The sequence below is a fragment of the Myotis yumanensis genome, unplaced genomic scaffold (assembly GCF_028538775.1).
Source record: "Myotis yumanensis isolate MYYU_CA2020_CCGP unplaced genomic scaffold, mMyoYum1.0.hap1 SCAF_8, whole genome shotgun sequence".
NCBI classification, from domain to species: Eukaryota; Metazoa; Chordata; class Mammalia; order Chiroptera; family Vespertilionidae; genus Myotis; species Myotis yumanensis.
Window position 1 is genome coordinate 57,931,559 of NW_027223759.1, and position 72,089 is coordinate 58,003,647.

Consider the following 72,089-nt stretch of genomic DNA (forward strand, 5'->3'; position numbering starts at 1 on the left):
AATTAGAAGAAATATTTTAATATCGCTATTCGTCCTTTCTCTATAATAGAAGTGTCAACTAAATTCATGATTGACAATGACAGATTGAAACACACGTGTGCAATTGGCACCAGTGAGAGTTTTATATGCATCGCACATGCACAAGTCAACTTAGCCTTTTATAGATATAGAATAAACTTGCTTAATTGGACCTGCTTTCTGATTTAGCTAAACTTTTCCAGCCCAGTGAAGCACCCCAACTTCTCTTTCAGGTAATTGTCAGCAACACAGCAGTAAATATCAATGCAAAGCAGATTATTATTACAGATGATGCAGGGAGAACAAAGGGTAAAATATTTAACTGCAGCAGTGTTTGATTATATTCTGTGCAGTGAGAAAACCTGAAGTCATTTTCAAGGTACACCATTTCTTACTTCTTTTCAGTCAGGTCAAGTTTCTAAGCTTTCTAAATCTCTGTTTTCCGGCTAATGAAAAGAAAATAGGATTCCACCGGGTCTCCTATCTACCTACTCCAGAATGCCTGTGAGGATCAAATGAGATGAGGCATAGGAAAACGCTTCACAGACATTTGGTTAAAGTGTGAAATGTTTGCACCTGGCTATAAAGCAAGTTGTGTTCCTGGGCTGAAAAAACTCCAAAGAGGCTAGTTGCTAGGGAGAGGAAGCCAGGCATTGCTACCTGATGTCATTACCTGAACAGACAGCATATTAGCATTTTATATAAATATATCCTTGGAAGTTACACAGCATTACTCAGCCATTCTTTATTGGTTGAAGCAGTCACAAGGCTGTCCACATTCTAGGGAAAGGTATACAGACCCTATCACTCACTGGGAGGAGTGGCAAAGACTTTTTTAAAGGAAGAATATGAACCCAGTGTTTTAAAACTACTACAGATGGTTGGTTTGTCTTTTTCCTATTGATTTTTACTTTTTGCTTATTATGGTGATGAACCATTTGTACTTTACGATTATTGCAAATTGTTTTGCCAGGCTGCTACCTATATTTCTATCCTTTGAAATGAGAAATATTATGTTTAAAGAAAAATAAGTAAAAATTAACTAAATAACTAAATTTTCAGAGATTATCTAAGACCAGATATAATTCACTCATGATGGCAACTTAATTTTAAGGTTAAGCAGGCAAAACATTATGATAAGATTTCAAAGTAACAGATATTAAAAAGTTGAGGGGAAAATGAATTAAATACTGTTTGATTTGATCACATGTACATTGACTTCAACATTTTGTTCTGTCTCTGCTAAATCCTTTTTAATTTTTTTTAAAGTTGTGTTATCTCTGAGTTTCCGTAACTAATGCTTGAGCCAAATTAAATTTTGGGATATTTCTTGGTAATAAAAACTATATTTTTATGGCATCAAACTATCACAATTAATAAACATTTCCTTCTCTTCTTTTTAGGTTTTAACTCATTTTGTTTTATTTAAGTCAGGTAATTTATTTTTAAAATGGCAGAGCAGTTATAAGTTAGCTTTATTAAACTTCATTATTTTAAAGGTCTTATAAAAAGAGAATACATTTAGAAATAAAAATGGTTTAAATTATAAATCTGCCTATATTCAAGTTTGTATCTTTAAGGGTTATAGTTTCACTTATATTTTTTAAATCTATGTATTAATAGATACACTGCTTTATATGATAAAATATAATCAGCTTTTCATCATCTTGCAGAAAATCTTTGAAAGAGACATTAATTAATAAATATGGATCAATGTTCAAAACCTAATGTTCTTTTAAGAAAGATCACCTATTTAGCACTCATGTATTTAACACATATATGCTTCAATATATTTGATTGGGACATTAATAAAACCTTATTGCTTATATTAGCATCCACTTGTATAAAACAATTAACAGGCAAGAAGAACCAGGCACAATACATTAATCACTGATACAAAAGCAGAACAATTTAAAGAATTTGTTAAAGATAATCACTTTTGATAAAAATAAGAAAATCAAATGTAATATTATTCTCTTAATTAGTCTATATACATAAAAGTTTAGTGAGCTGATGTTCAAAGGCCATAAAAAAACAAGAGGGGGAAGGGCTCTGTCACAGCCAAATTTATAAACCAAAACGATTATGCTTTGTGTGTTAGTAAAGGACTCGGTCTTCATTACAATGATCGATAGTGTATTTAAGCAACTGGTCATGTCTAAAAAGTGTTTGTTTATTTTCAAAGAACATGCATATTTACCATTTTAGGATTCTTTTTAGATTGTTCACTGATAAACTGGGATCACACAAAGGGAAAATAAACAGTACGGAAAATTTAAATTTGGCCTAGCAATCTATCATGCAACTTTTTGCTTTCCAAAGAGGTTTTTTAGACATATCCCATTGCAGTTGTTTTTATCAACATATCCAGGGTCTGCTAATACTATGCTCAGAAATTATGCTTAAATTGATACATTTTTATAAATCTTTCCTTAAATGGTTTACTGGCAATTTCTGGCAACAGGGTGACTCCCACTAAAAAACTGAAAAATCAGAAAGGCCAAATCCCTACTAACTTTACTCATGATCTGAAAGAGCTCCACTAAAATGCATCTCTTTGGTTAGGGCACTGCAGCCAAAAAGAAACCAGTGAGAATGCTTAGCAGTTCAGTTGATGTCACTTTGGAGAATTTGGGAGACATGGGGAAAGGAACATTAAATTCTGATAGTAATGAGGGTGTGTGGAATATTGTGGCTCATTAGGTATTATTGGAGAGAGAAGCCTTGGGTCAGGCCTTAAATGGGAGGGTGCCCAGAGGCCAAGGATGAGAGTAGAGTACTCAATCAGTATTTAGTGAGCAGCAAAATAAAAAATAAACATGAGAGAGGAGACGAGAGTGTTTTGTATTTATTTTAAATTGAGCACCTACTGTTTTGAAGGTTTTGTATTAGATGCTGGAGATACACACTTATTTCCACCAGATTTCATAAGGCCATAGCTGATTGCAAGTGAGGCTAGAACATTCTGTCAAACCATGGGACCAGAAAGAAAAGAAGGTCCTTTGGTGGACATATAGGTAACCCCTGCCAGCATTTACCTTCTTATAATATCTATCAAACTTTTCCTTTCAAATGCAGATCACATCCCCTTCTCAAGAGACACATTCTAAATCAAGCTAGGATCTCAGGTGATAAGCAGTTCTTTTTATCAGGTTTGGATGAGATTGTTTATGGTCCAAGGGCCTATGAACTAGAAAGACAAATTACCTACACTCTCCCCCCCTTACCAAACTAATATGCAATTTTGGAGTAGGAATAAAACAACGATAATTACTCTCATTTGGAAAAGATAAGAACAAAGAACATAGTAGTTGCTGGCCTATAGCAATTATGAAATTCCTCTGAGAGTCATTATGACTGCCCCCCCTTACTGTGGTGTGAGAATTTCCTTTATTACATCCTAACTTTAATTTCTAGGGGAATGTATGTACAAATGGCCCTCTGTATCTCTGGGTTTTGCATCCATAAATGTGGAACCTGTGAAAACGGAACTCGTAGACAGGAGGGCTGATTTAAGGGACTTGAATATCCATGGATTTTGGTATCAGAGGGTAGGGATGAATCTCTCATGAACACTGAGGGCTGACTGTATAATGTATGTATATATAGTATATGTGTATATATTTAAATTAATATAATAGTTAAATGACAATTGATTGCTCCAAGTGTCAAGGTCATAATCTACACTAATAAAAGAGAAACATGGTAATTAGCGTATGACTGCTACCCTTTTCTTTGGCTAATCAGTGAGTATATGCAAATTAACTGACAACCAAGATGGCGGCCGGCAGCCATGCACTGAAGCTAGCAGGGAGGCTTCCTTGCTTCAGTGACTGGGGACTCCAACGTTCCCCGCCTCACTTGCCGGCCTCTCAGTTGCAACTCTAAGCAACTATGTACTATGTTGCAAATAAGAAGCTATACAAAACCCCAGAAACCAGCTGGACTGAAAGCCAGCCAGACCACAACATTGTATCGATGTTTTCAGCAGCGAGTCCTCAGAGCTAAAGCTGGCCCAGAATAAAAAAAAAAAGAAAAGAAGGAGCGGTTGGGAGCTTCAGTCACTCACTTCCGGAAAACAGCCCTCAGCCCCTCACCCAGACTGGCCAGGCACCCCAATGGGGACCGCCACCCTGATTCAGGACACCCTTCAGTGCAAACCAGCTGGCCCTCACCCAGGCACCAGGCCTCTATCCTATATAATAAAAGGGTAATATGCCTCCCGGCACCGGGATCAGCGGAGCAGCGAGGCTCCAGGCACTGGGATCAGTGTGACAGGGGGCAGCGCCCAAACCCCTTGATCGCCCTGCGGCTCTGTGAGTAACAGGGGGCAGGGCCACAACCTCCCTATCTGCCCTGCTCTGTGCCTGATAGGGGGGAGCTCCCCAAACCCCTGATTGCCCTGCGGCTCTGTGTTTGACAGGGTGCAGCGCACCAACCCCCTGATCAGCCCTGCTCTGTGTGTGACAGGGTGCGGGGCCCCAACCTCCCCCCCCCCCCCCCCAAGGGCCCTGCTCTGTGTGTGACAAGGTAGAGCCATAACCTCTCCATCGGCCCTGCCCTGAGTGTGACAGTGGCGGCGCCCCAACCCCCTGATTGGCCCTGCTCTGTGGGTGATAGAGGGTGGCGCCCCAACCCCCTCCACGGGCCTTGCTCTGTGTGTGACAGGGGAGAGCCATAACCTCCCCATTGGCCCTGCCCTGAGTGTGACAGGGTGCAGCGCCCCAACCCCCGATCCGCCCTGCTCTGTGTGTGACAGGGGGCAGTGCCCCAACTCCCCTATCAGCCCTACTCTGTGAGTGACAGCGGGGAGCTCCTCAACCCCCTGATCGGCCCTTCTCTGTGCATGACAGGGGGGAGCTCCCCAACCCCCTGATCCGCCCTGCTCTGTGTGTGACAGGGGGCAGTGCCCCAACTCCCCTATCAGCCCTACTCTGTGTGTGACAGGGGGCAGCGCCCCAACCCCCTGATCGGCCCTGCTCTGTGCGTGACAGGGGGTGGCGCCACAACCTCCCCATCGACCCTGCCTTGAGTGTGACAGGGGGCAGCGCCCCAACCCCCCAATCGGCCCTACCCTGAGCGTGACTGAGGGTGGCATCACAACCTCCCGATCCGCCCTGCTCTGTGCATGATGGGGCGGCGCCCCAACTCCCCAATCGGCCTTGCTCTGACCCTGACCAGGGGCTGCACCTAGGGATTGGGCGTGCCCTCTGCCACCCGGGAGCAGGCCTAAGCCAGCAGGTCGTTATCTCCCGAGGGGTCCCAGACTGCGAGAGGGCACAGGCTGGGTTGGGGCCCCCCCCCCCCCACCCCGAGTGCACAAATTTTTGTGCACCAGGCCTCTAGTAAATAATGTTTCTTTTCATCTCTCTTTGCCAGGAAGTATTTATTTTAAAGTGTACATTTTCATTGAGGATTTTTTGAAGACCTTGACTTTCTATAGGTTTTTCAATTCCAACTCTTAAGCTCACATGGACTAAGGCTTTTATACCATGTCACTTAATGTTCATTTAATACCCAATTCTTGGTCAGCAAGGTTAGCAACAACCACAAACTGCCTCTCTATTCATACCCACAACCAGGACAGCTAAATCCTGTGTTCAGTTCCATCCTGGTTTTCAATTTTCCTCCAATTTCTCTGCCCCTAGAGATAAATCTTATTGTCTCAGGAGATCAGCTACACAATGAAAAGGCTTTATCTTATATTTTATACATTAAATTTTTTAAAATAACAGTTTACCTTTTTAAATAAAGTTCCCATAATAACCAACCAGCCATTTTTTTGGAGCTACAACTCTAGGAACTAAATTTTGAAGTTGAACTATGCCAGACATCTCAGCTAGGATAGGTCCAATAACTATAAATGAAAGAATAAAGGAGTACATAAAATAAACAAAGGTAAATTTTATAAAAGTTTCAATATAAAAATATAAGGATTCTATTTTTATTTTTGTAATTTTAAAGCCTTAAAATTTAAAAATTATTTTAATATAATCTATTTATTTATTTAAACTTTGTAGTTGTTTTTTTTTTTTTTAAATATGTGAATAAATTGAGGCCAAAAGAAGTCACAGACTTTTCTAGAGATACAATGCTACCACATGGGAGTAACAGAAAATACATTTTCTGTCAGTCCTGACAATATCATGTGGTTGTCTTTTATTACCTTATATTGATAAAAGCTTTGAGAAACTTACTTTAGGCTCAAGTTAATAAAAATTTCTTTAATATGTTTCAAATGATTTAAAACATATTTTTTCCATAAAAGAAAGAAAAACAAAAATATTTTAAAGACTAAACAATGCATCATGGTGTTAACTATGGCAATATGTTACTTAATACAAAAACTCCTATTCATAATAAAGAGGGCAGGAAAAGTAAAACAGGAAGTAAGATTCTTTCAAGAGGATACAATTCAAAGGTCACTCACACAAAAATCTAATTTAATAATGATATTTGGTTCTGTTTGATTCCATTTTCATCAGAGCCAACGTTTCCTTCCAAGAAATGTGCCTAGTAACCCTCTCCTTTGCCCAAAGGGCTTACAAATGTCCAAAACTGTTGGACAGCAGCTTGTCTCTGGTTTAGGATGACAAGATTTATAAGACAAAAACCAATAATCACAACAAAAGAAGACACTGAGTTAAAGTTGAATTTCAGATAAACAAGTAATACATTTTAGTATAACTCTGTCCCATGAATAGTGCATGTGATAAAGGTCTAGTATTTATCATATGTTTCTCTGATATAAAATTTCCCTGGGGATTCTGCATTTTATCTGACAGCCAAAGTATGGGGACGTGGCAGAGGAGGAAGAGGTCCACAAGCAATGATAGTGCTGAGCCTATCATTTCCTGGTTCTATGAGAAAAGTCTTCTCTCCGTTACCATTTCCTGGCCTCTCCACTTTCTAGTTTCCCTTTTCTTTTCAGTTTGCCTACTTGCTCCTCTTTATAACTGTAAGGAGGTTAAATACACACACATACCAAAAAGAAATAAAATAAAAACCCAAAGACAAAACACATATAGATTAATATTTCAAACTAAAGCCCTGTTCATTTGTATCTATTGATGAAACATATCACACAAATGTCGTTCTCTTCTTCAGGAAATTGAATTTCAGTGTTACTCTCCACTCTTTCAAGATAATTGTATTTAGAAAACCAGATATTTTTCTTTCAATTCAATTGCCAAATTCACCTTCATGGTTAATAAGTGAAATCCTCACACTGATCCAATAATATCTCTCCAGCTACCTTTTGCCACCATGAAAAGTTTTTATTTATGACCATACTCTCATCTGCCCTTTAGTCAACATTCAATCCATTTTATGTACATTTATGTCCATTCTGTTTTCCTCCTTTTGTAGACCTCAATCTCTTTACCAAGACCTTGATCTCTGATGTGGAACTTTGTCAAATGCTGTCTGAAAATGTAAGGGCACATTCTTCCCTGCATGAAGACAAAGCCAGAGTCTTCCTGGAAAGGCAGGAGGCTGCCGAGTGAATAAACATTGGCATTTCATGTAGGGGCTCGGTCAGAGGCAAGCTGCTCTAGATATGAAATTTGGATTAGAAATTTCAAGAGATGTTGTATGGAAGGGCATCATTTGTCCATTGTCTAGTGATTTATTGTATCTGTAATACCTTTCCAAACCATTTGTTAGTGGTTAAGGAAGAAGTCAGAGCAGTCATGTGCTTTTGACAGCATTGCCCAAGACAGAACAATGGGAATGAAGAAATGTATTTCCTCCTTTTTGTTCAGAAAATAACTAGTTGGGATAAAGTTCTTAGGAATAGATCACTTTGGCTGCTGTAGCCTGAAAGCGGCTTGGTTGACTGCAAATGAATATTCAGTCTTTTTTTTAGAGAAACATTGATTATATTTTAGTGGCTGCTATATGTTTTATGAACAAACATATTTCTATTCCAATTTGCTGCGGGATACATTCTTTAGAACAAAATACAACATATAGAGATAAATAGATAAAAAGATATCTTTATATCTATCTATCTATCATCTATCTATCTGTATAGTGAAATGGATGACGAGAGTTTCCTTTTAAGAGCTATAGAATATCAAGAATTTTATTCAGCAAAGTCTATAGTTATAAACCTCTTTAAACTCAGTTAAATTTCTTTTATTTTTTTTTCTATTCTCCATTTTAGTAATGGAGTATACAAATTATTCCCCTGTCTTATCTGACAAAGGAAAGGAAAAACTGTAATGTAATCTCTTGTCTCTCCTCTTTTTCCTTATCCACTGAATCTGAACTCCCAGAACTGAGGTCAGAATTGTGGAGAATATTTGAAATTTATTTATTTTATATTCAATAAACATAGACAATTCAACTTGCAAAATTTCTGAATTTTATCTTCAACTGTTGACATCCACGTTTTTAAAAAGTGCACAAAGTAACAAAATAAGAAATAAATATATTTAAGTTCATATAAAGATTTTTATTATGATTTTATAATCTACAGAGCACACATTTGAAAAAATATTCAAGTAAAACATTAATACATTTCCTTTCAAAAAGTTTTAAGGTCTAGAAAGGTATAAAGAATCATAGTACAACATTTCCCTTTGCCTTTTCCCCCAATTTTGTGTATATTCAGACGTCACTACTGCTAACAGCTTGTAGCAGTATGTTTCTAGCATTTTTCTATGTAGTTAGGTATATAGCATATGCATTTAGTTCTCTCTGATGGCTTCTTCTTTGGATATGCTAAATATTGGGGTGCTCTGATTCTTAGTCCTGTCTCACTTCTCTGTACATTCTGGGTATAGAGTTAAAAAAAAAATACAGTCCACAAATTCTTTATCACCTCCTTCCCCCATTGATCGGTAACTTCAAGTATCTGCCCCCTGAACCTGGATGAGGTTTGGGTAGGTTTGTGGTCGCTTCAGTCAATGAGTATGGTGGAAGTGACTTCACAGGCTAAGTGACTAGAAGGCCAGGCAGCCATAAGAAGTGCAAACCATATGCAGAAGGCTCATGTAGGCCAGATCCTGAGTGCATTCTTCTAGTTGGCCAGGTCAGGTACCAGACACGTGAATGAAGGAGCCTTTGGATGGTTTCATTCCCTAGCCATTCACAATGTAGGCTCCAGACATCCTGAAGGAGAACAAGCCATTTGCACTGTGGCTTGTCTGGAATTACCAAACCACAGATGGCCTGACCATATAAAATGGTTGCTGCTTTCTATCAGATAACCAGAACACTAGGGAGTCTCATGTAGTTCCATAGCTTTAAATGTATCTATCTACACTAATAAAAGACAAAGATGCTAATTGACCATACCTTTGCTACACCCACCAGCCAATCAGAAGAGTATGCAAATTAACCCAACAAAGATGGCGGTTAATTTGCATACACAGGCACCCAATGAAGACTGAAGACAGTGTAGAAGGAAGCCAAGCACTGCAGAAGGGAGCCAAGCAGCAGAGAAGGGAATGGATCAGAGGTAGCAGAGAAGGGAGAGAGCGAGGCAGCAGACACGGGAGGGAGGTGAAGCAGAGGACACGGGAGGGAGCTGAGGCAGCGGGGAAGGGAGGGAGTGAAGCGGTGGAGAAGGGAGAGAGCCAAGGGTGAATTGGCCAAGGGAGGGAGCGAGGCAGCAGAGAAGGGAGCGAAGCCCGCCTCGATGGGCTTCGCTCCCTTCTCTGCTTCGCTCCGGTCTCAGGAAGCCCTATTCTTGCAGGAATAGACCCGAGGAAGCCCTATTCTTGCAGGAATCTTCCTGCAACGGGCCTCTAGTATAAAAATATATTCTCTATATGAAAATAAACCCCCAATTGCTCTCCTCAGATACAGTTTCTTGCCTCTTTAAGGTTTCACTTGGGTCTTCAACAGCTATCTAAGTAATAAGATTTGGTGAAAATTAAATGAGTTAATACACAACATGTGCTTAAACATAACTATTATGCAAATGTGAGTTTTATTATTAATATTAACTCAAGAAGATGATAAAAACTGAATTTGTGATTCCTATAAGATTAACATCTACTTCTCTTGTCTTTCCATCTTAAGAAATTATTCCATCATTTACCTTGACTGCTCAGGTCCAAAATATTGGAGTCTAGTTTGATTTTTTTTTCACATTCCCCATATCAGTAGGTTCTGTGGTTTTGCCTCAATATACGCTAAACTCATGTAATATTCTTTATCTCTACAGCTGGTGCATACCACTGTAATCTGTCATTTGGGCTGCTGGTCCACATTCTCAAATGGTCTCTCTATCCTCTACTATTTATTCTTTCTGTGACAATAAAAGTGACCTTTCCGAACACAAATCAACTATGTTACCTGATGAGAACCCTCCAATAATCATTTCATTTTTTTTTTTCATTTTACTTTTAATAAAATCCTAACTTCTTGCTATGGCCGGGGCCCTTTGTGATCTAGCTGTTGTCTATGGCTCTGCCTGTACTATCATGTGGCAGTAATAGAGGTTGTCTTTCTCTTCCATAATTTAGTGCTCTTCACTCATTTCTGCTTCAGGGCCTTTGCATTCTCTGTGCTTGAAATCAACTTTCCCTTCTTTGGTTTGCTTCTTCTCATTATTCAAGTTTCAGCTCAAACAGAGCTCCCTCAATACTGCCATCTGTAACCACTGAATCTGTAATTTGCCAAAGCCCCTCTTTCATCCTCTATGGCATTTTTTGTATTACCTACTTTATAGTACTTCTTAATGTGTAAATAATTACAATTTGAATAACTTCCTTACACAGTTATTTATCTGTTCTTCTACTTGTTTACACATCATTGTCAGTTTCTGGAAGAAGAGATTCTTGAGAGCAGGGACCATGTTTGTCCTAATCATGGAACAAAGACTGGTGCATAGTAGATGTTCAACAAATATTTCCTGCATGAATGTGTTTCCTCCTTTCTCCCCACCTCCCTTTCCCCTAGCTCTCTGTCTCTCTACTGTACATTCTCCTTTATAAAATAAATAAATAAATATGTGATAAATTTTATATATGCAAAATTGATCTGTGTACCTAGTATGTTTTAGAAATATTTACACAGTAGTGCATTTAGTTTTAACTTATACTTTTAAAATAACTTCAAGGTATTGTGTAAATGAATCATAATTTATTTTATCATATTATAGTGAGGGAAATAGAGATGGCTTACCAATTTATTCAAAAATAAGCAGTCAATGCTGTAATGAATATCTTTACATAGTTCTTTTTATTTATTTATGCATGCTTGCATTTATATTAAAATAATTTATCTCCTCAAAGGGTTTACTAAAAATACAAAAATTTGCCCATTTTTCTTATCTTTACCAAAACTAGATATTTATTTTTCCTCATTTTTGATGAAATATAAAATCTTATTTTAAAGTTGTCTTAGCTTGAATTCGTAGTGAAGTGGAAATATTTCATGTATTTATTGGATCATTTTATTTCTTCTCTGAGATGCTTTTTCTTATTCTTTTCTTATTTTTTATTGCTTTTTTTCTTTTTTATATATTCTGATTATAAATATTTGGCTCTTATATGTGTTGAAAATTGTTTACTTTGTGCCTTGCTTTTTATCTTTGGCCATAAGATCTTTGAAAATACGGAAGAATAAAAATTTGGTCAAATATGTTAAATGTTTTCTTTATGGATTTCAGAATTTGCAATTTATTAGGAAAACCTTTTCCATTTTAAGACTATTCAAATATTTTTATTATTTACCAAATGTGCCATCTTTAAAAATGTTTACATTTGACTCTCTATGTATCTGAAGTACACTTTTGGGTATGCTCATGTGTATATAAGATTTAACTTTATCTTTTCTAACTAGATAGCCAATTATAATATGGTCACTTATAAATAGCCCATATTTTTTCTAAATGATTCAAATTCTTAAATGCTCACATAGGCATTTGCCTCTTTCAAGACTCTCTGTTCTCTTTCATTAATTAATATACATATTTCTGCAACAAATGAACACTAAGAATTATTATAGCTTTATTTTATGCTTTGATAATAAAATACTGACAGTATAGAGTTGGCCCATATTTGGTTATAAATTCTATCTCATGGAGCATCAAAGTACAAATACTAAAAGCCATGTCTATGTAAAAGTTCAAAAATAGCAAAAATGAAAAGAATTGGGTTTGAAAACACACACACACACACACACACACACACACACACACATCCTTGTGAGTCCAAACACATGAGAGCTGGGGAAAAAATATAAAAACACAATTATTTATTTATTTATATTTATCTCATGCAAAGGAAAAATATGATAAAGTAATCTTCTTTGGCAATCATTTTTAAAGCTTAAAAACACTGTTTAAAAATTTAACAGGAGAGTAGAAATGGATGCATAACTTCCAAAATCCTAGATAAAGAAAAAATGAAGAGAGAAAATTTGAACACTCCAACCAATGGCAGGAAAAAAAATACAAGAAAAATAAGAAAGCAAGGTAAATACAACATTTAAAAAAATATAGCAGGAATAATCTCACATAGACTAGTGAATCATGATGAATATTAATAGGTTAAGTAAACCTTTTAAATATAGAGACTCTTGATTTATCTTATTGATTGATTGGCTACATTTTTTGGGGGTGGCATTGGTTAATAAACTTATGTAGGTATCAAGTGTACATTTCTTTATATATGATCTATATATTACATTGTTTATTTATTTTTTTTGAGAGAGAGAGAGAGAGAGGGAGAGAGAAAGGAAGAGGGATATAGAAACATTGATGAGAGAGAACTGCCTCTCTCTCTGATTGACTGCCTTCCTGAAACTCAAGCATGTGCCCTGACTGGGAATTGAACCTGGGTCCTCTTGGTGCATGGGTCGATGCTCAACCACTGAGCAACACCAGCTGGGCAATTTGTCTTTAAAAAAATGTTATATACTACATAAAAATCCCACAAAAATATAACTACCCAGGAAAATGAAAATAAAAAAGTAAAAAGTATATTTATAGCTCATTAATTACACAATATAATTTCTGATTAAAAAATGTCAAACCAAAAAGCATTAAGTGAGACAAGCATTGTTGTGTGTCAGTCCTGGCCTATCAATAACTAATGTGGTTGTTGGACCTGCCTGTGGTTCTCATGGTTGCAAGATGCCCTTCCGTGACTATCATCAAGAAACTTTGAAAAGACAGAGGTTTACTTTCAGGACTTCTGCTTTTTTTTTTTTTTAATATATTTTATTTTTTACAGAGAAGGAGAGGGATAGAGAGTTAGAAACATCGATCAGCTGCCTCTTGCACACCTCCTACCGGGGATGTGCCCGCAACCAAGGTACATGCCCTTGACCGGAATCGAACCTGGAACCTCTCGGTCTGCAGGCCGACGCTCTATCCACTGAGCCAAACTGGTTAGGGCAGGACTTCTGCTTTTGTTAGGGTTGAGGTTGTGGTCTAGGGTTTTTCAGGCTCATTCTTTATTGGTGAATTTAGAACATAAGATCAGGAATTTAAAGCGAGTGAAGAGAAAAACAAGTGGCCCAAATGGTCAGGTATTGAAATAACCGAGCTATCAAAAGCAGAGGTGCCTCAGTGTGAATAATAGCCTGGCTCTTTACCTAGTGTGTCCCTGGCACTGTGTTTATTTGAGACAACCATCTTTGAAGTGGATGAATCTTTGAATGCCTCCTTAATCAAAGCTTAAGTCAGGCACTTACATTACAAAAAAAAAGAAAACCCACTGTCAGGACTTATGCTACAGGCACACATAAAATGAAGTACCTTCTACCAAGAACATGTACAGTTATGTGTCTTTATTCACCTAATGATATAACAGCTTCAAAATATAAAACAAGATATGCTGTAGAAATGGACAATCTATAATTCATATGTTATTTCTATCTTTTTCACCAAAGCAAAATAAGTCAACAATAAAAAGTAAATAACAATGAGTGGCTTTAAATAATATTTATACATATTTATTTATATATTTCAGGGTGTTTTTTTTTGCACCTAATAAACAGATAAAGTATAATCAAATTTCAAAAGACCAGTCACAGAAATTGTTGAATAAAAATCATGAGCAATTTATAAAACATCCTAATACACAAAAATAAGAGAATACATATTTATCATTCAAATGGTAACGTTAGAAATAAACCACAAAAAAATGTCCTATGGCCTACCTAATGAGACATTTTAAAACAACATTCTACATAAATTTTGTATAAAGATGAAACCACAATTGAGATGTGAAACAATTCTCAAGTGAATGACAAAGAGGCTACTTATACATACCAACTCTTATTAAAGCCAAAGCAAAACTCAGCAAATACAATTTATCATCATAATTTATTCATTAGAAAACAAGAAAAGTAGAAAATAATGCATGTGTTCTATGTAAGAAAAAGACAAAAAATGATGATCATAAACATAATATTTCTTGAAGGCACACTATGTGCCAGGCATACATCTAAGCCATTAATATATACGTCCTTTTTTTTTGCCGGGGGGTGTTAATCCTCACCCGAGGATATTTTTCCATTGATTTTGTGAGAGAGAGAAAAAAACCATCGATGGGAGACAGACACATTGATTGGTTGCCTCCTGCATGCTCCCTGACCAGGGCTGGGGAACCTGCAACCAAGGTATGTGCCCTTGACCAGAATTAAACCCGGGATCCTTCACTCCGTGGGCTGACGCTCTATCTACTGAGCAAATGTACATTGAGACTTCAAAACAACTCCACGAGATAGGCAATTATTATGCTTATTTTATAAATAAGAAGTTAAAACACAATGAGCTTAGATGCCTAAATTTATTCCAACAGCAAGTTGGAAAAGTTGGCAATGATTCTAACCCAAGACTGAGAAAATAGTAAAAATAAACTGGTCTGCATCATTAAATTCTAGAGATTGTTCTTTGGAAGGACCAACTAAAGCAAATAAGCATATAGCAAGTTGGATTAAGTAAAAAAAATAGGGCAAAACAAGCATTAGGAAGAGAAAAGGATAAAATTGCAGATATGGAGTAGAGTTCAAAAATTTTATGAGAATGCTATACTCAAATTTTAGCAATATATTTTATAATCTGGATGAAATTGATGATATAAAATATGAGTGGGTAGATTTAAAACAATGACTCAAAAAGTTTGTTTTAAAAAAAGTCTGCATAAACTAGTATTTATAGAAGAAATCTATAATGAAAGCATAATATGCTAATTAGACCAGATGTCCTTCCAGACATCCTTCTGGACGACCTGGACGAAGCCAGGGCTGCTAGGGAAGCCCAGGTTTTGGGTGCCAGAGGGAAGCCGGTGCTGGCAGCCAGGGGAAGGAAAGCCTATTCTTGCATGCATTTTGTGCATCAAGCCTCAAGTTGAAAGATATTTAAGGATTTACCTTTGAAAGTGGGTGGCCCTTTTCTCCCCGTTAAAGCAGGGCAGAATAGCAAAAGTGGGCTGGAGTTGGGTAGCTCCCTTTCCCAGGTCAGTTAGGCTCTTCCCAGCAGGTGAGGTTCTGGTTAACTAGTTTCCCCTGAGGGCAGACTTTAAGGACAGTGTTCTGGTATATTTTAAATTGTTCCTTTCCTTTCCCCCTGCTGGAAGCAAAAGGGAGTTTTCCTCTGATATTTATTGTTGGAACCTGGTCAAGCTTCTTTGGAGCTAAATATCACAATATTATGGGGCCCCTCTATGACTGGATTCCCCTGGAGTTTTTAACTCTCTGACTTGTCCACAAAAGCCTCCAGCAATTCAACAATTACTGTTCAGGTTTTCCTGCGTGGCACTGGTTCCCACCAGTTAGTAAAGGCTCCCCTGTCTTTGTCTCTCCGCTCTTGGGCACAGCTGTTTGCGCTGTGTCCTCCCCTATCTTACAGATCCAAGAAGAGTTGATTTTTCAGTCTTTTCAGCTTTTTACTTGTTGTTAGAACACAGTGGCTCCTTCCAAGCTCCTGACATTCAGACCAGAAACTGATCTTCTTTCTTGGCTGAGTTGTTTAAATCTTTTTATTGTTCATTTGAAACACTTATTGGTCTGAACCGTGCATTTTAAAAAAAAAGGGTGTAAATTCCCACCCAAGGTCTTTTGAATCTCACATTTTCACAGTAGACACTTGAGTTTAATCTGCCACTAATATTTTACCTCCATAGGTAAATACTATCAATATCTATTGAACATAATAACTAAAACTTGCTTTGAATCAACACATTGTGTATTTGGTAGTCCTCTCTTGCTCTTGAAGTTTTACTTCAAGTTAATATGTAAAAGACACTTCCCTAGGGAGATATAGTACAAGAATGTTTCTCTTTTGACTTGGGACATCATATTGATTTCTGCATTTTCTTCATTGTTGGGCCTATGCTTGCCAATACAGCCCCCCATAGAGAAATTTTTAAAAAATTCCCAAATGTTTTGAAGAATGCTTTAGAATGTAACTTCTGCCAGAATCTAATTAGACAGGAAACATGGATTTGGGTAGACATTCTTTATAGCTGGCTTACTTATTCTTTACCCCTCTCTCAAAAAAGAATCATACAAATATTGTCTTCATAATTATTCCTTCTCTTTATTTTTGGCCTTTTCCATAATGGCTTAAAAATTCTTCTAAACAATAAGAACAAATGTTATAAACAAACTCTTTCACATGCTTTTTCTTCCTCACATCCTCCTTCTCTTCCTACACGCTGAATAAAAAACAAAAACAAAACCTCACGGAGCAGATTTTCGTGAAGCAAATGCAGATGACAAATTAAAAAAAAGTAAGGCATGGGTCAACTTTTCACAACTTATCAATACATTTAGATTTTCGAAGTGACTTTTCTATCATATCTAAGGAAGCTGATCCCATTAGCAACAAGCTAGCTTGGTGGTGGAAAGGCTGCTCACCATTCTGGCATTGATTCTGCCCACAAAAATATGCAGCATGCTACAAGTGGAATTTACCCTTTGGCCTTTCGCTCCCCCTCTTTTAAACCAAGAAGTATTGTTTGCACTGTGAGACCAGTTTTCCACCAGCCAAAAGTGTTTGTAGCTTATTACCAAATGATCTTAAATCAGTTCCAGAAAATATAAAATATAAAACTTTTATGAGCACAGAAGAAAACAAAGCCTAATGTTACAGTCTTCAAATAAAATAAAACTAGTAATTTTTTTTAGCTTTTCCTTTATTCTTGACTTTTTTTATTTCAAAGTATATTGGAATTTATGATTAGAATTATATGCATCTGAGAAGATACAGCAATTCCCAATGTTTAGATTCTCACTTATTCATCACCTTCCCCAAGTCTACCAATCTTTACTTTTTTAAAAAAGAATGAAAATAGTTTGGAGATACTTGTAGTGTTTTCAAAAACAAGGCTGGTATGCACAAATAAAAGATGTCCAGCAAGCAGAAGAAAGAGCTTTGTCTTCTTTTCTTCTAAAGAACAAAGAACATAGATTGGCCCATTACAAAAGTAAGATATGCCTTAAAAAATCAAGAAAACTTAGAACATTGATAAAAACTGCCTGACTAATCTTATACATGCAAATGTAGAGAATATGGTTGGAAAATCTGTGATTATCCTGTTTAAAAGATCTGTCCTTACCACATGTTGACTGTTATACTTATTTTTATCCTTTTATGTTCAAGAGAACTAAAGAAAAAAGTAGATAATTATTTAAGTTAATGCCTGAGGTTAACAGCATCAAAATACACCTCTGTCTCTCAAACCTTTTTGTTGCTGTGAACACTTAGCTTCCTATGGTAATAATAATTAGAAATGCATGGAAACAAAATTTCATGAAAATTGGCTATATTATACAATGGAAGTGGAAAAAGAAGTGTTAAAATGCCAAATGTGATTTTCTTGTCTTAATCATCTCAGATTTCAGATTAAGAACTAAGATTTATTTAAGTCTCTGTTGTTGAGGCATAAGGATGAGTTCTTGTTAGAAAATTGTTCACTTTCTTTGGCTGTAGGAACATTATAAATGCGGTACAAATAATGTTTTTCTTCATAGCCTGCCAATTAAAGTGGCAATAAAGAGTTAACTAAATATATCCACGTCTCAAAAGCATTTTAATTTGAATTTTAGAAAAAGATTGTAGTTAATTCATTTTTAAATGCTGCAAACTTTCTTAATTGTAAGAAGTAAAAATGGAATTTATATATTAAAAACCATATGGTTTGTTGTATCAGAGAGACAGAGAGAGAAAGAGAAACACAGATTCAAAAACAATAGGTAATCTCTTTCCGATCTATTTAGAGACTGAGGGTCATGTCCAAGATAAGGACCATTGACAGTACAATTATTTATGCTCTCTGTTTCACAAAATCGCAGGGGACACAGGACAAAAGAGACTATCCATATACTGTTCTCTCTTATTTAATTATTTGATCAGAATTCCAGAAATATCTTATTTGTTGCAATAAGAAACAAGACACTTCTTGCAATGTCAGTGCTTTACTCCCAGGAAATGTAATTCCTGGAACAGATACTATTTTTCAGAGAGTTAGATTTATTTGTTTATTTATTTTTAAAAAGCAGAATAGGGGGAGAAGAACCTTTTCCAAAGTGTTTTCGTTCTCCAACATGGTCAGAGTTTCAAGGAATCACAGATTCGGTATTTTTATTCTTGGTTGGGCCTGATAAAAGAAGGCAAAAAGGATACAGGAATAAGGAAAATGAAGATATTTTAAAAAATCAGTTTTATTGATATATAATTTACATAAAATAAAATTCATTAAAGTTAGTTATAGAATTCAATGAGGTTTGGAAATGCATATCTTTGGATAATATGCATCACAATCATCATGTAGATTTATAGACTATTTCCATCACCCCAATGAATTCTCTTGCGCGTCTTTGTTGTCAATTCACCACCACCTCTGATCTGTTTTCTATCTTTGCCTTTTTCAGAATTTTTCATAGAATTATAAAGTATTCAGTCTTATTATTCTAATCTTTCTTTTAGATAATATCTTGAAATCCACCTATATTGTTATGTTTATCGGTAGTGTTTTCTTTTTTCTTTTTGTTGTTGAGTTGTATAATATGGATATTTCACAAATGATTTATTCACCAATTGATAAATACTATTTTTTGTCCATTGTTAATGACAACTTTATGAATATTTAAGTTCATGCCTTTGAGATAATCTATGTTTTCATTTCTCTTGAGCTAATCTCCATGAGGGGATTGCTGAGTCATATAAGAAAAGTATATTTAACTTCATAAGAAATTGTCAAATTGTTTTCTAAAATGGCTGTTACCATTTGTCGTTCCCACAAACAGTGTGTTAGAGTTCCAGTTGCTCCACATTCTCAACCACTGGGTATGGTGGGTATTTTTAATTATAGCCATTCAACTTGGTATATAGGGGTATCTCAATATGATTTTAATATACATTTTTCTAATAGATAATGATGTAGACTTTTATTTGCAATTCATTGGGAGAATATCTATTCAAACCTTTTGCTCATTTTTGTTCACTTTTAAATGAGGTTGATTGTTTTTCATTACTGAGTTTGAATATAGATTCACATATTCTGAATTGTAGTTTTCCTTTTTTTTAAGATAATTAAAAAAAATCTTCACTCGAGGATATTTTTTTCATTGATTTTTATAGAGCTTGGAAGGGAGAGAGAGAGACAGAGAGAAACACCAATGTGAGAGAAACACATTGATTAGTTGCCTCCCACATGCCTCTGGCCAGGGCCAGGAGTCTGCAACTGAGGTAGGTGCCCTTGATCAAAATCGATCCCAGGACCCTTCAGTCCACAGGCCAAACCCACTAGGGAAAGATAAGATAATATTTTTTGAACGAAGTGGAATGTATTAATTTATTTTCTTTATGGACCCAGGTTTTGCAATGACATCTAAGAAACCATGACTGTCCTAAGGTCACAAGGAATTTCTCCTTCATTTTCTTTTGCTAGCTTTACAGGTTTAGCTTTTACATTTAAGTTTAATTTATGCTAATGGTGTATGGAAAAGGTAAATTTTCTTTATTTTTATACTAGAGGCCCATTGCATGGATTCTTGTACCAGTGGGGTCCCTCAGCCTGACCTGCACCCTCTCCCAATCTGGAATCCCTCTGGGGATATCAGACTGATGGTTTTGGCCCGATCCCCACAGGCCAGGCTGAGGGACTCCACCAGCGCACGAATCCATGCACTGGGCCTGTAGTATGCATCTAAGATCTTTGATTAATCTCTTCCCATCCTCTTCCCTCTCCCCTTTCCTCTGAGATTCATCAGTCTGTTCCATGTTTCCATGCCTGTGTGTTGAGCATCTTCCCCCTAGTGGTCAGTGTGTGTCATAGCTACTGGTCAAACATCAAATCCTATATAATAAAAGGTTAATATGCAAATTGACCCTAACAGCAGAATAACTGGTCGCTATGATGCACACTGACTACCAGGGGGCAGATGATCAATGTAGGAGCTGCTCCCTGGTGGTCAGTGAGCTCCCATAGGGGGAGCTCCGCTCAGCCACAAGCCTGGTTGAGTGCTGCGAGTGCAGCGGTGGTGGGGGGAGCCTTTCCCACCTCCTTGGCAGCGCTAAGGATGTCCGACTGATGGCTTAAGCCTGAGGGCTCCTGGGCTGCCAGAGGGATATCTGACGGCCAGCTTAGGCCCAATCCCCCAGGGAGTGGGCCTAAGCTAGCAGGTGGACATTTCCTAAGGGCTCCCAGACTGCAAGAGGGCGCAGGCTGGGCTGAGGGACCTCCCTGAGTGCACAAATTTTCATGCACTGGGCCTCTAGTATAGATATAAGTATCCAACACTTCTAGAACTATTTTTTGAAAAGATTACTTTAACCCCTTGAATTACCTTGGCATATTTATCAAAATCAGTTAATTTGCATAACCAGCATATTTGCATAATTTTATTTCTCAACTCCCTATTCCATTCCATTGACCTAAATGCTTATTCTTTTGTGAAAGCCACAATGCCTTACTGTATCATTTTTAAAAAGTATTGAAATACAGTAGAGTAAGTCTTCCAACTTTGTTCTTTCTTTTTCAAAATTATTTTGGTTATTCTAAGTTTTTGCATTTTACATACATTTTAGAATCAGCTTGTGATTTTTATAAAAAAGTTTTCTTAGATTTTGATTGAGAATGTATTGAAAACTATATCAGTTTTTCTAGGTCTTTTAGCTTTCAACAAAATGTTATAGTTTTCAATAAATAAGTATTACACATCTTATTAAATTTATCCCTAAATATTTTATTTAATGGCATTTAAAAATCCAAGTGTATATTGCTGGTATATAGGAATACCATTAATTTTTATGTTGACTTTGTTTGCATTCCTTGACCTTGCTAAATTCTCTCTATTTTTTACCTAAACAAATACTGAAGAGGTAGGAAGATTTCAAGATTGGTTCATTCAATATTATTTTATATGATTAAGAATCTAGAATTTTTTATAGCTTGGCTCTGCCATCCCCATCATGTTGGCTTTGACTTCAGGTTTATTTTGTCATAGTCAGAAAATGACTACAAAAGCTTCAAGCATTATATTCTCACACAGAGACACACACCTCCTAGGTGAGAAAATGCTTTTTGTGATGCCCCTTAATAAGAAATTTACAAAATACTCTTTCTTCTAAGAGTTATCCATCGGAATTTAATTGCAAGACTATTCTTGTACAACTGTGGTCAAGGAGACCAGATTCACATGACTGGCTTTCACTAATCAAGACTCATCTGCTGAGTCTGGTGAAATGTCCAGCTTCCTCTGAAGAATGTGACTATCCCCAAACAAAATCAGGTTCTCCTCACAAGGAAGTATGAGAGAGAATGGCTAATGGGTAATCAAAGGAGTTTTTCAGGTTGCTGATAATTTTAAGGATCATTTTATATGTTTTTAATTACTTGGCCACAGAATGATAAAAATAATTATTTTGAGCTGAAACTGGTTTGGCTCAGTGGATAGAGCGTCGGCCTGCAGACTGAAAGGTCCCGGGTTCGATTCCGGTCAAGGGCATGTACCTGGGTTGTGGGCACATCCCCAGTGGGAGATGTGCAGGAGGCAGCTGATCGATGTTTCTCTCTCATCGATGTTTCTAACTCTCTAACTCTCTCCCTTCCTCTCTGTAAAAAATCAATAAAATATATTTAAAAAAATAATTATTTTGAGCTTGACTTACATACATCAGTGTTATGAGACAGGGATGTGGGATAACACCCATATCCTACCCGAGATTGGTCTAAATCAAATGTTCATAGACAAGTTAATGGAACAGCAAGTCAAGTGCAAGTCTGACCATACACAGATTTTACAAAAGCCTTCAGTCCTCTTTGATAAGCAAGTCTATTTAAAGTTTTCCACAGTTATAAACTTAAGGTTAGTCTTATTTTAGTGAAACAATGGCAAAGGAAAAATATTCATGTTATTTTTGGGTGTTATAAATAATGGCAAAAATGACTAAGCGTATATCTGTAATCTTAAAAAAAGAAAGACATTAAAGGAACCAAAAAGAAACTGGCCAAATAACACATGAGAAGAATGTAAAATAACAAAGCATAATGTTGGAAAATTGCTCATTGATCTCTTAAAATAGATATTCAGCTGTGAAACTGCTTGAGATTCCAAAAGGGCCTACTTAATTAAATGTAAATTCAAAATAAGCACTGAAGTGAAAGTTTAGACAGTTCTTTCACTTATTTTCTTACTAAAAAAACACAGTATTTTTTATATATGGGGTCCCTTTCATAAAATACCTTATGTCCAAAACCTTTACTAAAGTACTTGAGATTTAAAGGTTAAAACTTTACATTTTAAAGTTATAAGTTATAATAGCATTTTTAACAAATTAGACTATTTTGTATTCAATAGGGAAGTCCTTATATTTCTGTATAATAACAACTTTACAAAAATCATACTTTATGATATTATATACTTTAATACATACATATACATGATGTGTGTATGTGTGTGTGTGTGCGCGCGCATGTTAAAACTATGACCCCAACAAGCACCTGAAGCTTGTAAATAGACACAATTATTTCTCCTACTTAAAGGAAAACAGAATCATGCAAAACAATACAACTTACCAGGCACCCTTTTGGATGACCAATCTCTGTCCTAGCTAACTTTATGGAAATGTCTTCTGCTGCCATCTCAAAGTATTTACCTCTCCACTAATTGTTCTGGCAAAAAAAGTAGAATGATTTTCCAACTGCCACATCCAATGTTCTCCTTTCAGTTTTCCTTCTCAGAAGTGATGGGCATTTTTTGTCTACTCTCTTCTTTTTGTAACTCTCAACTCCCTTGTCTTCCATGACTCACTTTTTCTTGTTTGACTTGAGGTCTCGGACTACTTCTTTTCAGTCTCCCCATCCCATATTTTTCTGTTCTTGGAAACTTGCATGGCATCATCAAATAATCTGATGTCTACTAGTGTCTCGCAGTGGCTAGCGCAAATACCTGCATGCTGATGTTTTCTATTCTATATATCCAGCCAACCTTCTTTTGTTTGTTGTTGTGCTAGCTAGACATAAGCTATTGAAAATCTTTCTAACATCTGAAGCCCAATTGTTCGTTGGAAGTAACTAAATTCACCTAAATAAATTCATTGTATCATTCCTACTCCAACTTCCTCTTTCCCTTTGTGGCTAATATCTGTTAAGGACAGGAGTTACTTACCTAAAACTGAATATGGGAATCAACTTTAACTTTTACCTCACTTCATTCATTCATTCATTCATTCACCAAATGTAACAGAAGCAGACTTTTAGCATAATGGTTTTGATGTAGGTGTTGGATGCTAACTGCCTCTGTTGAAATCTTGGCCTCTTTTACTTACCAGCTCTGTAACTCTTGGAGGTTACCGAACTGCTGGTCTGACCATCTTTAACATGAAGAAGGTGATGTAAAGGCAGATGCCAGTGTGATAACATAAATTAGCTGAGGGTGCTGAAACAAAGGGAGGGTGATGGAGAGGATTATTAACTTCTTCTTGATATATGTTTTATCAATACTTAAAAGAGAACATATTATTTTGTAAATTAAACAATTTATGAAGAAAAATTGTAACCAAAATTATTTAACTAAAAGGTCCTAAATCCAATAGTCATTATTTAAATCCCCCAAAGCATTATTTTGAGAGGTGATGATTAGAGTATCATGCTCTCCTAATTTTCTGATTACTGATAGCCATTGTCAGTAGTAAGTGCTTCCTCTCATTGATACATATTGCTCAGATGGTCTTTACCTTAGTTTTCCTATAGTCAGCTTAATAGTGTGAAACAGTATCTGAGGTCTGCATGAAACATCCTACTTGCTAGTATAGTGATAATTAAAATTTCTCTACTAATTCAGAGAATTCTCTGAAATACCATAATCTGAAGAAATTCTTAGAAGAGAAGATGGTATTTCTTAAAATTTTTAATCATTTTGGATTGTCTTTAAACATATGCATTCTTTAATTTACATAGCAAATGTAATATCACTTTGACTATTATCAAATGAGAAGATAGCGACACATAAGGAAAAAGAAGTAGAAATATTAACAACAGCTCCACCGAATAAATTAAACAACTCGATGCACCATCATGAATTTTTCTCTGCCAATAATGTATATCGTATTCAATGGAACTTTCTTATGCTTTGACCCATCTTATAGCTTTATTATAGAAAGTGTTAGGCTATATTAACCACTTACCAGATAAATATAGAAAAACTGCCTGTCACTTATCAGTTTATACGTTGTCATCTCAAATAGGGCCGAGTAGTCTGATTTCAAAGTGACAGCTGGCGGTGTCTCTTCCTGATACATGCTAATCCAGTTTTTATTATGGAAAAACTGCCTGTGCTTTCAGACAGTGAAAGGGAGTTGCTAAATGTAATCACTAAGGAGGAACCTTGGGATCGCAAACATAAAAGACTAAAATGAACAGTTTTCTCATTACAGAATGGTTTCCTGATTAAATACAGATTAAGGGCAGGGAGAAATCATTTAGAGAATTAAATAGCATTCTCCATTGTGTATATACACATAGAATCACAGATACACACATCCTTAAGTGGGTATGGGTATCAAGTTATATGCACATAGCTATAGATAGCTTTTGCATGTATACTACATACAGTCATAGCATTTACTCTCTTTGAATATACTCATAAAACAGTTGAAGGGGATGTGGATTAATTCCCATTTTCAGGCTTAATTTTTGAGGGCAGGGGCATAAAAGAAGCAGTTGTCATTTAAATGAAGTGTGACTTTTAGATAGATCACTGCTATGGTTTTATTGTATCACTCTAGTGTAGACTGACTTGTATCAGAGATATGGAGACCTGCCTACTATCTTTTCCCAACATAGGAAATGAAAAGCTAAGAGAGAGCTATCAAAAAGGACTTAGCGGCTACTATAAATCTTGTATAACCCAATTACCCCCTAAAGGCCCCATCTCCTAATACCATCACTTTGGGGGGTTGAATTTCAACATATGAATCTGGGGCTACTGCCATAGCTGCATGATGGAGTCAGCAGAAATAAGAACATTTAGTATTTACAGAGGCGTACCTTCCTCATGCTCTACTTTGGAATCTTGATGCCATTTGTACTATATAATAAACAGCTCTCTCAAATTTTAACTCCTAGCTGTCAATTGAAAAGGCCACCTAACTATTTCATTAGGCCCTAATTAATAATACACTTCAATAAAAATAATTTCTTTACTCCATAATTTATCAGCATGTTAAATATCTTGCCCAATACTTATTGCTAGGATAAAATAAGCATCCTATTTGTGAGAGGATAGAGAAGCTGTTTAATTGACAGCAGAAGAGATGAAGAATCAAATCAGAAAAGCAATAATCTCTTTTCTTCAATATCTGTAGTTGTTGTGGCCACAATTATATTGGACCTTGAATCACAAATAGAAATAGCTGTGTTTGAGTGAGGTAGTTATGCCAACAGATGACCAGTTGCCAGCACAATAAGCCATCTGACCTCATTTTGAAAATATAAGTGCTCACAGTTTCTTTGTCCTTGGTCCAATTTGTGACAACACACAATTCTGGGCGCAGAACTGGGCATAAAGAGTACAAGTCAAAGGTCTATGGAAACCTCTTTCAAAATCTAGCTGCCTGTGTCAAAACAATCTCCTTTACCCAGAGTGTGAGTTCAGAAAGCACAAATTGTCATGCCCAGAATCAAACATTAATTTGAGAAGCCTAAACTAATGCTGCTCTTGATTATAGGAGTGTCTTAGTCCATTTGGGTTGCTGTAACCAGACACCAGAGATGGGGTAACTTATAAACAACAGAAATTTTTTTCTCACAGTTCTGGAGGCTGCAAATCCAAGGTCATGGCACCACAGATTCCATGTCTAGTGAGGATCCACTTTCTAGTTCACAGAGGGTGCCTTCTCGCTATGTCCTTACATGGAAGAAGGGGTGAACTAGCTCTCTGGAATCTCTTGTTAAGTGCACTTAATACCAATCCTTTATAACCCAATTACCTCTAAAGGCCCCATCTCCTAATATCATCACTTTGGAGTTAGAATTTCAAAATATGAGACTGGGGCGGGAAGTTAGGTGGTGCGGTTGGGGCAGAGTCCGGACAAATATTCAGACCACAGCAGGAGGTAGAAAACTATAACTCAAAGTTCAAAGAAGTCATAGTCAGTCAAATGATAGATAGTGGACTCTCTAAATGGGCATTTCTTTTGTATATTTGATGCCTTTTCATTATCCATAACTAAGGAAAACCTTCAAAGACCTAAAGTGGCAACACTAAAGTCAAAACCATAAGGTGCTTTTCAATGATGTTGCTCTAAGTGATCAGTTTATATGAGGAAGAATGATAACAAAGACCCCCATCTGTTGACAATGCTGCAAGACTATGTTTCTATTTACAAAATGGGTTTTTCATCTTTGATTTTTCTGGAAATATGGTGTTGGCATTCATTTTATGTTTGCAATCTGTAGTATTATAAACAGGGACCAGGACTCTTTAATTCTAACATCAGAGGTGGAGGGAAAATACATATAACATGGGCAAAATTATATACTTACTACTCCACATAGATTCAGTTATGCTACTGTAAAACAGACTCAAATGAGAGTTAATATTTCAATTTCAAGAGTATTTGGTTCACTATGTTCATGGCTATAATATATGAAGTAATAAAACATAATAAAAATAATGAAGTTTCTTTTCTAAATGCCCCATATTTTTGTTCTAAAGATTGTAGAGAATTTTCAGAATAACCAAAGTAGCTAATACAATAGAAAAATATATAAAAATTAAATCCATATTTTGAAACATGGAAGAAAAAATTCAACAACAGAATTGCAGAAATAAAATAAGTGAAAAATTGAATTATGGTGTATAAAGGTTCTAATTTAAAATACACATGCATCTATCAATCATTTGGAATGAATCTTATTTTGTCTGGAAAGTTTGGTCTGACCTCATATGGACCTCACCTACAATTCTGAACAGAGAGTCAGAAGACCTAAATTCTATTCCTTTGTACAAACTACTTTATTACTTAATGAAACTCAGTTTCCTCACTGGTTAAGTAAATCTTATAATAACTGGCTTTTCTTCCTCATAGTGTGAATGAGATAATATATAATCATTCTGGTTGTAACTTCCAAGTCATTTATTTCGAAACTATCAATTTATTATTGTTGTCTTAGATTAAGCCTATAGAAGTAGAATGGCTCTAGTTAATAATTGGACTTGAAATCTAAAAGATCTGCTCATTAACTTTCTTGGAAGTGCTGTTTTAAAATTCTTAAAACTCTAAAGAGCAAAAATTGCTGGACATTTCTACTTTGTCTCTTGTTATCACTTTAAATTAAAATATCTTATTTTTCTTCTTACTTTTTCTGTGCCTTTTAATGATTGCTATTTGGTCAAGCTAAACTTCAGAATCTTCAAAACCTTTTTAAAAAATTGTTATCTGGCAATATCAAAACAGTTACAAGTTCCATTTAGACTTATTTTCTATGTGCCTTTTCTTTTCCAAGTCTATTATTAATACTCAAGCTCATAATTATAAAAGTACTAAAAAGTTTTTTTCTTGTTAATTTTTTTTAAAATTACATGTTCAATGTGAACTGCATAAACATTTAGAAAAAAAATCAAAGAGTAACACAATCCCAGTGTTTTATCACTCAGAGTATACTACTGTTAATATATTTGCATAAATTTCTTTTTTATGCATGCTTTTTACATCATTGACATCCTGTTGTATATATACTGGCTTTTTTTCAGAAAAGAATATTAAGCTATACAAATTATGTATTGTCACTAACATTTCACTTAATATGTGCATTTTGAAGGTATATTTTATTTATTCGGATAAGTAAACATGCATGTGGTTCAAAATGAACACAAGGCGTGCTGTGAACATCCACCGCCTTCTTAAGTCTGTCTCTCATTCAGCTAGTATCCTCACAGAAATAGTCATTCCTGCCAGTTGCTTGTATATTCTTCTACAGAAATCATACACATATAAGTGCATATAAATACCACTATATTTACTACTATGTACATCAACATACTTTTCAAAAGTGTATATTTTATAAATGTGTATATATATGCACACAATTACTTAAAAAACAGAAGTATATATAATTCTGTTCCTTGTTTTAACAAGGGACTTTTACAAGAAATTTAGTAAAGTTAAATTGAATTACAAAAGTTTCAGTACCTTATGCTTATTTTTAATATTTTACATAAGAATTAATGGAGCATCTTCATAGAAAGTACTTCATCACAAAATAAACTGATGAATAAAATAGGTCCAGAGCCATGGATGTATGGAACAGAGAGATCTCAGAGGGGCAGAGAATAAAGGGACCAGAAGAGACTAACAAAAGAACATATATGCATATAGGCATAGCTCATGGACACAGACAATAGTGTGGGGAAGGCCTGGGTGGTGCAGGGCTAGCTGGAAGGGGACAAAGAAGGGGAAAATGGGTGACATCTGTAATACTGTCAACAATAAATAAAATAAAAAATATAAAGTATTTCATCAAGTCTATAAAGTTATCTGATAACCATCCAATGAGCTATTTGCTAAGATAAGGACTACCCACTGCATAAGAAAGTATTGATTGTATAAAATTTACTGAAATTGAGACTTTATTATTATTTAAAAAATATTTTTATTGACCTCATAGAGGAAGGGAGGAGAGAGAGATAGAAACATCAGTGATGAGAGTTGTTGATCTGCTGCCTCCTGCACTCTCAAACCTGCAACCAGGGCAGGTGTCCTGAATGGGAATCAAACCTTGATCTCCTGGTTCAAAGGTCAATGCTCAACTACGGAGCCGCACTGATTGGACAAAGCTTGATTTTTATTTTTGCAGAAAAACCACTGAGCGGCATTATTATTCTTTGTCAAAAAATATGTGATATTTTGTTATTCTCACTGGTATCCTTTTTAATGATAACTTAGCTATTCAAATATGCAAAATTTTACAAATATTTTTTCTGCTCATTCAATAAGTTACTGAAAGTAGTAAGTTAAAACCTCCCACTATTACTGATTATATATGTTTCAAATTCTTATAATAGCTGTTTTTTCTTATATGTGTTGAGGCTATGTTTTCTACCCTCAAAGAGGTTATCATTATTATATCTTCCTGATGAATTATTTTTATTATAATTGAATGACCTCCTTCTTCACCAAATCACTTTTGCCTTAAAGCCTAATTTTCCTGACACTCATATTGACACGCCAGCTGCTTTGGATTAGTATTTGCCTGGTTTTAGGTGTATCTCTTATAAAGAGCATGTGGACAGATCTTTAACATCTAATCTTAGAAACTGTCTTAAAAGGAAAGTTTTATATTTTTACCTTTATTAGGATAACTCATACATATGAATTATGGTTTTATGAGTTACACTTACAATATTTTTTCTGTACTTATTTCTCTTCAATTGTCCTTTATTGTATTATTGACATTTTTACATCCCCCCAACCCTAAGCCATTTCCTTTTACTACTTTGGAAGTTATCTTCTCATCCTTTTTTCCCCCTTCTTTTAGTGGTTACCCTTGAATTTATCAGGCATCTAATTTTTACCTAGAAAGTCCATGGACATGTCTGTTCTCTTCATACCATATGAGCAGCATACTAACTAAAACCTTGTTTTGATTTTTCTGATACTCTTATCTTGTTTTTTTTTAATCTTTATTGTTGAAAATATTACATATGTTCTCCCCCACCATTAACCCCTTTTAACCCTCCTCCTCTTCCCCTCCCCACCCCAGGCCTTCACCACCCTATTGTCTGTGTCCATGTCTGTGTCTGTTAAGTTCTTTGGTTGATCTCTTCCCCCCACCCCCCTCCCCCCTGCCTTCCCTCTGAGGTTTTACAGTCTGTTCCATGCTTTTGTGTCTCTGGATCTATTTTGTTCATCTGTTTATTTTGTTCATTAGATTCGAAATATGAGTGAGATCATGTGATACTTGTCTTTCTCTGACTGGCTTATTTTGCTTAGCATAATATTTAATTTCACCTTACTTTTAATCCCATCAAATGTGAGTTATTATAATTATTTTATTTTACATTATAAATGTTTGTTAAATGAATAAATGCAGGTAGGATTTTGACTACATATTCATGTGTATTACAAGCTTGTGTTTTTGATTTCTCATAGATGGATGTTTTTGTGTGTTTCTTTTCTACCTACAAGTTTTGCAATTTGGGGCAAAGAGAAGGCTCCAACCTGTTAGATTTGTTGTTGTTTTTAAGTTTTATGGAGCATTAAAACTGCATTTCCTAGTTTATGGGTCCTAAATTTTGAAGAGATTTCACCTAGGTTCCTACAACATTGGCTAGTAATACTACCATTTGCTTTAAGCTTTGTTTTCTCTTTGACACTCAGGAATTTCTCTTTTGACTAATTTTTAGGGTATTACATATTATTCAGATTTCTATGTAATTGTAGTTAGCAATAAATTTATATAAGTTCAGTTCAAAATGTTGTTAAAACCAAATTTCATATCTGTATACACAATTTTATATTCTCTTAATCTCCTACTCTATAGTAATGTCTCATGTTTAATCCTGCAGAGATAGGGACTCTGTTTTCAGCCTTCTATAATGCATATATATTCTCTAGTTTCATTTAACATTATAAGTAGTTTCTCACATGACCACAATTTCTTTGAAAAATCTCATTTTCCATTATTTTATAATATTCTACATTTTAGGGTCAAAATGTTTAAGTTTGATTCTTGACTCTACATCTTTCATAGCTTTAAAATTTTGGATAAGGTATTTAATCCCTTTGTGCCAGTTTCTTCATACATAAAATGGGGAAACTAATACCACAAAATTATTATGAAAAATGTTTTTATAATAATGGAACACAGAGTCATGCCTGGGTTCTTTTATCACTCAATAAATGGTTGCTACTTTTACTATATTTTACCTTTATCACCTTCTACCTCTACCACCACCACCATCATCATCATCAATGTCACCATCCAGCCTCTGGGCAGAAATGTCCTTCAGTCTAAATTCAGCAATATGAAGAGTGCTTTGGTTAGCGTGTCTTTGAACCACCTTTATTTGCACATTATTGTCTTAGAATATATGTTAAAAATGGAATTTTAAGGCACAGAATATGGTCATTTTAAAGCTATATTTTTAAATACAGATTTCCAAATGCTTTAACATTATTGTAAATGTTTTCTCCTAATTATATTACTTTTCAGTATGTCTGCTGGTGGTGTATGGTCCCATTTCCCCTTGACCTTCCTGAATTTACTCTTATATGTGGTGAACTGAGCCATGCTCACGTGCTTGGGCTTCCCTCCTTCTATGACGGAAGGCTTTCTCTGCCCTCCCAGGAACTCACTTGACCACAGGTGGGGCAAGCTGCAAATGCTGGGAGTGAATACCCTGGCAGTGGTCGGCAAACTCATTAGTCAACAGAGCCAAATATCAACAGTACAACGATTGAAATTTCTTTTGAGAGCCAAATTTTTTAAACTTAAACTATATAGGTAGGTACATTGTTATTAACTTAATTAGGTACTCCTAAGGCTTAGGAAGAGCCACACTCAAGGGGCCAAAGAGCCGCATGTGGCTCGCGAGCTGCAGTTTGCCGACCACGGCCCTGGGGCAACCTTCAATCAGTAAGGGCCAGGTGGATGGATAATGCTCCAGTTTTTCCTCTTTGGATGGGATAATTATGAGATGTGTTCCATATGGTTTCTCACAGGGTACCCAGTGATGCTGAGCCCCAAGTTGCCCACAATGATAGGCTGCTCCTTAATGTACCTTCAATGCTTTTCTCTCTTCCCTGTTCTTTCTCTCTCCTTTTCCGGTGCTTCCTGAGATTTCTTTCAGATCTTAGTCTCATCATTTGCTTTTGGAGAACCTCAAATTAAGACAACATCCTACAACAGTTTAATCTTTCTGAACTCCTTTACAAGTTAGTTCAACAATCTTCCATAGTTCCCATGCATACAAGGCAAAATACAAACTCTTAGCTTTGGAAATTAAAATTCACTATGACCTGTCTTTCCATTTATCCTGCCTCCATTTCTCCTACAAAATCATTTTCTGAACCAAATGTTTATTCATTAAAAAAAAAAAGTAATGGCACATTATTCCTTATGACATTTCTTCACAACACTGCCTGCCTAGGATGATAGACCTTCTTATCTCTGTTGGTAAAATTCTGCTCTTTCTCCAGGACTCATCTTTGTGAACATTCCCAGGCTGCTCCAATCAGGGAATTGTTGGAGCATCCCTCTGAAGTCTGTAGTGTGACTGTTTTCTCCATTTGTTTGGCTCTGGCATAACTTCCCTTTAATGTCCTACTCTATTGTAATGCCTCTTGCTTAATCCTGCAGGGATAGGGACACTGTTTTCAGCCTTCTATAATGCATATTTATTATGGAAACATTAGCATATATTGAAAAGAAAAAAAACTATTTTCTTATGCTGTTTAAAAATAGCAATGTTAAGAATTTGAAATATTTTATTCTAGACTTTCTCTACTTTAATGATCCTAACATTCATTGTGAGGCTCCTCTATGTGCCAGGCATTTTGGTGTTTTGTATATGGAATGCTGTACAACATTGTGAAGGATACTGTTAATTGACCCCATTTATGTATTAGGAACCTGGGGCTTAAACAGTTTATATAATTCTTCTGTTCAAATGCTATTAAGTGGTTAGTTGGGACTCAAACCTAATTCTGTCTAGTTGAAATTTTTATTCTCCAAATCACTTTCACATTCTGTCTCTGGATTTAAGTATATAGAAATGGAGTAATCATAATCTCCAACGATGATGCTTGATCATTAACCCTCGTATTTGTCTGTCTAGGTATATATCATGTATCTACCACTATCTGTCTTTCTCTCTTCTTTTTCACTACCACCACCACCACCACCATCATCATCATTAATCTATTTTTTTGTGTAAAAATAATGATGAATCTACCATTCAGCTTGAAATTTAACAAAAACTCTTATCTGTTAGCTCTCCTCAGTCCTTTCATCTAAAGCCCCTACTTATAATTACCTTGGTTTCCTTTTTATATATGTTTGCTCTGCATTTATGTGATATCTGTATGGTTGTGCTATCTTTAGACTCATATAAATGGTGTCATGATAGACCTAATTGTTTTAGAAAAAGTTTCTTTTTTATTTAATAGGTGTTCAGATTCAGCCATATTGTTGCATACCACTGTGGTTAAATCTTTTGACTACTATATAATATGCTAATTGGTACTACAAACATTTATGTATCTATCCTCCTCTGATGAACATTTAGGCTTCTAAATGTTTGCTATTGTGAACAGTGCTTCTGTGAACATTCTTATACTTGTTTTTTCTTTATTTATAATAATTTTAATTTAATTTTTAAAATTACCTTATATCTTAAGCATTTATCATCTTATTAAATGGTTTTTAAAATTTTTATTTCTACAATTAAATTGTCCCCAATAGTCTATTGTATATTTCATTTAATAGCTCCCTGTTGTTGTAATTTGTACATAGTCCCAAATTTTTTCTATTGTAAACAATTCTGTGGTGAACACCCTTACATGTCAGAGTTTTCCATGTGTAAGAGGATCCAATTATGATCCATGTGAATTATCGGCATCAAGATGGAGACTACAAATAATACAGATATGCTAAGATACATTCTATGAGTCTATGGAATAAATTATATGGTCTCAACTGCACAAGTAGGATATGCTTTTGTCATCTGTTATGACAATCTGTTATTGCAACCATAATGACATCTAACCTAATTTCTTGCTTTTAATAAACTGGATTAACTCAGGTCTGAGGTCAAAAAGTTCTATTGATAAAAAATTTGATGAAACTCAATATAAAAACCTAAGCTTGAGGAGAAAACATATAATTTGTCATTTGGAAATGGCTCAAATTTGTTATAAAAATGATTAGAACTAATTTAAATGTTTATTTGACTTAAGATCTGTGTATACATGTAAAAAGGAGATTTAATTAATTAACTTGATTCCGAGTCAAATAAAATAGGACACATATGGCCATAAATATCTTTTTGCTAAGTTTCAGAGTCCTAGCTCTTCATCTCATCTCATAGACTTCTTCTCAGCAATAACTTTTCAATGCTATTTATAAGCATATCAGAGAGACTTAACAAGGTATTTTATTTACTTAATACTTTGAGTCCTGTCATCATTGTTTTTATCTAAATCAAAATTGACAAGAACTTCTCCATCAATCTTGGACTATTTTCACTGACATAATACCATAAATATTAACATTTATTATAGCTGCCCCCATAGATAGTTAGTTTATCTGATCTAATTGCTACTGTTTAGAACCTGGAGGGATGTTTATTTCCTTAACTTTAGTAGTGACTGTATGGGCCCAATAACAAAAGGGAGAAAACTGAAATGGTCAGAGCTAAAATATGAATGTGCATTAAAAGTTTTCTTAGGAGCAGATTTTCATTCGTATAGGGTTGCTCATGCCTGTGCTGGTTAAAGGCTTTTTATTAATATCCTAGTTATAGAATTAGACATGTTCCTAATTATCAAATGTTATTCTATAATGTCTGAAAAATACATTTGAAAATAGCAGTTCTTGCCAATTTCCTATAGTGTGAAAAAGTTGGTGATAAACTACAAGGATATAATAAAACTGGTATAGGTTATTTCAAATCACTTATCATTAGAATTCTTATAAATCTAAAAATTGCCTAATAAAGAGGGAAACTTTAAAACCTGTCACCATGTATAAAGCATATGATTGCATACAAATAAAAAGCATAAGAGAATTATAGCAATGTATATACCTTATCATATTTCCTTCTGTTAAAATATCAAATGTAGATTTTTTAGTGTTAAAATAAATTTTAAATTTACATAAAATTATTTTAAAAGTACTCATGTTAACATTTTACAGTGTGACAAAATTAAGTAGGTAGAAAATAGAAACTTTACAATAATAACATGCAATACTAGATGCAAACTATTTGAATAAAATAGTTACTGATATTCTTCCAAATATATTTTGCCACCAGCATAATACAAGTCTGCACAATTAATAGTTTTGCTGGAAAGCAGAAACCAAATTATATAATTTCAGTTTACAAAAATACAGGAATAAAATTATTAACATTATTGAAACTAGCAACAATGTGTCACATAATGAAAAGGATAAAAGCCAAACAATTTTTTTAGTGTATGAAGCACATTTTTTTCAAATGATGAGAATTATTAAAGTTATGAGAATTTTATACAATCTGAATATAACCCAAGACTTGACTCAAGTTTAATTGAACATTTATAAAACCCATAGCATTGTTTTCAATGTAAAATATTCTCATCATGAAACAAAATTAAAAAGTTTTAAAATGGTTTAAATATGAAAATAATAGAAAGTGAGAAATTGAGAGGGGAACCCCTTCATTGTTTATACAGCTCCAGATATTGTGGTGGGCGATTAGATCATGCCATCTCAACTATTCCTCATTTGGAGGATTGAAGTCAACACCTTAATATAATTTGAGCATAATTTTTGTAGTATATTAAAAAAAAAAAAAACCACAACAAAATAATTTTAAGTTAGATTTTGGTAGAAAATAGCCAGGGCCCATTTGGCTGATACTTTTCTTGGGAAAAAAAATAAAAGCTTTATCTTAATTAAAGTTTAATTAAGGATCACGTTTGGCAGTACTTTTCACACCGATCTACACCAGCAGATTTTCTAGGGCTTAACTTTATCGTGCAGAAAATCCTCTTTTATTACTCCCAACCTGTTGTAAAAGCTGTTGGCACAGAGCGGTGGTTGCTTCATTCAGACGCCTTGTTTGCCACTGGAAATATCCCAAGTCTCTAGAGATAGCACCACAGTGGTTCAATTTAATATCTGTCCTATCACTACAAGACTCCAGCTCATTATTAATGATACTATTCATTAATTTCTTGTTGGGCTGATGTTGTTATTTATTAAAATATTAAAGAATGCCCCGGGGACACATGCATAATGAGGGACACCTCAGTTTCATGAGCTGTACCAGCTGAAGGAATGAATGAACACACTGCAGATTTACCCACCCTGCACCGCACCATTCCTCCCTCATTAGTCCTGCTACATCTCTGAGTGACACTGTAAATTCATTTTGTGCTCTGTCCAATCAGAGCATAATACAAATGCAGGGCCCCCTTTTTTTAATGAGCCATTCCTATGCAAAATGAATTGACTACTGTCTAACTCATCTAACCCGCCTATATTTTGGGGAAGAACGAAATTGCCTATATTTATATAGGGATAAATAAAAGTTGACATATTTTTTCCTTTTCAGTCTTGCATTTGGAAAATTTCAACATAATAAATTCTCCGTCTTAAGAACCTGCCACCTTAGTTAACTAAATCCCAGCATGACATTTAAACATGTGATCGTCGTATTTAAAAAAGCCTAAACAAGCAGTTTGTACACGGCAATGGTCATTTGATGTGTGTTTGCACATGCATTCAGGTGCAGCTTACAGAAATTCTAAGGAGGCTTGATGTATTTGCTCACCCTTTTAATACATGGGCATGTAAAGACATCCTTTGAGGGTGCTCAAATGTACATGGTAATATAAAAGAAGAAAATATGTGAAATGTTATAACCATTTTCAACCATTTTGGGGAATAAATAATATTAAAATATTTTTTTTAGAGAAGAAAAATATTATTTTTTGATTCTTTCGCTGGTCACTGAATGCACACAGTGAAATCTGCATAACAATTGAGGTAGCATCTGAAGGTAAAGTTTTAATATGTTCTATATGGTTGTTATTTTCTCTCCTGTGCAAATAATTACTCTGGCGAAGAAATACCACACTGTTTTGAGGGGATTAACTGGGCATAATTGCAGCCTGTTTTGATCCCTCTTTTAATAATGGATTCTTTCAATCTATATCTGGTATAGCAGCTTTGTAGGGATAGTTTAAAAGCTTTTATAGATGCCTATGCAATCTCGATTCTGTGATTTTATACCTGTTTCTTTTTGAGCAAAAAAAAAGAAAAAGGCATTGTATTTGTATGGTGACATTAAAGGTGGACACACATTGCAAATCTTAACCCATCTTTGCCTAAAGCAATGAATTGTGGCTGTTTTAATCCCATCCAATGGTTTATATTTAATATACATCATATCTAGATTATATTCTGTTGAACATAGAGCTTATTGTATGTTTTATTTTGAAGCATTGACTCGTTTTATGAAATGATTTTTCCTGGCCAATGCTAAGGTGTTCAAAAATTATTTGCAAAAATAAAGTAGGCTAGATAGGGTGCAAAATATTTAAATTGCTTATATTTGCAAATCTTGAACCAGTAGTGACCTGATTTCAATATGTAGTATATTTGCTTCATAATAGTGGCTCAGAAAGGTACTAATTTTTGGCCATATTTTTTTTTAAGTCCTGATTAAGATAGATGTTATTGTCATATTTTATTTTATCAGTATTGCTCATATTCAAGAATGACATATGAGTTTAATTTCTTCAAAGTAAAATAAACCATGATTACCAAGTGATGTTTTTGGTTCTCATAAAACTGCATATCAAAAATGATGTAATGAAACTTCAATTCTAAAAAAAACAGAGCAATGTGAGAAATGCCCTTAATTATATGAAATAAAAATAAAGGTAGAGAAGATAAAGATTGAGAAGAGCAATGTCTTTGAAACTGATAATAATAATTCAGCCTATGTATTCAAGAAATTCAGTCAACCCAAAGTAGAGTAAATACAAAGAAAGCCACATTTAGGCATGTCCTAGTCAAATTGTTTAAAATCAAAGATTAAAAAAAAATATTAAAAGCAGCCAGAGAAAAAAGACACAGTATGTTCAGGGAGCAATCACAAGACTGAAGGCTAATTTCTAAACACAAACTACAGGAGCAAAAATTACAATGGAATACTAGTTTTAAACTTCTGGGGCAAATATCTGCTAACTTATAATTCTACTAGTATATTAATGGAAAACATAATTGAAAAATAAAACTAAGTAAAGACATTTTAAGAAAGGTTAAAAATGAGATAATTAATTGCCAAAAAAACCTATACTATAGAAAATAGTAAATGAAAAATTTAGGTTGAAAAGAAACCTAGATAAAAGCATGGGACAATATGCATATATTGTATTTGCATATATCAAGGTAAAAGGGTAGAAAAACCTATATATCACTATACTCATGTTTGATAAAGTGGACTTTAAGTCAAAAAATTTATCAGAGATAATGGGGGACATTTCAAAGTGGCAACTGGGCCAATTCAGCAGGAAGACTTAATACTAAATGTATATGCAATTAATCACTGAATACAAAAATATAAAGAAAAAAAGCAGGAGAATTAAACTAAAAAGGAGAAATAGACAAGTTCATAATCACAGTTGAAGATGTATAATACTTCTCTCAGTAATTTTGAGAACAAGCTTATAATCAGAGCATTAAAGGAAATGTGAATAATATTAACCAAATTAAGTTAATATTTATAGACTACTACCTTTAACAACTGCAGAATACACAAGTATATAGAGCTTTTGGCCACATGCATGAAAGAAGTGTCAGATAATTTGTTGAATAGTGTCTACAAATAATGATCTAAAAATGTTCCTGCATGCTGAGGTAGGAGGGCAGTGGAAAGAGAAATATTACTGGCTCACTCTCCCCATCATCTTCATGGATCCCAGATGGCACTAGCCAGTGGTTCTCAACCTTCCTGATGCCGCGACCCTTTAATACAGTTCCTCATGTTGTGGTGACCCCCAATTTCATTGTTACAAATTGAACATAATTAAAGCATAGTGATTAATCACAAAAACAATATGTAATTATATATGTGTTTTCCGATGGTCTTAGGCCACCCCTGTGAAAGGGTCGTTCCACCCCCAAAGGGGTCGCGACCCACAGGTTGAGGACCGCTGCACTAGACGGTTTTGGATTGTCACCACTGTTTTATCTTAAGTGCCCCTCTGCAGGTGGAAATACTTGCAGACTGACATCATACTCCACCTCACTTCACAGCCTCTTTCTTGCTCTCAATTTTTGCCTGGGAAAAATGTTCTTATTTTTGAAGACACAGCTTATATTTCCCCTTTATTGGGAAGATTTTTTTGTCACTCAACGTTGTGATGCCCTGCCATGTGTTTTCAAAATACCTATGTGTTTATGCCCAGCATCGTTCTTACTACATTTTATTTTATTACTACCTTTCTGACCCAAGTTTAAACAAACCTATAGATTTTGTCATTCTTGAGGACAGAACTTGAGGACAGAACTTAGCCACAGTTCCAGGTACAATACGTATTTTTTTGAATTCATAAAGTGATTAAGAATAAATGAAAGTATTTATGAGTGTCAATATACTGTATATATATATCCCACGTTCAAAGGCTGTTAAATTGCATTGTTTACCCATATCTTCAGAAAAAAATGACTTCTACTGTTGTGATAAACAAACTGCTTCCCTATTTATAGTGGTCTGTCCCTCTAGCAACTTCAGCGCGAAATTATAGCTAATTTGCCTACAAACTTCAGGTGGTCATAATAATCTGGCCACTCAGTGTCTATAGTTTTGGACCTTGAACCACCTGTGGTTTAGGGGAACTGACCTCCTGCACAGCCAAAAATCCATGTATAACTACAGTCAGCCTTCACATACTCGATTCCCAATTGCAGAGTTGACACTGGAACAACATGGCTTTGAATTGTGCAGGTCAATTGAAAATAAAAACCGTATCAGTGGGCCCACGTAGTTCAAACCACTGTTGTTCAAGGGTCAACTGTATTGAGGCAGTGTTACTACACATGGTAGTTTTTTGTTCTATGTCTTCAGTTAAGACTCTCTTTGTTCTTTTGAGTAGCAATACATTTTCTTTGAAATGGTAGAAAATGACTTTTTAGAAGTGATTATGCAGAATGTACATACTTCTCAAGCTCATTTTTATTTAAACTAGAAATGTACTGAGAAATGTTACCTCCTTCCTCCATTTGGTCAAATATCTATTGAGAGTTTGATATGTGCTAAGCATGGCATGGCTGGGCAGAGAATAAAAATAAATCAGGAAAAAATTGTGACCCTTAAAGATATTATAATCAAGTAATTGATATGACACATGTGTATTAATAGTCCTATTATAATGTAAAGTGATTGTGTCATTAGGTCTAAATAAAGTGCTTTAAGACTTCCGGTGAAGGAGGGATCTCATTAATCACTCGGGTTTGGGGCGGTCAAGGAAACTTTCAGGGAGGCAGGTGCATTAAAATTGACCTCCGCAGAATGAGTAGGATGTGGGCACAGTGAGACAGGCAGGAAGGACGTTCCATGTAGATGAGCTGTTTGAGCAAAGGCATAGAGATGGAAAAGCAAAGTGTGTGAAAGGGAAGTTTCTCAGTTGCCTGGGGCCCAGGGTGCAGGGAATTCATTGAAGGAAAGGTTGCAACAGTGCAATTGATATGTGTATATGTGTTACTAGTCTGGATTTCGTTATGTGGGTGGGTATTGGATGAGGATACCCTGTATTTCCTAAGATCAAATACTATGATCAGTCTCTTACAAGTTAAAGTATCTGTAGAGACTGACTGTTGTTTCTTCTTAGTATAGATTTCCAAAAGTTCAAACTTAAAATTTAAAAAGATAACCTTCCAATAAAAGCAATTTTAAAGGAACTTTTTTTAAAAAAAGAACTCTAGCCTTCTGGGTAGACAATTTTTTTCTTATTTCTGTATGAATTTATGCTATTCTGAGAACATTTTCAGAATCACATCAAAAAAATCTGAAGTGTTCCCTGTAAAACATTTCCTGAGGGTTGATGTGTACTCCAGTGTCAATTGAGTAGAATTTCACATTGAGAACTAGGCAGCCGCAAAGTGAATAAATTGTTAATGCTTTTTGACCCGAGTGTATTTTGCTATGTAAAACCTGGAGGAACTAGTTTTATAAAAGAAATAAAAAAATGTGATTATTATAATTGAATGTTTTGAACTGCTACTGTTAAGGTCTCAGGGAATCTGTTGTGAGGGTTAATAACTCTTGGAGAGGGAAACATTTTTATATCCTCAGCAACCTGCAGGACTGTAAAATGTTTCCAAGGGTAATTTTCTTGAAGTTAAAGTTGGGTTATTAAGGTTCACTTAACAGATAAAGTTTGCTACAATTTTCTGGGACTCTATGATAAGATGACAGGATTTCTCATTTCTAAAATCAGGACAGAATACTAGAGGGCCATGAACCATGCTCTGGGGACATTTCCAGTGTTTCTCTTTTACACAAAGTCTGACTGACAAAGAAATTTGAGGTTGCTCAAGCTGAATTTTATACAAGTAGCCATATTGGGTTCTTATCTTTTTTTTTTTTGTAAATAGATTTTGATGGGTTTATGAAAACAGAGAAAATATTTACTAACATTGTCCTTTAAGTCTAATTTCTATTTATCAAGATTTAATATTAACTGGTATAGGATATTTGAAATAATAATTTATTGTCTTTAAAGTATTTAAATAAAGACAGATTTGTTTCTTAATAAACAAAGCTCAAAAAGAATTTTTTAATTAAAAGAAAGCATTTCAGTAAGATAAGACATCTATACTAATAAAAGGGTAATATGCTAATTAGAGCAGACGTCTTCCAGGTGTCCTTCCGGACAAAGCCGCAGCAGCTGCCTGAGGCTCAGGCAAGCTGCGGATGGCAGCTGCCACTGCCAGGGCTGGCCCAAGGCTCAGTCAAGCCATGGTGGGCCAAGGCTCAGGCAGCTGCAGCAGCCGGTAGTGGCAGCAGCAGAGGTGTGATGGGAGTGTCGCCTTCCCCTGATTGGCCAGTCGCCACCTGCAAAAGGAGGCCAGACTGCTACTTAGGCCCGCTCCCTGTAGGACATCCCCTGAGGGCTCCCGGACCGTGAGAGGGGGCAGACTGGGTTGAGGAACTCCCCAACCCCTGACCCCAGTGCACAAATTTTCATGCACCAGGACTCTAGCTTAAATATAATAAAACTAGAAGCCCAGTGCACAAAATTCATGCACTGGTAGGGTCCCTAGTGGCTGCCAGCTGCTAACTGGGGCCTCACTCCCTTCCCCTGGCCAGCCCTGCCCTTGGACAACTCCTGGTCGAGTGGACAATTTGCATGCTACATTTTTATTATGTAGGATATCTAGATTGTATTCAATTGTATCATGGTTTAAAACTAATTTGTATATAAGTAAGAAAATGTAGATTGAGGTACATTCTTAAAAATGGGCTAAACTTCCTAAGTTTAAAAACTGGATAATCAAACCAATATAATTTGAATGAGTCCTCCCAGGCTTAAGAAGGTGTTGTGTTTTCTTATGAATGGGATAGTATAGCAAGTGGTATGTAGTTTCCTTTCAAGATAATGTATCAAAATCACATTAATTAGACCACCATAATGGTCAGCTAAAAATCATTTTATTAAATAGATACACATTGCTTTTTTCCTATTTTTCAGGCATACTTTATATGCATAAAAATTCATCCCCCTTCAGGTTCTATTCTGTGAGTTTTGACAAACACAGTTTTAAAACACAAACACATCAAGATATAGAAGAGTTCATCAACCTGCAGACTTTCCCTATGTCTGTTTTAGTCAACTCTTCTCTCCAACCCAGCCTCTATCAACCATTGGTCTGTTTCCTAATCTTAGAGTTTTGCATTTTCCAGAATTTTATTTAGATGGAATCGTACAGTATGTAGCTTTTTGATTCTGGCATTTTCACTTAGCATTGTGTACTTAAGTTTCATTCATATTATCATATGTAGCAGCTGTTTTTTATGTTTTTTGTTGGTGAATAATATTCCATTGTTTATTATTCAACCAATGTCCTTTGGAAATTTTTTTTCTATATTTTGATGATTATGAAGAAAGCCATTACAAAATATGCATTCTAGTTTCTGTGTGAACATAAGTTTTTATTACACTGGGTTAATTCCTAGGAGTGGAATATTTAAATTATGTGGTAAGTATATATTTAACTTTATAAGAAATGACCACTGTTTTCTGAAGGTGCTATAACATTTTGTATTCCTGCCAACAGTGTATGAGAGTTCCAGTTGCTTCATATTCTCAACATATACAAATTTTCTCTAGCTCTTGGTCTTGTTTATTATTATTATTTAAATATTAGCCAATATTATAGGTTGTAGTTTTAAATGACAATAGGATTTGATTGTGGTTTTAAATGACATTTCTGTAATGACTGATGATATTGAGCATCTTTTCAATATGCTTATTTGCTCTATATATGTCTTCTTTGGTAAAATATGTGTTCAAATCATTTCCACACTTTTTAATTGAGTTATTTATTTTCTTATTACTGAGTTTTAAGAGTTTTGAAAATATATACTGGTTAACCTACTTTAGCAGATATGTGATATGCAAATATTTTCTCCCAGTTTTATTATCTTAACACTGATCTGAAGCTCAGCAATACCTAATTCTAAAGAAGTCCATTCATAAACACTTTTTATGGATTGGGAACAAATGACTTTTAACTAAATAGTGTATAAAACGCAAAGGATATTATGGTGTTCTTTATTGTATTTACAAAGAAGATTTTTAGTATCTTTGATAATCCTAAATTTTGATATACTCAAGTGAACTTATTTGGATAGAGTGGAAGAATTCAGTACTTTTAACAATTACAAAATTATGTTTACATATACTAAACATTATTATTTATACAACTGACTTAATAATATAACTCTCAATTTTATTTGAAATTTAATATCATCTGATTCAACTTATCACTTCTGTCTTCCAGAAATTTTATGTGGCTTAACATTAGACTTTGAATTATAGGTGTTGTAAATGCAATAAAAAATTGAAATACTATTTTAGAAATTTAATTTGATAAAAATGCAATAAAGTTTTGAGCTAGGTTAAAATTGAAAATATTTCTTAATATATTACTACCATGTTATTCTATTTGAGGATAAGTTGTTTTTTGTTTGTTTGTTTTTGGTGGTGTTGAAAACAGAAAGTTTAATTACTCATATATTTAAATACCTGACATTATGTCTTCTTAATTTCTTTAATCTAAAAGTTACCCTAGAATTGTTGGGATTTCCATACCTTCTTTCAATGAAAAACAATCCAAATGCTGATGATTCTGTATCATCTGGAAATTTGACTTTTACAAATTGAGGTTCATTTCTTATATATTTGCTGCCAGTATCCCAGATAGCAAGATTTCTGCCCCAGGTGCTTGTGGTTTTATTTATTGGAAGGCCTTCTGATGATGACGAGATTGAGGTCTCCCTGCCAGAATGTGAATGGGTTTCCCAGAGCTTAGCATAAAAGGGTGCAACATAGATACAGAAACTGAGAGATGCATGGTCTTCTCAGAGAAGTGTTCTTTCCAGTGTGTTACTAGAACACTTTTCTCATTACGTATTGTGTGAAAGCCGTAAGTAACTGGTCAGAGGACGGCTGCTCTGCCTAGGTCCCCTTTACTGTCAGGGTAGTCATCTCCCAGCTGCTGTGAGGCTGGCGCTAACAGCCCACCACTGCCCCTTTTTTTTCTCTCCAGAGAGAAATACCCTTTTATTAAACACTTGCTGTCTGACATAGAAGGTAGCATCTCCCCTATACACACAATCCAGGCAACACAAGCCAATGATTGACTGGCAAAGGGGTACAGAAAAGCTAGCTTCTGTGCCACAGACTACTTTGTGGTGCAGTATGTGCTCTCCGTTGGGGTGGGGGGGTCATACTGAAGCAAATCTTCAGCTGAAACCATAGTTTGCTCGCAAACATTTTCTCAGTGAATCACCTGCACTAGAAAGCCTGTCTCAAGCTCAGCTACTGGGAAATCTGATTTAAGACAAATATATTTTGGGAAAAACTGCTTATTACTGCCTACTCTTGGACAGTCAGTGAACATAACATATTAGAGACTGTAAAATTCTGCAGTCACCAATACTATTAATTTTGTTTAATCCATAATTTCCCAAATTTATTTTACAATGGAATTATTTTTTCTCTATAGTAACATGTTACATATTTCATTTCAGTGTTTCTCTTGAAAAAAAAAAAACAGGCTTAGGATATATAATTTTAATTTTAGCCTAAAGGACATAAATTTTTTTTTTTTTTTTTAGTAAAACAAAGACTTATATTTTTGATATTTATTTTATATATTTAAATGCCATTTAACAAAGAAAAATCAACCAAAAAATGAGTTCGCGTGTCACCTCTGACACGCGTGTCATAGGTTCGCCATCACTGCTCTAACCATTGAACAGTGCCAGTCAGGGCCAGAATATTTTCAAATTTAAACATTTGCGTATGCATATGCTGTGCTGGCATGATTTTCATTGCAAACGTAGTTTTGTTTTGAGGTCGAAATTAGCCCAATTCTCTGGCTGTTATCTTTATTAGTTCTTGTTAATGTTAACCAGTGTATTGTTTGTAGGTCAGTGCTTTCAGCATTTCATATAATACTGGTCTAAAGGACATAAAATTTAAGCTTGAAAACCTATACCTAGGACAATGCCAGGACAATGCCACTGTTGGTCCAGGCTCTTTAAGCTCCAGCAAGTGCCTTACTAGTTGAGGGGAGAGAATTAGTTACAGTACATTAGAGAGTTCAGTCAGACATCGAAGTATACCAGTGTCTTTCAGGAAACACTCTTTGTCGCTATGACCAGCTCTTTTTGAGTACTCTCACTTGGTGAACTGCACTTCTGACTCCTTTATAATAATGTCTACCCTACTTTTCTCTGATTGCTTATTGCTAAAAAGACCATACATACTGTTTGCTCTGCATGGTAGAATCTAGGATTCACTTACTGCCTAGTATAATTAATAATCTTTCTTAAAAGTGTCCTTGTTTAGACAATAAATTGTGTGGCTACCATACCCATAATCACAGTGATTTTATTTGTTGGACTCTGGGACTCTTCCTAGACCTGATGTCATACCTGATGTCATCACGTTCTTTTGAGTTTGCCCCCAGAGATGACGTTTTAGTATTGTGTGAACACGCGCTACCTAACGTCCTCTCCACTTGGTGCATTGGAATTTAATATAGAAGTAAGTTGAGATTATCATGCCCAGGGAGAAGTTATTAAATTTATTTAATTAATACATAAATAGATTACTAATATATAAATAGTTTCCTTCCTACTCGTAGTCTTAGCATTGGCTTACCACACTACCAATTCTCTCTTTTTTTTTTTTAATTCTTTAGAGAAATAGGAAGTTTGTATTTTTTTTTTATTTTTGTAAAATTCTAGTTCTAAGATAGAATAGTGTGTGAGCAGCACTACTTATGCCAACTTGGAGCTAAAATGGTGTGAAAATATCAAAAGTGTTGAATGTAAAACAAACTTTAGGAGACTATAGCTATAGTAAAAAAAAAATAGGTCACTTACAGCTCAAGACTACAGAAATAAGTAACTAAGATTTAAGAAATTTGGCTGAGTATGACAAATAGTAGAAGAAAAGAATACTTTAAGAAATTTTAAACATTTTTTTCATTCTCATGAATAGAAAAATAAATCCTTTTTTATTTTTATGCATTGAATAATCAGTTTATATTGTTTTCTCCTGAACTTAAAACATAGAACAAACTCATATATTTTGAATCTTTACACTGAACTCCATAATACAATACCACAAATGCTCCTTAAATGTGATTTTCCTATGTTGTTAGTGGAACTCATATGTTTCACTATACAAAAAGTGGATTAAGAAAGAATAAAGATCAATCCATTTACTCATGCTCAGGGTTGTGGAAGTCCCATATCCCTGTCAAGAAAAGCAGCATAGTTCTTATTTTGTTATATTTTTCTGTTTTGACAAATTTGTCCATGCAGTTTTATGGTGTAATACAAAATCAATAAAAATATATGGTAAAAAGAAATAAATGTTTTTAATATGTTGATGTATGAGTATATAGATTACTGAATAAATCTAAAGTTGATTTAATTTTCTAATTTTCTTCTGTAGGGTTCATCTACCCTACAACTCTCATAGTAGAATAATAAACCAATAGACTCTTTAACATTATGGGGATATTTAAAAAATATTTTTATTTATTTCAGAGAGGAAGGGAGAAGGAGAGAGAGATAGAAACATCAATGATGAGAGAGAATTATTGATCTGCTGCCTCCTCTATGCTCCTACTGGGGGTTGAACCCACAATCTGGGCATGTGCCCTGATCGGGAATTGAACAGTGACCTCCTGGTTCATAGGTCGATGCTCAACCACTGAGTCACACTGTTTGGGCCAGCATTGTTTTTTAGATCAAAGAGAACTATAAAGTCCAATGAAAGAACTGGAAGAGAATTTGCAACTTCCTGGGTCAAGTGCACTGTCCAACCCCCAAAATATAGTTTAAGGAAATGGCATTTGAAAAACAGAAATTATAGTGATAAAAGAACAGATTTATCAACTAAAGGTCCTAGAAACTAGTCTTCAGGTATGAAAAACATCTGGAAATTTAAAAGAGAAATCCATAACTGGGAAGAAACAAAGGATTCCACCAGTTTAGGACATAAAATGTCCAAGTCCCAGGCTGGCAGTTAAGTTATGCATGTGCAAAAAACACCACAAAGGACACACTGAAAAGAAACAGAGACCACAAAGAATACTCTTGAAACTCAGAGTAATAGAGAGCCAGAAATGTGAATTTGATACTTTTCTTAAACACCAATATTCGCCAATTGTAAATATCTTGGGGTGCAGAAAGCCGAAAGGGTAAGATTACAGAGTCCAAAGCCTGCAGAGTAGCTGGGATTAGGGATATCTTGAAAAATAAGAAAACCTGCCAAATTTTGTAGGTAAAAGAGAATCCCACAGGGACTAGATTAAGTGACAATGCAGCAAAGAGAAAACGTTAAGAACGGGACAAAGATGTAAGTAGCTTCATAACTTAAAGCAGAAATCATTTGTGATTTGATTCTGGGCAGCTGAACTACTGTATAACAAATAATGTATAACAAATATACATTAATCCTTAGAATATTGTTCATTGTCACTACAATAAATGATCTGAAATAACAACTAAGTCACCAAACATGCTAAGAAACAGAAAAATGTGCTCCATTTGCAGGCAAAAAATAAAAAGAAGCAGTCAAGAGAATCTTACTTATAGTAGGTCTAGATATTAAAGTGAGCAGAGAAATATTTCAAAGCAGCCATTCTAAATATGTTCAAATAATTAAATGAAAATATATTTAAATATTTAAAGGCAAATATGGTATCAATAATTGAACAGATGAACAATCTCAAAAGAGAAATGCGAACTATTTAAAAAATAACAGATCTGGAGTTTAAAATGACAATTCCTGAAAAAACAAGGTGAACACAACATGTTGGAGATGGAAACAAAAAAGAAGTTATTTAAATATAGATCAATATAAATTGCCAACCCAAAACCCAGAAAGAGAAAGAATGAAGAAAAATGAGCAGAGTCTTGGAGACCTGGCAATAGATAAACTAGTCCAACATACATGTAATTGAAATCCTAGAAGAAGAAAAGCAGGAAAAGGTGACAAAAATTTTAAAAGAAAATGACAAATTTGGTAGAAAATATTAATTAAAGATTCAAATGCTCTGCCCTGGCCTGTGTGACTCAGTTGGTTGAGTGATGTCCCATGCACTGAGAGGTCACCAGTTCGATTCCGGGTGCATAATGTATGATTCCAACTATATGACATTCTGGAAAATGCAAAACAAAGGGACAGTAAAAATATCAGTGGTTGCCAGGGATTAATGGAGAGAGAAAGATGAATAAATGGAGCAGAGGGGATTTTTAGGGCAGCGAAATTGCTCTGTATGATATTTTAATGGTGAATAGATCATTTTACATTTGTGAAAACTCATAGAAATCACAGCACCAAGAGTGATCCTTAATATTAACTATGGACTTTGGGTAATATGATATGTCAATATGGGTTTATCAATTGTGTCAAATGTACCACTCTGGTACAAGGTGTTTATTGTGGGGGGAGGCTATGCATGTGTGGGTTTGGGGCACAAATAAAACCTGCACTACTGATCAATTTTTTTTGTAAACCTAAAAATTAAGTCTATTAAAAACTACATTGGGTTTCTCACTTAATGTATTAGCTGATATTCCTTAGAGCCCCTTATATTAGATATGATGATTTAACTTACTAATATTTATTATTGTTATGTATTTGGTAATATTGTGTTGCCATAATTTATGTTCTCTATTTTACACTTTCCAATTATTTCCTCTGTCTTTTATTTTTTTCTGAGTCAGATGCTTTTGGCTCCTTCTTTTCTACTTAGTTTTTTAGAAGTTTTTCATTATATTTCCATTCTATTAGCAATTGACTTTAGTTTCAACTTGAACATTTATAATACAGCTACATACTTTTTCTTATAATATTTAGTGTCACTTTAACAAGGTTTAGAAAGTAATGAGAAGTAAATATATGGATAAAATGGTTCATTCTTCCAAAAGTCTTTCAGACAGCAATATATAAAGTTACAAAAAATTTTATGTAGTACACTTTACACACATTTTTATATTTTGCTTAATCTTCTCCGTATAGGAGGATTCTAAGATATAATGGGTGTTATGTTTCTGCAGTTGTAGCTGAAGTAAGTTTCTGAGAGCTGTAGAATGATTGCACAAGTATGAAGAATGTGATATTCACAATCAATTAAAACTCTTTATTATTTGGCAGAATAATTCAGTAGTTAACATAAGCTTGGCCATGTTTATGAATTAAAAATAGACTTAAAAAGTATCTTAAAATTAAATGTAAGCCATGAACTTAAATAGTTGGAAGATGCTATAAGGCATTGGATAATCTGAGATAGAGACTGGAGATGAACAGAAATGTGAATTACTATAATATTTCATATACTGCAGTAGTGGAAAACACACTCAACTTATGAACTAGAGGAAAAGCAAAGGCAATCCATTCTAAGACAAGGATAAATTAATTATTTCACTGGGCTGTCTTATTCATTAGGTAGCTATATGTAAATTATTATATAATTATAATGGTACCTAATTCTAGAAAATAAAGGTAAGTTAATAACAGCTAAAAATAATTTCTCATGACTCTTATTCCTAGAATTAAGTGTGCAACCCAACTAAAATTTTTCATTGACAAGACTAACATAAAATATTTTTAAACACTCTTAATGATTTATATGTAATAAAAACTTGGAAAGAGTAAAAATTAAATAACCTATACTAAAAATGTACACACACACACACACATATATATATATATTTTTTTTTCTTTGTAGACAAACTCAGAACACTTCTCTAATAGATATCTAATTTTATATATTGTTTCAAAATGCCAGATATTTTTCTAAGCATTTTAAATGATGATCTTGGTAATAATTACAGCACCCTACAAAGTGTAATATTATTATATCCATAGAAAGGAAAGTGAAACACAGAAAGAATACATAATTTAATCCGAGATCACTTGTAGACCAACAAGTTCCAGATTAACATTAATCACTATACCCTACCCTGCCTCCCACTGTATTTGGTTGGTGTGCATTATACTGAAATTTTGAGTTGAAGTAAACAAAGATATTAGAGGTCATTTCAGAATGACATGTTGGTCAAAGATGGATGTGGATTAGACTATTTAATATCTCCTAAGTACCCTAAATATCTTATTTCCATCAGTTCAGACTTTTACCTATAGTAAAGCAATAGGTAATGAATTCTCTCATTTTTCTTTTATTAAGTCTTGTGTCAGCATGTGTCCATTTGTACCCAAATATTCTGCCTTCCATGTTGTTAGAATGAATCTATATTCTTAATTCTAGCCAATGATAACCTCTTGTGAATAATTGGTTAATAATTGTATTAACTAATGTCACTTCAATAAATTCAATAAAATTAAAAATATATAAAAATAAAATACACACAAAAATTTATTGAGTGCTTCTATCTGGAAAGCAGGACACAAACATAACATCAGCATGGCTATAGGAGTTCATAATCTAATGGGAAGATCAAATATTCAATTACTTAGGGGAAGAATGCAGAATGAAATAAGCATTAGAAAACAATATATTGTGTGAGCAGAACTAAGGGGACAGTTATGGGAGAAAATATTGTGTGATGGCATAAATCCACTTGTGGAATCAAGCAGATCTCTATGGGAAACTCAGTTTTAGCACTTAAGTACTGTGTGACTTTAACCTTGATGCTCTCATCTGTAAAATGAGGACAATAATGCCTAATACATGTGTTTTGCCTGTTTGCTTGATTTTAAGGTTAGACAGTGAACATAAAGCAGCTTTTTATAATGCCTAGCAAATAAAATTCTTAACATGTGACATTAATATTTCCTCTAGTTTTAGTTTTGCCAGTCAATATGGACTGCTTTATCAAATCTTGTGGGACATTACTAAGACGTATTAAATAGTTTCTGTTTTTGACTTTGGTAACCTAAAAAGATGAAAAAAAAATGCTTTCATGCCTATATTATCCAACAATATAATAAGTATTAATTAATTAATCAAATAGTTGATAAAGTCCTCAAGCATTTTAATGTCTATGATGAATATAATATCTCAGTGTTAACTTGGTTTAGGTTAAGTTGAGATCCAAAATCTTTTACTCAGATATTTTCAATGGCAATCACATAAAATACTTTCACAAAATTTAAAATCTATTAAGCTAAATATAGGGTAGAAAATACTGTGTCAACCAATTAGAGAATTAAAAGTGAATGAGTTCATGTAATGTTGAATATAGCAATTTAGCTAAACAATAAACAATAACATTCTTTCAAATATGGTAGAAATTGAAAATAAGGGTATTAGATCTTTAATTAGATAAGAAAGCCATTAGTGTTTCTTGTTAAGGTTGTAATTATCCTTATTATATCTCTGTATGATCTGTCCATTATTTCAGCACTAGCTGTTGTGGATATGGAACAATTGAAATGTACTAATCTGATTGTGCAATAAGTCCTTATTTTTCCTTTTATTTAAATTAATTTAATTTGAAAATAGATATTTAATTCCCTATCAGGAAGCTTTTAAGTATGATCAGAAAATTGAGGTAGGTGAGTCTACTTTTTCTTTTATTTTTAAAATATATTTTTATTGATTTCAAAGAGAAAGGGAGAGGAAGAAAGAAATAGAAACATCAATGATGAGAGAGAATCATTGATCGGCTGCCTCCTACATGCCACCCACTGGGGATTGTGCCTGCAACCCGGGCATGTGCCCTGACTGGGAATCAAACGGTGCTCTTTTGATTCATAGGTGACATTCAACCACTGAGCCATGCTGACCAGGCAGGTCTACTTTTTCAACTGCACACTGTATGTAACCTACGGATAAAGTATTTTCAATGAAAATGTAGTATCCAAATCAGTATGTGATTAAGTGTAAAATACACACCGGATTTCCAAGATACAGTATAAAAATGTGAAATATACCATTAAGAATGTGTCATATGCATTATATGATCAACTGATAATATTTTGGATATACTAGGCTAACTAAAAATATTTTAAATGAATTTCACCTGTATTTTTTTTAAATTTGTGAAAGTGGCTACTAGAAAATTTAAAATTACACATGTGACTTTTATGATACTGTATTTCCAGTGAGCAGTGCTACACTAATTTGGTCTTGATCTTTTATTTTTATCTTATCACATTTTTATCTTATTTTTTCTAGGGAAATATGTAGCCATTTTTAAAAATATATGTAAAAATTATAGATCTTTGAGAGAATTTTACAAAATTCACCTTTCAACCCGCACAACTGATGCTGTTTAGGTGGGGAAAAGGATTGTTTTTCTCTAGTGTGATATGAATTTCAGTGGAGGAATTCACTTTAGCATGAACTAGTTAGTTTTTCTACAATCACCTTGAGATTTAAAATTTTAAAAAATGCCTTTGAGACCTGGTAGCTAGTGACTGAGGGAGACTAGCTCCATCAGAACTGTATGAAAAACAAGGGCATAGATTAATTGGTTTGGGTTATTTTCCCTTTCTCAGAACTCATATACGTTTCCTCTCTTAAATTGGTAGAAGAAAATAAATGGAACCTCTCACTGAACTCTAATCTTCCTTAGTTGTTCATGCCCCAGAGAACACTGCACTGCATTGCAGAAGACAATAATTAAAGCCAAAGTGATGTTCTGCAAGCTTCCCTTGTCTTAATTTAAGGTAAGATTAAGGTTTAGGCCTCTGTTTGTGTTAGGTTTTTGGAATATAATGAATGTCTACTTCATGTTTTGGGAGGATGCTAGCATATATTTATGTCTTGTTGAATTTGTAGTAATTACCAACCTCCCAACCTTTTGTATGTTACTATTAAAGTTTTAGAAAAGGGAGGGAAATAGTGTAAGGTATATACATACACATACACATACACATACACATACACAAATACGTATATATTTACTGCAGACTTATTGGGTCAATTCTTATAGTTTGATATTTTTAACTCAAATGAAAAGCTATAAGTGGAAGAGATTTGCACACTACATCTTTAATCACTTTTTTCCTTTAATGCTAAAGTGAAGAAAAATATTCGGGTATATTTATAAGTTGCTATGTGAGCAGTTATGTGAAATTTATGCTGTGTAATGGATTATGGAAAGTAGCTTTGAACAAACTAAATGCCCATTTCATTTGATCAAAGCATGTTTTTACTAAATCCAATAATTATGCAATGCACTGTGTGTTTTTTTTTAAGTTTTCCAAAGTATGGTAAACAAGCACTGGGCTTTCCTCATTTGCACAGTAATATGGACTTACAGGCTAAGGGTGATTTATGTACTGAAGTCATTTAAATTCCATACCTTCAAAGTCACAATGCATATGTTACATGCCTATAATTACACTCCTCCGGGGGTACAAGCCAAGAAGGTGGCAGAGTCAGACCCAGAAAAAAGAAGTAGATTGATGATATGGTATTTTGCTAATACAATGCGAGGCACTAACAGATTATGAACCTCATTCTTGCCTTTCCTACTGGTACTTTCTAAATTGCATTTTCAAACTGATAACTCCATTGATCTCTCATTCATAGGATCTGCCTTCATTATAAAAATATTATCTTATAAAAGATAAACAAAATAATATTTTTTAATATTAAACTTATAACTTCTTCAGTTAAAGGAGAAAGTATCTTTCCCCAGCACATCACACTGACTCTCATTTATTAGATTTGAGATACATATGCTTAAGTGTCAAATCATGTTTTTTTTCCCCCTAAATTTATAGTTATTTGAGGGAGAAGAACTGGTTTATGGGAACCAAAACCATGCACTAGTGCCCTTTAAAAAGTCACACCAAAGGAAGGTAGAATATTTTAAGAGTACTACTCATTTAACAACTTTTAAGTTACAATTCTTACATATTGTTGTCTTAAAAAGAGCGTTGCTGTGGGTTTCCTTAGGTTTCCCACAGGTTGCCAGGCATTTTCTTATTTCTAAGTGTTGGGTGACCTTTAGGCAGACTGAACGTTTATACGGAATACAATTAGACCTGGTAAGCAAATTTCTATTAAATCATACATCCTAATTCCTTTATTGTGCTGGTGCCATGGTGTTTAATGGCCATCTCCTTCGGGTCACTTCAACTTTAGGTTCTATAGACTCTAGTCTTCTCTGAGCTAATAATGAAATCCCACTTAATTTCAAACTTTTAAATGGACATTTCTGTGCCTTTTCCCCCTAAAGAAATATGTCATACCATTAAAGATAGTGTCACAGTGTGCATATTCAAATAGGAAAGAAATAAAGGTTGCTTTACATTTGGGGGGTGGTGGCTACCATTTGATGCCATATGCTAGTATAAGATGTCTGCTTGATTTTTAATTTCATTTTTTAACATTATTTGGCCATTTCAGATCAAGATTTCTACAGACCTACTTTATACATTTGATTGGATGATGAGAAAATTACACTCACACAAAAACACAAAAAAGTTAAGTGACATGTAATTTATCTGAAGGAGGGTAACAAATTTAAAAATGTGGAAACTTGCTACTTCTTACTAGAAAAATGAATATTCTTTTGTATAGTTTGTTAATGTTACTTGGTTTGTTTGCTTTATCTGGAATCCCTTGGAGGGGATATATTATGTGATTATAGAGATTTCAAACCTCTGTTTTCACATTCTTAGGATTACAATAGGCTTACACAGCTACATTTTGTTTAGGTAGTGTCTTCTTTAGCAGATGCTCCTTTGACCAAGATTTTAAAAATAAAAATTGTTAAAGTAGAAAATTGATTACTAATGATTAGCGATTAATTTTAGAGTGAAATAAATTTGGCCATTTAAGTCAAAGGATAGAGGTGCTATCCAAACTGTATTTATTTATTTTTCAAAATGTCTTTAAATGTCCTCTTTGTTTTAATGTGTGTGTGTTTCTTTATGATCCCTTTTCTGTATTTAATTAATAGGGCAGTGTTCACATATGTGGTTTATTGAGTACATTCAGAGCTGTTGAAGTGGGGTTGATTTTTGACATTACTTTATTATCCAGGACTTCTGAGTTCCATTTTTTAAAAATATATTTTATTGATTTTTTACAGAGAGGAAGGGAGAGGGATAGAGAGTTAGAAACACCGATGAGAGAGAAACATCGATCAGCTGCCTCCTGCACACCTCCTATTGGGGATGTACCTGCAACCAAGGTACATGCCCTTGACTGGAATCGAACCTGGGACCTTTGAGTCCGCAGGCCGATGCTCTATCCACTGAGCCAAACTGGTTAGGGCGTGAGTTACATTTTGAACAAAATTTGGGAACTCAAAATAAGCATATTTTTGAAGCAAAAATATGATTACCAGTAATCATAATATTTTTTAATGTTAATAAAGTTAGAATTAGAAAAAATTTGCAAGTATTGAAGTAGCTTTTTTAGTGCTTCAGCACTTATTATATTTAACAATCCAAATTCTCTAATAGATTTTGCTCATTAGTTATTCCATGCTTTCTCAAAGTTACACAGCAATCTTTGTTAAAACATTTTCATAAAGGTAACTAAAGTCATAAGCTGTCAACTTGCTTTTCAGAATTTTCTTACTGAAGATTAGGTAAAAATTTCTTCAAAAGTTAAAATAACATAGGTTAATAAAAGTATAGTAAAATTCTCTTAATTAAAACAATTATTTTTTAACCCTTTATTTTTCCTAAAAACAGCACTTCTTGTATTATGTATTATTAATAACACTTCATTCTTCTGAGTACTAATTATTAACTACCAGAGGCCTGGTGCACGAAATTTGTGCACTTGGAGGGGGTCCCTTAGCTTGGCCTGCACCCTCTTACAGCCTGGGAGCCCTTGGGGGATGTCCAACTGATGCCTAAGATGGCAGTCAGACATCCTTAGCACTGCCACCACCACTGCACTTGCCTGGCTTCTGGCTGAGCAGTGCTTCCCCTGTGGGAGCGTACTGACTACTGGGGGCAGCTCCTGCATTGAGCATCTGTCCCCTGGTGGTCAGTGCACATCATAGCGACCAGTCATTCCGCCGTTTGGTTGATTTGCATATTAGCCTTTTATTATATAGGATTTTACTGGTTAATAATTATTCAACACACCAATATTTATTATATGTACAATTAATTCTAAGTATTAGAGATAAAAAGACAAAAATATGATATATTCTTTAAATGTTAGTGAAAATATAGAAATACAACACAGTTACTGATCAAAATAATTGTTGCTTTAATAAAGGTATTTCAGTGATTAGTAAGAGCATAAGAGAAGGGCTACTAAGTTAGAAAGGAGAAATTTATTTCTTATAATTTTGTAGATACTTACATCACTCTTCTCAAAGCTCTATTATATTAGATGCTATATTTATAAAAATGTAAAAAACCTGACCAGCTGCTGAGAAGTAACTATTGTGGTTTTATAGGAATTAAAGACAAATAAGTATATGGACTAACTTTGGTTCATTGATCAATTATTTTGACATCATGTAGATTAAGGCTGCATCATACATCTTGCAAAAAATTTCAAGGAGAGTTTTAAGAGCCAGATGTCTCTGCTTAAGTAAAAGAGGCATTAGGAATATAATATTCTATTTTTTAAAATATTTTTAGAATCTATCAAAAATAAAATGGAAACTCAATATACTAGAATCAAGAGTAAAATTTTATAGTGTTAGAAAATCTTAAAGATTAGGTACTGTTAACTTTTTCTGTGGAGACAGTCCACCCATTTAAAAAATGGGTATCCTATATAATAAAGAGCTAATATACTAATTAGACCGAACAGCAGAATGACCATCCGGATGACCTTCTCGATGAAGCTGGGGCTGCAAGGGCCAGCTGAGGCAGCCGGAACTGTGAGGGCCGAGCCCCTTGCACGGATTTCATGCATCGGGCCTCTAGTCAAGGATATAAAACAAATAAAAATGAGCACAGTGTTGATAAAGTGAGTTTGATGTCCCCAAAGCCACCAAAATACCTGACTGTGGTGTGCTACAGCCAGCTCATACTGGCTCATGCGACCCATCTGTAGGCATCTTTTCCAATCTTCACATCCAGTGTCATTACAGTGGTAGATTGTCCTTGGTCATGGTGGGAGTATTTACACCAGGGATAATGGCAAAGGCAACAAATCAGGGCTTATTTTTCTTTTCCAGAAAGCTATTTTAAAAAAATCTATCAGCCTGCCACTGAATACTGACTATGGAATGCGAGACTCTGAGGAACACAATTAAAAATATGTCAATCTAGTGCAATATCCTTGTGCTACACTAAGGGACTCAGAGAAATAGCATTTTCATCAGGTGAACATACTGAGATAGGTTCACTGGATGTTTAGGATAGGCTACAAGTGACACCGTTATGGGATGAATTGTGTCCCTCCGAAGTTCATATATTGAAGACCTACCACCCATCTTCAGAATGTGACTATATTTGGAGACAGGACCTTTAAAGAGGTGGTTAAGTTACATGAAGCCATTAAGCTGTGCCCTGATTTAATCTGACAGGTGTTTTTAAAAGAAAATAAAATTTAGACACACAACAATTCATCAGGGATGCATACACACAGAAGAAAGGCCGTGTGAGGACACAAAAAGAAGGTGACCACTTACCTGCAAGCCAAAGAGAGAAGCCTCCAGAGGACCTAAACATGTCAATACCTTTGATCTCAGAATTCCAACCTCCAGAATTGTCAGAAATGCATTTCTGTTGTTTAAGCCACTAGTCTGTGGTGCTTTGTTATGGCAGCCCTAACAAACACATTCAGGTGCTTATGGTCTTTGCCTAGAACAGTTTGGCACATACATGGACAGGCAGAGCAATCATGGAAAGTCATAGCGTGGCTTTATCAAGTGTGTTTCTGGTCATTGTTTCACAATGACTCTTAGTTGTAGAAACCTTGTTTTTCTTACATACATGCATGTCCAAACAGATGAGCATGCTCATCTTAATTCCTGCCTTTCTAGAAATCAGCTTTTATTCTTAATTTCTTTTATTCTTCCTTAAAAAATAGCAGGCATTTATCTGCACCCAGCTAATCTTGCATTAATTTGGGGGACATATTTTTGCTGTAATTCCAGACAGAATGACCAGGTTCTAGGTTTAGTAAATAGGCAAATTACTTACAAAAAAGCCGGAGTATGTTTGAGAAATTCTTATCCTCGGATTATATGAATTTCATGTGCATCTTAAATTATTTTAAAGAAGTGAGGTGTGTTAATGTGTTTCCTGAACACAAACTATATGAGTTCATGTGACAAGTATTGCCTGTTGTAGGAGAAAATCGTATTGTTTCTTATTGTGCTATCACAAAATTCTAATTCATGGGTGCAATATTATTAAAACATTTTCCTTCTTATTCACATGGATATTACTCAGCTGCTCTTCTTACTCTCTACCTCCCTAACCACTGCATTTTACAACATCCTTTACTTAACCTCCTTCCTTGTTCTCAGATTTCTTTGCAATGATGCTTCCTGGCAGTAATAAGTAAGCTGACCTCTGCTGTTTTTGATCTAACAGAACATACGGGAGTGTCTCAGCTCAACAAAAGAAGAGGAACAGCCTTCCTCTTATTGTAAAAGATCTTATATATTTCCACAGCAATAGACATGGAATTCGGGGCAACTATTGGCAGTAAAATAGCAAACCTCTGTTATTTTCCTGACTATGAATACGACCAGCGTACTTGCAAGCCATAATATCACTAGAAATAGATGATCATTAGTGAATTGCATTTATCATATTTAATGCGTGATTCCCCACAAGGTAGTGGTTGTAGGACTCCTTTACCAGTGTGCTATTTGACCTTTGAAGCTCAGATTCTTGAATTCTAAACATTTGATTTACAAACTTCAGTTTCGATTGCATATTGTCACTCTATATATGCTTACTTCTGGTTAAAACACTGAGACAAAAAAGAGTATCTAGCAACACATTTCTGGTTGTTATTATTGTTGCTGATCTGATTCATATTTTTATAATGTACCATAATCAATATTTAAAAAGACAACTATATTTAGCACATATAGGCTCTAGTACAATGTGCCCTTTCTGCTGGGTATATTTTTTAATTTTTTCTTTATTGATTAAGGTATTACAAATGTGCCCTTATTCCCCCCATTCCCCCACTCATGCCTTCACTCCTGGTGTCTGTGTCCATTGGTTATACTTATATGCATACATACAAGTCCTTTGGTTGATCTCTCCCCTTTAGCCCCACCCTCCCTGCCTTCCCTCTGAGGTTTGAGCATCTGATCAATGCTTCTCTGTCTCTAGATCTACTTTTGTTCATCGGTTTATGTTGTTCATTATATTCCACAAATGAATGAGATCATGTGATATTTATCTGATACCACATGTGATATTCTCTGACTGACTTATTTCACTTAGCATAATGCTCTCCAGCTCCATCCATGCTGTTGCAAATGGTAGGAGTTCCTTCCTTTTTACAGCAGGATAGTATTCCATTGCGTAGATGTGCCAAAGTTCTTTAATCCACTCATCTGCTGATGGGCACTTAGGCTGTTTCCAAATCTTAGCTATTGTAAATTGTGTTGCTATGAACATAGGGGTGCATATATCCTTTCTGATTGGTGTTTCTAGTTTCTTGGGATATATTCCTAGAAGTGGGATCACTGGGTCAAATGGAAGTTCCATTTTTAGTTTTTTGTGGAAACTCCATACTGTTCTCCACCGTGGCTGCACCAGTCTGCATTCCCACCAGCAGTGCATGAGTGTTTCTTTTTCTCTGCATCCTCTCCAGCATTTGTCATTTGTTGATTTGTTGATGATAGCCATTCTGACAGGAGTGAGATGATACCTCATTGTGATTTTGATTTGCATCTCTTGGATGATTAGTGACTTTGAGCATGTTTTCATATGTCTCTTGGCCTTCCTTATGTCTTCTTTCGAAAAGTATCTATTGAGGTCCTTTGCCCATTTTTTTTATTGGGTTGTTTGTCTTCCTTTTGTTAAGGTGTATGAGTTCCCTGTAAATGTTGGAGATTAAACCCTTATCAGAGATGTCATTGGCAAATATGTTCTCCCATGCAGTGGGTTTTCTTGTTGTTTTCTTGATGGTTTCTTTTGCTGTGCAGAAACTTTTTATTTTGATGTAGTCCCATTTGTTTATTTTCCCTTTAGTTTCCATTGCTCTAGGAGTGCTATCAGTGAAGAAATTTCTTCGACATATGTCTGAGATTTTGCAGCCTTTGGATTCCTCTAATATTTTTATGGTTTCCCATCTTACATTTAAGTCCTTTATTCATTTTGAGTTTATTTTTGTGTATGGTGTAAGTTGGTGGTCTAGCTTCATTTTTTTGCATGTGTCTGACCAAATTTCCCAATGCCATTTATTGAAGAGACTGTCTTGACTCCATTGTATGTTCTTGACTCCTTTGTCAAATATTAATTGCGCATAGTGGTTTGGGTCGATTTCTGGGTGCTCTATTCTATTCCATTGATCTATATGTCTGTTCTTGTGCCAGTACCAGGCTGTTTTGAGAACAGTGGCTTGTCATACATCTTGATATCTGGTATTGAGATTCCTCCTACTTTGTTCTTCTTTCTCAGGATCACTGTAGCTATTCAGGGTGTGTTTTTTTTTTATTATTCCAGATGAATTTTTGGATAGTACTTTCTAGATCTGTGAAATATGCCGTTGGTATTTTAATGGGGAGTGCGTTGAATTTATAGATTGCTTTGGGTAGTATGGACATTTTAATTATGTTGATTCTACCAATCCATGAACAGAGTATGTTCTTCCATCTGTTTATGTCTGGCTCTATCTCTTTTTTCAACGTCCTGTCTTTTTCTGTGTACAGGTCTTTTATCTCTTTAGTTAAGTTTATTCCTAGGTATTTTAGTTTTTTTGGTGCAATGGTAAATGGGATTGCTTTTCTAGCCTCTCTTTCTATAAGCTCACTAGTGGTGTATAGAAATGCCATAGATTTCTTGGCGTTAATTTTGTATCCTGCTACATTGCAGAATTCATTTACTAAGTCTAATAAATTTTTGATGGAGTCTTTAGGGTTTTCTATGTACAGTATCATGTCATCTGTGAATAAGGACAATTTTACTTCTTCTTTTCCAATTTGGATGCTTTTTATTTCTGCTTCTTGTCTGATCACAATGGCTAGTACCTCCAGTACTATATCGAACAGGAGTGGTGAGAGTGGGCATCCCTGTCTTGTTCCTGTTCTTAGGGGAAATGGTTTTAGTTTTTGCCAATTGAGTACAATGTTGGCTGTGTGTTTGTCATATATGGCTTTTATTATGTTAAGGTATGATCCTTCTATTCTCACCTTGCTGAGAATTTTTATCAAGAAAGGGTGCTGGATTTTGTCAAATGATTTTTCTGCATCAAGATATGACTATGTGGTTTTTTTTTCTCTCAATCTGTTTATGTGTTGTATCACGTTTATTGGTTTGCAGGTATTGTACCATCCTTGCATCCCCAGCATAAAACCTAATTGGTCATGGTGTATGATCTTTCTGATGTACTGCTGGATCTGATTTGCTAGAATTTTGTTGAGGATTTTGGCATCTATGGTCATGAAGGATATTGGCCTGTAATTCTCTTTCATTGTGTTGTCTTTATCTGGTTTTTGTATTAGGGTGATGCTAAATAGAATGAGCGTGGAAGTGTTCCTTCCTCTTGAATTTTTTGGAATAGTCTGAGGAGGATAGGTTTTAGTTCTTCCTTGAATGTTTGGTAAAACTCTGTGAAGTCCTCTTGCCCTGGGCTTTTGTTTGCTAGAAGCTTTTTGATGACTGCTTCAATATCTTCCATAGTTATCAGCCTATTCAGTTTTCTAGATTCTTTCTGATTGAGTTTTGGAAGGTTATATTTTTCTAGGAATATGTCCATTTCCTCCAGGTTGTCTAGTTTGTTGGAATAGAGTTGTTCATAGTATTTTTTAACAATCCTTTGTATTTCTGTGGGGTCTGTTGTTATTTTGCCTCTTTCATTTCTAATTTTGTTTATTTGGGTCCTCTTTCTTTGCTTCTTGTTGAGCCTGGCTAGAGGTTCATCTCTCTTGTTAATCCTTTCAAAGAACCAGCTCTTGGTTTCATTGATCTTTTGTATTGTCTTTTTGGTCTCTATGTCATTTAGTTCTGCTCTGATATTTATTATTTCCTTCCTTCTGGATACTGTGGGCTTTTCTTGTTGCTCTCTTTCTAATTCTTTGAGTTGTAGAGTTAGATGATTTACTACCATTTTTTTTCTTGTTTTTTGAGGTAGGCCTGTAGAGCTATGAACTTCCCTCTCAGGACTGCTTTCATTGTGTCCCATAGATTTTGGATTGTTGTGTTTTCATTGTCATTTGTTTCAAGGATGCTTTTTTATTTCTTCTTTGATCTCTTTGGTAACCCAATCATTGTTTAATAACATGCTATTTAGCCTCCAAGTGTTTGATTTTTTTCATTGTTTTTATTGTAGTTGATTTCTACTTTTATGCCATTGTGATCTGAGAAGATGCTTGTTATGATTTCTATCCTCTTGAATTTGAAGAGACTTTGCCTGTGTCCTAATATGTGGTCTATCTTTGAAAATGTCCCGTGTGCATTGGAGAAGAATATATATTCTGTAGCTTTGGGGTGAAATATTCTGAAGATGTCAATTAAGTCCACCTGTTCTAGTGAGTCATTTAGGATTGATGTTTCTTTGCTGATTTTTTGTTTAGAGGATTTATCCAGTGGTATCAGTGGAGTATTAAATTCCCCTACTATAACTGTATTGCTATTGATCTCTCCTTTGATATCTTCCAAAAGCTGTTTTATGTATTTGGGTGCTTCTGTATTGGGTGCATATATGTTTACCAAAGTTATATCTTCTTGTTGAATTGCTCCCTTTAGTATTATGTAGTGGCCTTCCTTATCTCTTGTTATGGCCTTTATTTTGAGGTCTATTTTGTCAGATATAACTATTGCAACCCCAGCTTTTATCTCTTTTTCATTTGCCTGAAATTTTTTTTTTACATCCCTTCACTCTCAGTCTGTGTGAATCCTTTGTTCTGAGGTGGGTCTCTTGCAGACAGAAAATATATGGTTCATGTTTTCTTATCCATTCAGCTACCCTTTGTCTTTTGATTGGAGCATTTAATCCATTTACATTTGTATTATTATTGATAAGTACTTGTTTGACATCATTTTTATTCTTAATGTTTTCGTTTCTTCTTGCCTTTCTGTTTCTTCTTTTAATAGCAGTCCCTTTAGCATTTCTTGCATTGTTGGCTTGGTGGTAATAAACTCTCTTAGCCCTTTTTTGTCTGTGAAGCTCCTGATTCCACCTTCAATTTTGAATAATAGCTTTGCTGGGTATAGTATTCTTGGGTTCAGTCCCTTGCTTTGCATCACTTTGTATATTTCATTCCATTCCCTTCTGGCCTGGTGTGTTTGTGTTGAGAAATCAGTTGATATTCTAATAGGAGATCCCTTGTAGGTAACTTTCTGTCTCTCTCTGGCAACCTTTAAGATTCTTACTTTGTTGGTGGTGTTTGCCACTTTAATTATGATGTGTCTTGGTATCGGTTTTTGGGGTTTATCTTGTTTGGGACTCTATGTGCTTCTTGGACTTGTGTATATTTTTTCTTGCCAATATCAGGGAAGTTTTTTGTCATTATTTCTTCAAACAGGTTTTCTATTCCTTGCTTCTCTTCCTCTCCTGTTATCCCTATATCCAAATTTTGTTTCGTTTTGTGTTGTCCCAAAGCTCCCTTACGCTCTCCTCTTGCTTTTTAAATTTTCTTTCCAGTTGCTGCTGTGTTTGTGTGTTTTTCCTACCTTGTCTTATAATTCGCTGATGCGTCCCTCAGCCTCTTCTAGTCTACTGTTTAAGTCTTCCATTGTGTTCTTTATGCAGTTATGTTGTTCTTCATTTCCTCTTGGTTCCTTTTCATGTTGGTGACATTCTCATTCAGCTCCTTATAATTCTCATTGAGTTGTGTGTATTCGTCATCCAGCCGTTTGAGCATCTTTATAACCATTACTCTAAATTATTTCTCTGATATGTTACTAGCCTCAATTTCATTTAACTCCCTTTCTCGTGATTTCACTTTTTCTTTCCTTTAGGGATTGTATTTTTGACTTCCCATGTTTTGCTGTAACATTTCAATTGTAGATCCGTTTGCTTTGCTACCCAGGTTCTTTTGGGGATGGTGCTACTGGTGTGATCTCTCAAGTCTCCTGCGCTTGGTAATCTAGTGTAGCTCCCTACTTGAGCTATTTGCGTTCTCTTGATGTAAGCTTGTGAGCTGGAAAGCGCAAGTGCAGTGTCTAGAAATCAGCAGCCGTGGAAGGGGTGTCCCAATTTTTGCTGTCTTGCACCCTTGGTTGAAATCGTGCATGTCCAGCAGGGATTCACAGTGGCACCCAGGAACCGTCTGTTGGGGTGGTGGGGTTCAAGAGGCCTGCGCTCTGTAAAGGCATTACTGTGGTGTCCAGAGTTCTGTAGTTTTGGGGTGGGAAGACTCAGCTTTTTCTGCTGCTACCATGGTTGGATACACGTGCCCCAAGTGGCGGCTCACAGGGGCACCCACGGTGCGTTTGCCAGCAGGTTGTACTGATGCCCTCTGGAGGGCCCTGGCACTGAAGCCATGGGATTGCAGTGTCTGTGGGCAGGTATCCCAGAAGAGGGAATTCAGGGTTTCTACAGCCCAGAAATGCGACCTGTTTGTATAAGTGCGTGCCCAGCAGGGGCTCACAGCAGCACCCTAGGGCTGCCTGTGGAGGGGTAGGCTTGGGAGGGCTACATGCCAGAAAAGTGTGTGCCTGTAGTGTCCAGAGTTCTGCAGCTGTGGGGTGGGAAGACTCAGTTTTTGCTGCTGCACCTGTGGTGGATAGGTGCGTGCTCCCAGTGGCGGCTCACAGGGGCACCCACAGTGCCTTTGCCAGAGCCACGGTACACTGAAGCACTCTCAAGGGCCCTGGCACTGAAGCCGCGTAATCGAGGAGGCTGTGGACTGGTGTCCAGGATGAGCGAATTCAGAAATTCTACTGCCAGGGGAGTGCGTCCCTGTTTGTCCAAGATCACACCCATCTGGGGCTCACAGCAGCTCCCCAGAGCGCCCTGTGGATAGATGGGCTCAGGGTGCCTGCTCATTGGAAATGCACAACTGTGACAGTGCCTTTGCCTGCACAGAGCTCTGACACACTCTGAGGGGCCCTGGTGCTGAAGTTGCACACCTGGGTTGTCTGTGGGCAGTTATTCAGGAAGAGGGAATTCAGAATTTCTACTGTGGGGCAGCGCATCCGTGTCTGCACAAAATCACACCCAGTGGAGGCTCACAGTAGCTCCCCAAAACTGCCTATGGAGTGGTGTGCCCTGGAAGTCTGCGCACTGGAAATGCGCGAATGTTGGAAAAGCGTGAATGTGGTATCCGGAGGTCTGCCGCTGGGGTGGGGGGGAAGTTGCACTTACTGCTGTGGGAGCGGTGCACCTTAAGAGGTGGAGGTCCCAGGGTCCAAGGGTCTGCAGGCGGGGCAGCAGGATTTTGGCTGGAGTGGCTGCCAAGTCATGGGCAGTGTCCAGGGCCTGTCTGGGTGGTGGTGCTGATGAGTTCCTAGAAGAGGCTACTCTCCCCTTCAAGATGGCATGGGTTCTGTCCCCACATCCTTCAGTCTGGGGAGTGCCCGCAGCGGTGGTAGTCTCTCCCTGTCCAAGAGAGCCTGGTCTGCCAGGCCCTGCTGCTCCTGCTGGATTTAACTGTCCCTCCCTCACTCACACACACACCACACACGTCCACACCCTCTCCTTTCATCCCCTCACTCACTCACATCCTCTCCCTCACCTCCATCCTGCCAGCCGCCATCTTTTCAGTCTCTGCTGGGTATTTAAATAAGATGCTGGGATTTAAAACATCAAATTATGTAAAAGATATACCTAAGTAAAAGAATATCAGAGAATAGCAATCCAAAAGCTATTTTTTTTCATCTTGACTTAGTTTTCTGTTTCTTGCTTTGTGTACAGAGAACTGAACCTCTCTGTACATTGTTTCACCAGAAATTAAACAGAGCAGTCCTTTCCATTAAATAATTATGAGACAAGACTTGAATACTCAAGCAGACAGGTGTTGCTAACATGGGATTGCTAAATGTAAAGTTATTGCATTTTTCCTTGAATAAATGCATAAAATAGCTTCTTCTCAGCATCAAGAGAAGTACTGATGCAGTAATCATTTAGAAAATCACATCTCGTCTCTCAGTAGTTTATATTTTTACTTTTTATTTAGGGGTACAAATTTTATTTCAAAAACATTTTAAAAGTGTAATATGTACTCTGAGTTGTAACATTAAGAATAGGGTTTTGTTGTTAAATAGAAAGTTAAGAATGTGATATGACATATATTAATAATTTCAAAAAATCTTAGCTAAAACGGACACTTGGATGAGAATGGAGTTCACAAGTTGATGTTCTGATAAACTTTTGTGCTCACTACATAGGCGATTCTGGGGCTTTTCTGATATGGTATTTATCGAATGTCTTCTTTTAAAGAGTTCCAAATTTCTAACAAATAGGATTTTACTAAATCTAGATGAGGTTGCATCTTATTATCCCACGAATATGCTGTATAGGAGAAAATCTGAGGAGTTGAACTATTATATGTTGAAATGCATGGCAGAGTCATCAAGTTACCAAACAACTAAATTGCTTTATCTTTTGGAATTTTCTACTAATAAATGTGCACCAACATCTTTGGAAATACTATTATGATATTAAAGAATAACAAAAAGAACACAAAACCCAAAGCAAAAAAACCCCAAAAAAACAACAACAAAAAACCCCAAATCTTAATTGGTTCTTATTATTCCCTGTATAATATAGACTGTATTAATTATAATAAAATAGAATAACCTTTTCATATTTGATAAAAATGTAGTACTTCATAACATTTTATAACCACACATTATTACTTTTATTCTTATTGAAGAAAAATAGCAATTATTTAGCAAGGTATTTAAAAAAAATCACTAGCCCTAACCGGTTTGGCTCAGTGGATAGAGCGTCGGCCTGCGGACTCAAGGGTCCCAGGTTTGATTCCGGTCAAGGGCATGTACCTCGGTTGCGGGCACATCCCCAATGGGGAGTGTGCAGGAGGCAGCTGATCGGTGTTTCTCTCTCATCAATGTTTCTAACTCTATCCCTCTCCCTTCCTCTCTGTAAAAAATCAATAAAATATATTTTTTTAAAAATCACTAAACATTTTGCTTCCCCCAAAATGTGCACACCTCAGAAATGTAACAAGAATTATTTTTAAAACAATCTCATAGAATTTATCTTCATAAATATCACATATGCCTATAAATTTAGGATTTTATTTTATGCAATCACTTTAGTTTTTAATTTTTAACAACAAAGCAAATATATTCTTGTTGTTAAAATAAAATCAGATAGCTAAGAAATATATTTAATACATCATGAAATTCTCTCTTCAAATCCCCCTATTTCTATTCCCCAAAATACCCACTATTATATATTTTGTGTATATCATGTCAAAAATTCTTTCCTTATATAACAAAATATAGAATTTTAAAATGGAATTGTTCCATACATATTTTTCTGCTGTTTTCTCTTTAAACATTTAACCATATATAATGAATATCTTTTCGAGACAGTGCATATAAAGTTACCTCATTTTTGCAAATGACCTATCAGCATTTTATTGTTAGAATATGTCATCATTTAATGAATTAATTACCTAGAGGTAGACGTTTAGCTTGTTTCAGTTTTAATGTAATTTCTAAAGGAATAGTTGCAAAAGATGTGTTTTAAGTATGAGCCAGAGTATTGGTCATTTAGATGAAAATGCTAATCTGCTAGGGAATTCTCAGTGACCAAAGTGAGGATTTAAAAAAAAGGGAGAGAAATGTTATCTTTTTACATCAGTTAACAACTGTGTAGTATATTGGAAAGGTGTAGATTTAGAGCCAGGGAACAATGGTATCTTTCAAACCCTGTCACTTATTAATTCTATGACATTGGGCAAAATATCTCACTTCTCTAAACCTTGTTTCTCCATCTACAAAACGGTTTGTGTGAACTAAATGGTCTTTAAAGAGTCTAAAAAACTGTAAATAGAATTTTCTATGTTGCTGTAGTTAAAAATTACACACCCTTCCCTAGCTAGATGATGTGAGGATTCTAGAGCAAGGCAAGTAGTCTCCATCATCTTAGGTTGTTTATTCTGCTGTAGGCAAGGCTGATGGAAGTCACGGCACATAGATTGAGAAAGCCGGGGTTTACACACCTTTGCATGCTTTCATTTTAGCCATTCCTTGTCCTCTACTCTATACTAGAGATATGAGTATATAATCCAGACTTTATGTTCCTAGGAGGGATGTCCAATACTCTGACACAGCAGTTTAATTCCATTTTTGGTGGAAGTGTTTTTAATCTTTGGTGAATCTTGGGTTAATGAGGTTTCCTAGAGCTTTCCTTGTTAGGGTAGATTCTTGGTGTTAGAATTGAGTTAGGCCAGGTTGTTTAGAGTTTCGTGTATCAAGGAGCAGCTTCTAGAGATTTTGTATGATCTTGGATTTTGCATGACACTTGGATGCATGATGCTACAAGGCAACGCAGTTATAAACATATATATATAATTTCATGAAGTCCAAATCTTATCTGCAATCAAGCTAAGATGTGGACTAAAGGAAGTTGTCTGGCAGTGACAGATACATCTTCTATTTCAACTGTAAACACCTGAACCGAGTGCTATTCTTATTTACGCCCTGAATGGTTTGAGATTTTCTTTGCTTTATGCAGCATTTCCCAGGAATAGATACTTCAAAACCAATTTTCTTAATGGCAATTCATGCACGGTATATTTAATAATGTCATTAATTGCTCTGTTACTAATTGTTTCATTACCTTTCTCATAGTAGCAAGTGTGAATACTCAACATTATTCATCAGGTGTATAAATACTCTCTCTTGGGCAGTAATGGTCACATAGGAAGAAAATAAAATCCTTTAGCAGGATTTCTGACTTTCACCACAACTTCCTCTGTTACCTGGGGTGAAGGCCAGCTCTAATTTCTAAAATAATTGCCATGATCACAGTTTATATATACAAGGAGCCCATGAAAACGGCTTCAGAATTGATCCTCACATTAATCCCGTTTTCCTACTCTCAGAAGGAAAACTAGCATTATCCTTATATAAATAATTTATACAAAGCCATTCGGCAAGGAAGTGGGTTGTGCTGGTGGCTTATCTAAGAACTCTGCTAGGCCAAATTACTTATTCTGGCTACAAGATATTGAATGATATTCCTAAATTTGCTTTAATCATTTCCATTAGAATTATAGACCAGAGCCACATATAAAGTTGAATCAAAAATTTTACATTTCAATGTCTATAATCATATGAAGGCTTCACAGAATTGTACTCTCTCTGAAAACTAAAAGGACTAAGAGTCGTGTGTGTTTTAAATGCTTTGTTATTCACCTGAACATGATTTATTTAGTTTATCTTCTTTCTCTTTTTGGGGAACTTAATTTAATATGAATAATAAAAAAACTGCAGCTGCTGATAAAGCAAATGCATCTCTTTATTTATATATCAAGTTGGCTATGAAGCATCATTTTATTTAAAAAAAATAATTGTCCACATTTTCATGTTGAACATTTTCAGATACCTTCATCCAGTTCTAACCAAAAAAGCTATATTTAATTATTTTTATTTTAGAATCTTGATGTTAATGGAGGCACCACTACTGAATGAGACAGAATGAATCCATTTTCTCAGCAAGATTCAAGACTCCATGCCCTCTGTTAAGACTCATGCTATGCGCAGGGCTGGTACTGTTTATGACAGATCCAAATTATATTCAACATCTTTTGCAGTTTACAATTTGTAATCAGGCATGCATCCCCCAAATCCAATTCTTTCCTTTAAAGCCCGGAATTCTGGACACTTCATAAAGCAAAAAGCTCACTGCCACCTTCAAGGAACTCAAACTATCTGATTTTTTTTTATTTGCTACTGCCATTAGATTGAAATGATTTTTCTTCAGTTTGCTCAAAGCCAGATTTAAAGTCAGGTCCCAGAGGTAACAGGAAAGTCGATCCCCTAAGCTACTCAGTCGTTGTTTGCTTTTTTTTACATGTAATATCCCCCTTCTAGGGCAGAATATAATTTAAAACACAAAACACACTCTACATGAGTATGTCCTTTAGAAATTTTATAACCTGACATTTAATAGATGTTAACGAAGGGCCTTATATCATGTTTGTTGAGGAAAATGAAGAAATTATAAATATCCTTTAAGACAATTATTTCTTAATAGCTTTCTACATATTTTGAATGCTACACACTTCCTTACTACTTTACATCAATAACACTAGGTGGGCTCTTGGAACATAGACCTGCTAGATTTCTCATTTACAATGCACCAAAGTAGGCCAGAAAACATTCTAAAACACAGCATACGTTGTGAGCCTCTGGTAGCCATTCCCAGAGCTGTGTTTGCAGTTTCTGTTTGCTGGGGACCAGCAAAGGGTTACTTCAGCCCAGCCGCTGCGAGTATGAGCAACAGGAATCCATTGGCTTTAATTTGTCCATGTCTTTCATTTGATACCACCAGTATTAATAGCTTCGCAAGGAAATTCTGCAGTCATTAATCATAATAATTAATCAGATCCAATTATATTGCATATAAATGCGAACAAATTGCTGAAAAAATAATGATCTATCACCAACATGTCACAAGGAAAAAGAGACTAAAATAGTAATTAGAAGCAGGGATTTAGTTGTGTTCAAGTGCCCCACAACTGATTTTAACAGTATGATGGTCCGATGATATAATTAGTTGAAAGTCTAGCAGGATTTTTCAGCAGGCCATGTAATGACTGCCCAAGTGGAGAGAACAAGGTCCAGTTTGCTCCAAGATCACTCTGCATTTGCTCCTAACTCTGCACTTCTGAAGAAAGGAGAGCTGCTAACGCTGGGAACTCTTGCGTGTGTTTTCTGGATGTTTAATGTCTGTTTTAAAAGGAAGGCTGTCTGTTAACTGAAGTTAGAAATTGAGATAGTCCACATGTCATTTTTTTCTTCTCCTTACTCTTGTAGTGACAAAAATGTGTAACATATAATTCAAAATGAAATGTTTGGGGTATAGTTAGTTAACACACTGCTGGTAGCATGCATGTTTGCTATTTTCACCTACCTTTTCTTTCCCTCTTGAATTAAACTGAAAACATTTCAG